The sequence below is a fragment of the Dromaius novaehollandiae genome, chromosome 11 (genome assembly GCF_036370855.1).
Source record: "Dromaius novaehollandiae isolate bDroNov1 chromosome 11, bDroNov1.hap1, whole genome shotgun sequence".
Classification (NCBI taxonomy): Eukaryota; Metazoa; Chordata; class Aves; order Casuariiformes; family Dromaiidae; genus Dromaius; species Dromaius novaehollandiae.
The window spans coordinates 2887070-2954080 of record NC_088108.1 but is presented as its reverse complement, the minus strand read 5'-3'; the positions used below and the strand labels follow the sequence as shown (position 1 = coordinate 2954080).

Sequence of the window (67011 nt, the reverse complement as noted above, 5' to 3'; positions counted from 1 at the left end):
TCCTTGAGCCATTCACATACATGAGCTGTCAAATCTGATTTTTAAAAGGTAAAGTAAACATCCTCTCCTGTCACAGATTTTTTTGAATATTTACATGACTGCAGGAGTTTTAAGAAGTGCCCAGGGGATATGAGAGACCTTGCAATACTGAAGCTGTTTTCACACTGGCTACAAGACTGCAGGGTCTTCTGCAGGGGCTACAGCAACAGCTCAGGCTCAAAGCATTTCAGCTCAGCCTGCCAACCTCTGCAGGAAGGGTCTCCGCAGCTTTGTGTTTTGTCTTTTCTCAACCCCTTGGGCAGCCCACTGATCTTCAGTTAAGTTACACGTATCATTAAAAATGAGATATTTCCCAGGTATTTGCATGTAAACAGAGCTGCCTCTGTTGCAGTGCAAAAAAGAACCCAGATTAAAGGGACGTGGAAGGGACAGGAAGGTGGTGCGCTTTCCTAAAAAGTCAGGAACATATGCTGGGATAAACAATATGTTTTATTGGTTTAAATAAAGCTGTAGCTTATCCCTGAGTACAAGAACTTTCCCTGCCTCAGAGGTGTTATTCCATCTGGGGTTGCTATCAGCATTTTGTCTTAAAAAGTCCAGGCATAAATTTTAAGAACCTGCATGGTGATGCAGAGGCAGGAGGGAAAGATGTTGCTGGTGACCTGGTTTGAGTCTTTTCTTTTTATGGCAGTGCCATTTCCACTCAGAAAGGTCTGCAATCAGGCTTGACCTTCCGCCAGCAGGCATCGCCTATTTGTACTCAAATGAAATAAAAAATGTTTATAAAAATAGATTTATAAAGTGCTTTAGTTATTGCCATCTTAGTTACTTGCTATTCATTTGAACTAACAAAGACTTTATTGATATCAGAGCAATTTGTTTCATCCTCTACTTTGAAGATTTATCAAAAGCATTTGCATTAGAAGTTCGCCTAGCTAAAAATTTGCTTTAAGATGTTGTTTCAGTAACATTTTTTCATCTGAAAGAAAACTTGCAGCAGCTGTGTTTTCAGAACTTTTGGTAGACATATATTTGTGTTGTGTATATTATGCAGGGTAATTCCTAAAATACTTGCAGATAATTAAGCAAAGATTTGAAGAAATTACTAATATAATCCCAAATATTAAGCTGAAAGAGGAAAGAAATCCCATTGATAATTGATGTGAGTTTTGGTTTTTGTTTTTAAATGCTTGATTAGTTCTTCAATTTGCCAAGTAGTCAGTAGAAGATTGTTTCAAAAATACTAAAATTAACTAACAAATGTATTTCTTAAAATGGAAAGGCAGAGTAAATTGAATTTTAAAAGAGAAAATGGAAACTCGCTACTTGAACGCATGTCCTGCAAATGTACAATGTCTCTGCTCAGAAGAGTCCCTGTTCTACCGCACGGGCTGTTCTGGGTATTGTACATGTGTGGGCTGAGCTTGTCTTGTACTTGCAAAGTTCACCACAATGCCTGCTGATATCTGCTCATCATCTCTGTCCTAGCAGCTGTGGATGTGCAGCTGATCTTACTGACTTGTAAGAAAAAGATGTTATTTAGAAAAAAATCTAAAGGGACAAGGTACACGTTTCAAGAGCATGGGCTCGTAGTGACCAGATCAGAAAGAAAGCAGATGAAGGAGTAACAGAAAGCCACAGGAACACGGAGCAGGAAGGGCAGACAAGATCACGGAGGCTACATCTGCATGTGCAGAGAGCACAGCTGAGCACTGCAACCCAGCAGGGCAGCCCCATCAGCGTTGTGGCCCACTGCAGATGTGTAAACGGAAATGGTGCAGAGGATGGGATAAACACGCTGTAGTCATTTGGGAGGGGGTATTTTGGGTCAGTTCCAGTCTGGTACTTTGGACTGCATATCCATTAGCAGTTGACGCACCTTATATGAACTCCTTCTAGCTTACTTTCATTCAGGAATAACCCAGTTTACAGGCTGCAAGCCCAGTCTGCAAAACCAAGCCTGGTGAGTGGACTAACCGCAGTTCATTTCAGAAGAGCACTTCTGCCTGAAACAAATGTCAACATCTTGCACGCTGATGCAAGGTCTCTGGGGTCCCATTCTCCGCTGTGCCCGCTGGGTGTACAGCTGCATTTGAGCATCAGCAACCTCAAACTCAAAGTACAAGTAAAAATAAAAGAGAGAGTGTCAATGCCACATAAGCATTTTTACCACTGTCTTTGGAAAAACGTATGTGTCTGGTCCACTTTTCCTGAAGCCAAAGTCAGAGGATCTGCAGTTTATGGCCACTGTGGCCAAGAAAACTGAAGTCAAATGCAGACACAGTTCACAGAGGGGCTATTTCAAATCCCAGCAGTGATGGCTAGGCATGGTTTGGCTGCTCTGGATATTTGGAAGCTCAAGGCTAATTTTTTTTCCTCTCCACAGCTGGGGAACCCTAAAAGTCTATGGGAGATCACTGCCTTGAGTATGCAGCAGCAGGATCTGGGTCTGAACTGTTTGCTGCAGTGATGACATAGATTAACATCATAGCTCATAAAAAGCATCTCTGCCTGGCCTGTCTCAGTGCACCACACACGAATGTCATAGAAGGGCAGGTGCCTTGCATGAATTTGCTGCTGAGATGTAGAAATGAGAGAGACTGGGCTAGATGACAGCAGGTTTTCTGCTCCGTATTGAATGTGTAGAGAGTCACATCTTGGAGCAAACACAAAAGTGAGCCCATTTTTTCTCAGTGTTAAGGCCACCAGGGCAGGAAGCTCAGGCTGCACTAGCTAAAACAGAATCTTTGCTGTGGCTTTGCTTGAGCTCTTGAAGGGCTGTGGCTAATGTCACTCTGAAGAAGGGGGCTACGTGACCATGTTTACCGAGGGCTGTTGCATCTCCTCTATTGCACCTCATCACAGGAAATAGCTTCTGTTCATTATATTGGGTGCACTTGTGTTGCATAATCTCTATATTATCATGTTCTCATTCTGCTGTTATGGTAAATGAAACCTTTCAATGGGCAGATGTAACATTATTTTACTCAGCTCAAGAAAACTACAGTCTTTGTTTGATCTGAAAAACTGTCTAGACAAATTCATCTCTCAGGGCTTGCAGTCTCACTGAGCTCACAGAGCGAGATATCCCCCCTGAAGTGCAGTACAGGGAAAGAGTAGGAACAGGAACAGGATTTGATCCATTTATTTATTCCAGGCATTTCTATTCAGAAATGAAATCTCCCCATTTTGACACCTTTTTTATCACATTATCAAATGCTTACAGAAAAATGACAACAATTTCATCTCCTGTCACTCAGATATCATGACAATAGGTAAATAACGAGATAACAATTGCATCTTGAATTTTCTACAACCACAACAGTTTCCATGTGTTTCTTGCAAAGCTCTGTTTGGATATTGCTGGACTTGAAGGGATAATGAATGGAAATCTCCCCTCAGAGTGAGGTGTAGAGTAGATTACATGAACAGTTCATCAAAGTCCTTCTGTTAAAACATTGTTCATGCAGAAATCTGAATTTTGATGAGAAAAACATCTGTCAAGAAGTGCATTTGTTCTGATACCTCCATAAAGAAGATACTGAGGGGGTTCACACAAATTGTTGATTACTGTCTGTTCCCTGTCTGCATCATGCTTTCATTCCATTTAGAGGTTTGTATTAAGTATTTTACTGATGTGCATATTAACAGAAAATACAAGATTCACAGACAGTGATGCTTTAGTGCTTAAAGACATACAAGAAGTGACAAAACTATTTCCTGAATAAGCTTAGGGAAGGAATAAGCAAGTACATTTTGAAAGAAAGGATTATATGTGTCCAAACTCTTGATAACTTCAGATTTAGCCCATCTGGAAAAGCTAATGTGCTCCACCTGGAAGAGCTCTCTAACATAAACAACCTGGGGGATAACGTCAATCTCTTATAAGGCTCTGTGTTAGCAAGTCTGCAGCAAAGTGGCTAGATAAAAGGATGCACACATGTCCTTTCCTCTGGCTTTCAAATTTAATTTTGATAATAAAGATCTTGCACTGGGTTTTCATTTTATTTCTTTACCTGTATCTTTTACTAGTTTTTGTAACTGTGGTATCTTTTTGGATATTTTAAGCAAATACTTTTACTTTAACCTGGCTCAAGGTGAAGGTGGTTTGAATGCAACTAGGTAATAACAGGGCAATCTTCTCCCCCTGAGTTTGTGATAAACTGGAGTACATAAAAGGAGTCCAAGACAGTTTGTAGAGAAGCTGAAGATAGTTGGTGGTCTTTCTGTGTACAGACTGGAGGGGAGAGTAAATGATGCAGGAGAAAAAGCATGTGTGTTTCTGTGAGCAGTGATAACCAGCTGGGCTCTCTGTTACAGAGCAGGTAGTGAAGAAAAGCCCTGAATCCTGAGTGCAAGCATAGAGCTTGACACACTGGGAAGGCAGGGAAATGCATGTTGCTCCTTCTCTCTGGATACTAAAAACCTGAGAACTGTCTTTCACAAATGCAGTGTTAAATTTGACCGAACATGTACCTTGATTTCTAACCTGGGCTATGCTATACCTTGAGCAACTAAGCTCTAAAGGCTTAACATGCTAGAGAGAAAGTTGGGGGGAAAACTTTGGAGAGTGCATTAGTTTAATGCTCTTGTGGTTATTGTTACTCCTCTGGTCTTCTTTTCTGGAGAAAATATGATGGTCTGCGTGCTGTTACCTTTTACATGCTCCCTCTGGTTCTGTATAATCAGGTTATTTTTTTTACCCTGTAACCACATTCCTTGGGGCAGTGGTGACTGCTAATAGGAAGCAAAGAGAAGAATATGCCTAATCTTCTTGCAGAATTGGAGTCCTGTAGCTAAAACAGTAAATGCTTTGTAGTGCTAGTGCTGAATGAAATGAACTACATCAGTGTACTCTACTGAATGTAACCCCAAAAGATCATGGATATGAAGCTTTAACAAAAGGCTGTGTCCTCTCTGATTAAAGCTATTAAATACTGGTTTGGGTGCCATTGTTCAATAGTGGATGTGAGATGTGAGCTTATTCTGTTCTTCAGGGAGCACTCGCATTTGGGAGGTGTGGGGATGTTGTGTTTGCATCGAGTTAAGAAATAAGCACAGCTAGACAGGAGGTATAGTCCTTGATTTGGATGCTGCAGTCATTAAACACTAAAAGAAGTCAGTAGCAGAACTTGCCCCAGCACTGTACAAGGACTGTGATGTATGACTTGGCTCTATAATAGCTAATAATGCACTATGCTGTTGGCAGGGGAGTTTTAAGAAACGTGTCTTCACTGTTTTTGCCCTACTGCTGTGTAGCGTTTATGGAGGATGCTAACATCTGATGCTGCAACTTAATCTTCTATTCTTAGTTCCTGTTTCTTGCTTTGAAAGAAATGGTTTTGGAAAATTAAAAGCCCTCTACGTGTAGTCTGTGACCAAAAGTCATTTGATCTCTTTGGTTTTCTTTTTCGGAGAGACTAAATGAAAAGGTTCAGCAATTTTTAGACTTTTTTCGGTCTAAAAATAAGCCAAAATACTCTCTACATCAACAGAACTGCAGAAGGAAATAGTACAGGTCAGAGGAGACGTGATTCTTGTGAATCCTGGTGAAATCCTTCTGTCATTAGAGAGCATGCTGTCAGCATCTGTTTGACCACGCGACAGCAAGTAAGGTAGGTTTGGCAGTGATCTGACAAAGCGTGAGGGCTTGTGAAGAGTGCAACATCTATCTGAATTTAGCTGTGTAGTGAAAAATGTTTGTTTGCCTGTGTCTGCTACTATGCCTGGGAGTAGCACAGAAGCAAAGACTTAGGCTGACACCACTTGCAAAAAGTGTTGCTTTTCCAATGATGTGACGGAGGCATCCTCTAACTAACTGATGCTTGATTTCAGAGCAGCTGTAATGAAGTGGGACCTCTCATAAAAAAAGCCCTACAGACTGGTTTCTAATAAGGAGTATATATGTCTAAATCCTCACTCTCCTATTCTTTGCACAGAAAGTAGAAGAATCTGCCCAAGTATGTTCATGTTGCTGATATTAGTCTAAATATTAACTTGGACAATTTCCTGAGGTGTATCCTCAAGAGGAAAACCTCTAAAAGCTCATGATCCAAAATCCAGCTATACACTGAGGTTATCCTGAATACAGGTGTACTACATACAGGTAGGGGGAAACCTATAACAGAAATCCTCCCCAATAATCAATTCTTTCAAAAAAGAAAATATATTATTGAAAGAGAAACCTACTTTAAAAGAGTATCTAAAAGGATTAAATATACATATATACCACTGGGACAATTTAAAGGCTAAGAATAAACATGTACCAGCAACCATCAAACATTTGCTCTTCTTGCAAACTATGCAGCATGTTACATAGCAGAATAAAGGAGACTGTTGGAAGGAAAAGAGTGTCTTCAGCAAGTAAATGATGCATCCAAATAAGTAAGAAAAAAGAATATGAACTTCTTCAAATTACATATAAAGCCATAACATGTTGGGCTAGTAACACTTCAAACTTCATCAGAACGCAGCAATCTGATTAGGGCAATCTCCCTGAGAAAACAGTTACCAAGGAAGATGAAGCCAAAAGGGAAAGCCTGAATACATTCTTTGCATTGCTTTTCATTACACAAGGATTAGGTGAGGAGGTTTTCACAGTGCTGTTTCTATGGGATTTAATGAGGTTTTGGGCTGAGGAAGGGAAGGAGTGCTTGGACTGAACTCTTTCAGTTCATAATATTAGTTCCAAAACAAACTGTTTGACCTTTTGCCTGAAAGACCGTTCTCAGTTTGAAATGTCAATAGGGAAAGAGAAGATGATAAAATGAGGCTTATGTGGTTAGTTGGGATGTTATCTGCTTGCAAATCTTTTAAGGAATTTAAAAGTGAAATGCTGCATGGCAAGTAACCTAGTGACCCACTGTTTCACTATTCCCAGAGCACATCAAGGAGCGCTGGCCAGAGGGAGACTGCTGTGTCCATAACTAGATGATCCTAGCAAGGGAAAATGTGCCACCCTAGCTTGAATGTGTTCGCTATTTCCAAGCTAAAAGCCAGAGGAGGAAGTTTACTCCTTCCAGTTTGTCCCACCCCAAAACTGAGCTCTTTCAGGTATCTTAAAATATGTGTCATAGCCGTCTACAGAGATGCCCAGCCTTACTGCTGAAATGCTTGAGGAGTGGTTACCCCAGCGTTTACTCAGGGGATCAGCAGCTAAAGAAGCCTGTTCAGACGAGAAGCAAACTCTGAATTCTTTCAGTTTGTAAATGAAGACCTTTGAAGACCTTGAGCCCTTGAAAGTATCGGCTACTTCCTTCCTGGGCTGGGGGCGTCATTTCAGAGCTGCTTACTTGGATGGTGAGCTCAGAAACCACAGACTCCTCTGCTGAGCCATCTCCGCTGTGGCCACATCCCAGGCCCCCAGGAGACATGGGCTTTGCTGGGAGCTGCTGGACCCTCTGCTGCATCCTACTACTGCTCGGTGAGTCTGGGTGAGGGAACAAAGCTGAAATCTCCTTGAGGGTATAACCAGCTGCCACGAAACATCTCCTCACTTCAACTCTGTCGTTTCAAGTCATGTTTTCCCCTTTGTACAAGGAAAGAGAGTAGGGATGGTGCCCAGGTGGGTTTTTTGGATGTAACTACAGGCTGTAAAACAGTGAGTCCACTGTCGGTGACATTTTAATTATCTCTGGGGAAACATATTCACTGTGGTGCACAGGAAAAAGATCTTTTCTCTGTATCACTGCTGCTCTAAACAATCTCAGATGAACTTTCTTTTCTGCAAAGATATGCTGGGAGACTGGGCTTGGAGAGAGCAGATCAGTGTGGTCTGAGGTTGCAGCAGCTGGCTTGGACTCACGGTATGCCAAGGATTCATTCTTGGCTGCCTTGTTCTGGCATCTCTGGCAAAGGAGGAGGAAAGGGAACTGTGACTTGGGGCTGCGTCTTTTCCAAGCTGTCTCTTGGCACCATCTGATAAGGGCTGGGTCCTCCACACATCAGAAGTTTTTTGGGGGGCAGCAGAATGAGCTCTGACCTTTTCTGCTACCTAAGATGACATTTTTGGCTGTTCCTTCCTCCACACTCAGTGTCAGGACCTTGCCATCTTGAAGAACTGAGTGAATCCACAAGTGTGCCCAAGCAGTGCCCAAGAGGTACAGCGAATGAACTGGATTAGGAAAGGAATAATTCATGTTAAGAGCTTTTTAATCTCTCCTAGAGCATATCTCTGAATAACTGGCCTCTGTTTCTTAGCCTTCACCAGGACTGCTACTACTCTCGGTACACTGTGAGGCAATGAATGTTTGCCATCTTAGCAAGCCCTGGGACAGAGTGTCCTTTTGGGCCAGTTACTGGCAAAAACTAAAACAGTGAGAGAGGACTGTTAGTTTGAGATATTTTTTGGGCAGCCCAAATATTTCAAACTCAGAGCAAAAATGCTTATTTTAGTGAAGTGAGCGCTGTTTAATACAACACTAGACAGACTATTTGCTTTATGGGACAGAGAACAGTCATGAAATGTTGGTGGGCATCTGCACAAAGGTACATTGCTGATTTGCCCCTTCCCATTCATTACAGGAGGAAACCTGGGTGTCCTCATTGAACTCCAGGATTCAGTCAATGGCACTGTGGGCCAGTCCGTGCTCCTGCCTGTCTCCTACAAATTTGTGAACTCCTCTCGCTTCCCACTGTCGTTTCACTGGACGTTCAGTAACCACTCGGACTCGCTCATCACCTGCACGGTGCTGAACTGCTCCCTGAGTGCTGAGGGGACTCCCAAGCACTGCTCTGCAAAACATTTCCCACACGCCTCATACCAAGGTCGTGTTGTGCTTTTCCCTGAGAACGCATCCCTGCTGCTCCGGGACCTGCATCTCAGCGACAGCGGGGTCTACAGCGTCACCTTCAAACAGCAGATCCAAACCAGGCACATCACCTTAACTGTGTACAGGCATCGTTTCGCCTCTGAAGATGACAATACCTGTAAGTGGTAAGCTGAAGATATTTGCAGCTCTGACACTGGTTGAGCTCCCCCAAGGCCAAATATAAGCAGGAACAAGAATGGGAAGAGTGAATATTTATTTATTCTGCAGAGTGTCAAATGATTCAGAGGTGGCCCTGCTGCACAAGGCTTTTTTGTAGCAGGTGAATCCTAACCCTTTACTGTAGATTAAACCCTAGACATAGAAGTTGTCTATGCCACAAAAGCCATTTTGTTGTCCTCATTAACCTTATGTTTCCATAATATGTATCTATATTGCCCCTAGTTTGGCACTATTCTTTATGTAGCTATCGCTGTGTATTGCTTCTCTTCTCTGACTGTGCATGGCTCATCAGACTCTGTGATGAACACAAGCTTCTGAAAATGGTGAATGTGCAAGTAGTTACCCTCTAATTAAGGCTCCTCATTTTAACCTTGTATCTTGGATTATGGGTCTCGTTATCAGGATGACTAATATTTCCATGCCTGTGGTAGTTCATGCTAATGCTTGAAGAAGATGTCTTTTTCCTGACTGTCTGCTTCCATCTTTTTGGAAAACAAAGTGGTACAAGCTGTGATGCAATCCAAATCACTACTGCAGGGTATCAAAGTTGCTTCATCTTTGGCCCAATGCAACCACACAAATGTAGATAAGGTCTAAGAACATTTTCCTCTTCAGTGAGTTGTGAGCAGGGCTAGTGTACACCTTTCCCACTTTGATTTCCGTTGTTAATTGCTATTAACTGCTTAAGTATTTAGCTCCCACTGGCACTCAAAGTTTTGTGCTATGAAAAAGTAGGTTAGCATTTGTGATGAAAGCAAATATTGCATACAGGATAGAAACATTTCAGTCATGCCCCAGAATCAAAACATCTTAAAGCTGACTTTTCAGAGCAGCAGAAACTTTCCAGATCTGGTAAGAAGATCCTTAAGACATGTTCTCAGTAGTGGGGGTGTTAGTTTTCTGCAATCCAGTGAGAACAGGGTTTGATTTGACTGAGTTCTTTGCAAGGAAAGCTTCAGTGGAATATCCAGTTCTGACAGTGTGGGCTGTGACCATGCCTTGCCCTGCCTGTGCATATAGGGGTGCAACAGACTGTCTGGACTCTTGCCTGGCCTGTGCTGTACCCTAGAGCTCAAGCAAGGCTCCACAGCACGTCTTGGAGAGGTCTGAGCACCGCTGTGCTGTGCTGGGTGCCTTCAGCTCTTGGCAAGGTTTGCGGTGACACCAAGGGGCATGTCCACAGGGTACACAGAGCAGGAAGCCGAGGCTGCGTGGCTGGTCCGAGAATGGGAGCAATCTGCTACTTGTGCTGACTATCCAGCTTTTCATGTTGAAAGCTTCCCATAAACACTGAGCACTTTTGGCTGAACAGTCACCTACTAAACTTGTCCTCAATGGCAAGGACATACTGTTACATTCTTCACTAAAGGTGCAGCCCCAGGTGCACTAAAGGTATTTTAGGCAGGACAATTATTGCTTTATACCACACTCATACAGAATCTTTTCACAGCAGTACAAGACCTAAAAGCAATAATGGCCTACACTGTTGGAGGCTGTCTCATCTTGTTCCTTCTGCTCTTCCTTCTCTACTGCAAGTGGCATTTTGGTGAGTGGATCTGTTTCGTGTTCTGTGGCTGTAGCCTTAAAAGAAATATAACCAGAAAAGTTGCGTTTTGCTGCTTATTTTCAGAATGATTCTTTCCATAACAGCCTCTTCTAAAATGTGGTCCTCCAAGCCACTGGGCAAGATCTCAGGTAGAGGAGAACTTGCTGAGTGTTTAAGGGATTTTTTTGATCTAACTTAATAAGATGCACAGCATGACTTTTCTCAGCATTAAGATAGCCTGTCTTTTCCCAATCACAAAGGCTTAGCAGGGAAGAAAAACGTAGGGACATGCATGTTTCCCCAAAGCTTTATTGCTTTACAGGTTCCCTGGGACAGATCAGTCACACAGATGCAATGATTTTGAAGCAATATTTTCTGTTTGTACTCTAAGGAAGTCTTACAGAAATGTTGACTTTAAAGACAGTACATTACACATTGAAGTTACCTAAATCTTGCACTGATGCCTTGAAGAGATCATGTAAGCATTGTTAATGTAGAAACAGGAGGTTGCGTTTGTCATGCAGACTATCTTATCTGGTTGTCAAATATTGATAAATACAAATCAATCTCTTACAGGTGCAATTCTTCTGAAGACATCTAGAGTTATAAGGCAGCAAGAGGTATGGAAAGAAATAAGAAAATGGTATGGGTTGTGTGGATGACAGTTAACTAACAGTTGCTATTAGAATCAATGGCTATAAGTCGATTTCTGAGTATTGAAATATAAAGTGATATTGTGCTACTGGAAAACCACCAGCCACCAGGAATATTCTTTTTTTTGTTTGTTTTAGCCTGATGATTTTTCAGCTATACTTACATTAGGCTTAAATTTCTTTATACTATATCTTTTCAAAGGTTTGAGTTAGATTCTTTTTTATTGCCCCAAAGAGGAAACTATTGCAACACAAATCCAGGTACAGAGGCCCATGTGCTGCCTGGAGCCAGCTGTCTGTTGAGGGAAGGCAAGTCCAGCTTTGCCCTTTTTGAGGGCTAACCTTAGAAGATAAGTTTTTCCATAAAAGTGTTGCTGTTGGAAACCATCAACCTGAGTAAAGCAGTGGGAGAGGACCAGGAAGTAAGAGACTAAGTCAGGTCAGAGAATGGTCTAGGCAGCTCTCACCACAGCTTATGTACATGAATGCACAGGGGCAGGTGTTATCTGTGCAAAGTGGTCTATTCAGGAGAACTCATCCATGGCTATGAACAGTTTTCGGCATCAAAATATGTGGGCAGAGGAACCTGGACAGGAAAACAGGGAAAAGACTGGCTTTTCTGGCTAGATTTTGTAATACTGTTGTTGAAACTGACTTTTCTGGCTTTGGTCTCAGAGCAAAGGCTGCAGGCCTCCCATCCCAATGGGATGCTCAGAGGGAACAAGAGCCTGAAAGCTCAAGCCAGCCTTGCTGCTGAGATCCAAGTATTTATATGGCAAATTTCAATGCTGGCTGGAGCAAGGAACCAGAACCAGAAAAGCAAAGAGGTGGCAGTAAAAAGCAGACACTGCAAAATGGAGTTCTGACTTGCTCAGAACCATAGGTGGATTCTAAATTCATGCTCCTGTTTTTACTATTTATTTAACACTTATTCCATGATGGTGTTAGAAACCAGCTGTTGGGGCCCTGTTGTGTCCAAGGCATAGGATGATGCACATCTGTACTTCTGCTGCTGCTGTGGTTTCCAGTAGGGGACAAATTCTGCCTGTCCTTTTCCAATCTCCACTGACCCTTCTGGAGAAAACTTTCATCTTTGTTTTTTCCATTTATTTGTATTTATCTAGTCTCTCAGTCATGATGAGTCCCACATGGAGAACAAGCTGAGAAGGGATATATCCACAGTCTATGCGCTGATCGGCAGTGACCAGACACAGCCCAGAGTAATGCCGAAAGTTGAATGTGGTCTGTAGCTGTCCGTTGACAGGAACATGGCCTAACGTAACAGACTGCCTGGGCTGTGATCGTCTTGGGCAGCAACTGAGGGACTGTCTAGCATTAGACCTCCACAACCTACCTGAGAAAACATTGTAACATCAACCAGACAACTAACTCCTTGAGGTGAATAGGACACCTTCACCTCTGATGCTGGCTCTGCTCCTGGGGATGCTGCATGTGCCCCATTCTGGACTGGTGACTCTGCCCATGCCGTGGGCAGGGAAAGTGGGAACTGGAGCTCCTAAGTGTAAGCTGAGATGATGAACTTGCGCTACCATTAATATACAGTTCCCTTTCCCTTTTTCCCCTACAACATCTGAGAGTATACAGATACCGGCCAGTGTGTGTGCAGCGCTGGGAACTCCTCCTGACCAGAGAAGGGAGTCTTATGGCAATCACAAATAATTTGGGAAAGACACATCTATAGGATTTCTCAGTGAGAAGAACTAACTGAGAATACAGGATGCCAAATGCATGGCACTTTCACTGTGAAAAGAGACTACACACTGTTGGGACTGAAATGCTGCTGTTATTTTCTCCACGTCTCTTGACTGAGCCATGTGCCATTTCCCACAGAAATGGGCTGGTGATGACATCTGGGGTCCATAAAGCCTTACCAATGGATCCTTGCTTCTTTTTTAAAGATCTCCAGTAAGAGCAATTTCAGGACACTTCTGAGAGAGGAAAAAACTCCCATGCATCCTCTCATGTACTGGGGAGGGCAAATTGAACGTACGTCATATCTGCAGCTGTAAAATGAGGAAATTGTATTTCACATACTTATCTGCTCAAATCCTGATCCCTAAGGAAAGGGAGAAGATACTGATTCCTGCCTGTTTATGGACTAAACCTCTCCAAGCATTACAGAGGTGGGGGCTCAGGTTGTCTGTAATCATACACTGAGATGCAGTGCTGTTTTGGAGAGCTTCAGTTTCTCTCTACTCAGAAAAAGTCCAGCAGGTCAATGGAGATGTCAAGGTGTTGTTCTATCTGTCTCATCACTGCTGTCCTCTAAGCTGTGAGTCTTCCTCCTGAGGGAGGAAAACACCCAGTGAAGGCTTTCAGCTCCTTTCGGTGCCCTATGGACATCTATAATCAGCAGCTCCCCTCCTCATGGTGTCTGCTGTGGCCATATCCCAAGGCAAGGAGACACAGGCTCTTCCCCACATTGCTGGATGCTCAGCTTCATTCTGCTTTTCCACAGTAAGTCTGGGAGGGCCTGAGGTGGAGGGTTGTACTGCATGGGACCAAATGGTGCCTGACTAGGACCAACAGAAGGGGGATGTGGATGGTGGTGTCCAGGGTGGTTCAATCCAGATGTGACCCACTGCAGCACTATGACTCCATTGTAACTGTGGCTTGGGGTTTATTCCTGATGAATGTTGGGGGTCATGAAAGTTGACATCTGCACTGAGGCTGTGGTAGGAAGAGACCTTTTCTGATGCCTTTTTTTGAAACAAAGAACTTAGAAGGCACATTAGGTATTGGAGAAGTGAGTGGTTTCCCTAAATTGGAGGATCAGCTTACTGAATTTGGCTGTGCTGTGCTTTTCCCTGAGAACGTATCCCTGCTGCTCCAGAATGTGCAGCTCAGCAACAGTGGGGCGTGCAGCGCTGCTTTCAGATAGCAGACCCACAGCGGACACGGAGCCTTATCGTGTATGGATGCTGTTCCTCCCCTGCTGATGCAGGCAGTGGTAGCGGTATGTGGGGGTGATGCTGTGATCAGGAATGACACTCTGATGGCCCCAGCCACACATTCAGGCAGGAGGGAGGTAGTCAGGGCTCAGATAACTCTCGCTCACCTGTGAGTGATGGAACTCTGCCATGAAGTCAGGCAGTTTGGAGTAGGTCACACAGGCTGCTATAAATGGTTCTGCCTTCTGTGAGATTAAAGCGCTGGTGCAAGAGCTTCCTGCTGAAAGGTAGGAATATGACTATATGAGTGACAATATGAGCCACATCTTACTAGTCTGCAGGAAACTTGTATTACCAGTAGTTAATATGGATCTGAGAAGCCGGCCAAACACTAGTTCCTGGATGTAAATCTTCTGTAATGACTGGGAGGGGAAAAGGGAGTGTTGACAAGGCTGTGACCAGGGAAGAAGCATATACAGGAAGAGGCTATATGTACAAGTCTGTGCTAACAGAATGTAGCAGGTAACATAAATACCACTGGTTTGGTAACAAAAGACATGGCAAGTCACCTTGGCAGAAGAGTCAGATTCCCAGGCAGGATGTGTCCCACTGCTAAACTCAGTGGGGTTTGTGTTTGTGGTCATATTCTGCCATTTATGCATTTTTAATCTCTGCCTGTCTTTATTATTCTTGGTGCTTTGCCACAGCAGGCTCCCCAGAAGCAAAACCAGCAGCTTCGCCCTCGACCGGAGGCCCTCGGCACCAGGTGAGCAAGGAGCAGGTGGCCAACACTGACCATGCAAGGGAGCGGACATGTGAGGTCCACCTGGGGTGTGCAGGTGACTGCAGGGAAGACCTCCCACTTGATAGTGGCAGTCCCCTTCGATTATCCAAGCAGGATGCTTCTGCTTTCACCGGGGAAAGGGAAGAACATTTCCCTGCCATGCCCGAGGCCAGGCCTAGCTGTTCCACATCAGCACTGGCAACACCAAGGCCATTGCAAGGCCACGGCAGCAGGATCACTCTTCCCCTGATCAGCCGGCAGCCTTCAAGATACTCATTCTTTCTCCTGGGATCCCAGAGCGCTGCTGAAGGGACAAGCCGAGGTGGCCCAGCATCCATGGAGTGGGACAAGCCCTGGCCAAGATACCCTGTGCTGCCAAGTCTGCGACAGGTGCTGGACATGAGGGTGCAGAGCCACAACTCGATGTCGAGCGAGTCCTCAGCGTCGCAAGGCGGAGAGACCAGCAGCAGAGTCACGGCAGAGGAGGCTGGACTCACCAGCAGCAAGAGCCGCAGCCCCAGCTCCAGCTCCAGCCTCTCCTTCACTGAGGTACCGCACGGCTCTGCAGAAGACGGCCTTGCCAGGCCCCACGGGGAAATGGCCCAGGCCGACTCCTCGTCGCCTTCCCTGCCTGATTTTGCCGCCCTTGGTCAGGCCCTCCACGACCTGGACATCGCAGGGAGGGCTGAGAGGCCGGGCCCTGCCCCGCACAGCCCCACACCATCCGACCCCTCTCTCGACTATGTAGTCGACTTGCTCGTCTCTGCAGCCTTGCGGTCAGCCGTAGACGTGAGCAGGAGAGCCGTCTGCAACTGCCGCGTGTGCATGAGGCTGCGGGGGAGCTCAGCGCGGCTGCAGCACGGGGGCTTTTTGCACGCACGCTCTGTTCGGCACCTCCGCCAAGCACAGTCCAGCACCAGACGGCACCACAGGCGGAAAGTACAGCCCCGGCGCCTCAGCAAGGACCTGCTCCCCATACTCGTGGGGACAAGCGTGCCAGCTTTCCTGGGCAGAGGCAGAAGGTCAGGGCGTCCCAGACGGCCACCAACAGCAAGGGGCCTACAACAGCAGCCGAAGCGGGAGGAAGCAGCGGGGACCAGAGTCTGGGCAGCGCTGGAGGAAGAGCAAGGGGAGCTGACAGGGGAGGAAGCAGGGCAGCAGGATGCTGACAGAGACCTGCCAGAAGAGCAGCAGCTGGAGGACTCTGCCTCTGTCCACGTGATCTGGGTCCGACCGAGCTTCGAGAGCCTATTGGCGGGGACACGCACGCACCACAACGAGGAGGTGCCCTGCTCGCTCGACAGCGAGGCCACAGACGCTGACAGAGGAGCAGCAGGCAACCCGCAGTGCGCGCCTCTCCCCCAGGCAGCGGCCACAGGAGCCGAGGCCGATTCGCCCTTGGCCGGAGGCTCTCGGCAAGAGGGGACCAGCACGCCTCTCCCCACAGCAGGCTCCCCAGAAGCAAAACCAGCAGCTTCGCCCTCGGCCGGAGGCCCTCGGCACCAGGTGAGCAAGGAGCAGGTGGCCAACACTGACCAGGCAAGGGAGCGGACATGTGAGGTCCACCTGGGGTGTGCGTGGTGGGGAGATGCCTGGTGCTGTCCTTTTCAGCCCACCTAAGGCCCAAGGGCTGGCACCCCCTCCATGCCCTGCATTGCGTTCAAGCTGGGGGCACAGGTGCAGAGCGAGGAGGGAAGGAGCCAGCCACAGCAGCAGCCATCTCCCACACCCACCCTCCCAGCCCCCTCCTCTGGCACCCTTTGCCCCCCGGGGGGCCCTTCACGGCCTCCAGCCCAGCCCTGCTCTTACGGCCCCATGACAGGCATCGTCCTGTTGGCACACCAGTCTCAGGACCCTTGCCTTGGCACTCGCGGCCATTCGCAGCATCCCCACACCGTGCACCATTTTCCCCCGTTCATCCCAGGGCACCAGTGCCCTGAGCTTTGGGAGCTGATGGCGCTCAGCTGTGGTCTTTTGCTCTGCCCCTGCAGGTTCCCTCTGAGCACAAAGCGGATGTCAATTCATCCTCCTCCTCCAGAGACATGCCAGAGGATGACCCAGGTACGTATGCGAGTCGAGAGCCGTGCTGTGGGCAGAAGGCCCGGCCTGGTCCAGCAAGGGCCCCTGAGGCTGGCGGCACTAAGCCACCACCTCTCGGGAAAGCCCTTGGTGGCGCGGGGCAGCAGGTGCTTGCCTGCGCTCGCACAGCCCCTCACCCACGGCTCCCCTTCTCCCCACAGCCGTCGCCGCCCTCCCGGACCCACCGGCTCCCAGGCAACGGCCCTCGCTCCTCACGACGCTGCTTCAGGCTCTGCACAGAGCTTTCTCCTGCAGCTGTCTCACGGGGCAACGAGAGGGACGAGGCCAGGATGCACGTGCCAGGCGGCTCCCCTGACATGGCGGCTGGCCTTGTGGATGCGGAGCGCAAAGAGGGAGAGCGACACAGACGCACGCGATGGTGCCAGAGGCGTTCAGCTTGCCTCAGAGCACCTGCCACTTGCTGCCTCAGCTCATGGCACAAAAGGAGGACCTGCCAGCTTGGATGGGCAGCCAGAGCCACGCTCCGTCCTGGGGGCAACACAAAAACTGCCCCAGAGCACTCCTGCTGCTAGGGAGACCCAACAACCCTGCCAGAGACGAGGGTCTTCAAGGACAAACACGGACTCGCGCATGGACTCGTGCACAAAGCCTCGTCAGGCTAGGGCCATTTCCTGCTTGGAATAAAATCTTGGGGACTTGTTACTTGGTGTCAGTGACCTCTCAAGAGACAGACTAGTGCAGGCAACGCCAGTGAAGGCAGACAGAGCTGGAGAGAAACCCATTTGCTGAGCTACAGAAACACAGAGCAGCTGGGGCTCCTGAACATCTCTGCTCCAACCTGCTGCTGCCAGGTCAGGTTTCCCCGGGCCTGGCACTATCGAGGTGTGACTGTCCGCAAGGACAGATTCCCCCATGACCCTGGGGCCCTGCTTCAGTCTTGGACCACCCTACTGCCCTGTGGCATCTAAGGCCCCTCCATAGCTTCAGCCTCTCGGTTTTGCCCCCACGCACAGGTAGCAACACAACAGGCCTCATTGCAATGACACAGCATGGCCTGTGCTGAAGGAAAGCCCCTCATGAGCAAGTGAGGACAGAACTCAGGTGAAACCAGTGCAGCAGCGGGTGCTAAGGGCAACCCAGTGAGGAGCACGACCCTCTCACAGGGAAAACCCAGAGCTAGGCAGGGGCTGGAACAACTAAGGCAGCAGCCGCGGCCACGGCATCTCTGTCCCGCTTACGCAGCTGCCCCCGAGCCAGCCTCGCAGGAAATCTGGTCAGTAGTTGGACGCCAGGAGCTATGCAGCCATCTGTCTGCGCCAGGCCAGCCCAGGCAGCAACAACCAGCTCCCCAAGGAGTCCCTGGCAATAGCAAAGGCAGAGGTGGCGGAGCCCAGGGCAGCTCTCCAGACCACCCCGCTCTCAGCACAAGGGAGGCTTCATGCGCATATGCAGACGGTTGGAGACAAACCTCTCTGGTGAGTGCCAGCCACCCTCTGCAGCCCACCCTGGCCATTCCCGGGGCGCAGGGAGGCTCAGGGGGAGAAGAAATCGCTCTGCCCCAGCCTGCCAGGGCAGCAGGGTCTGCCTGCAGAGCAGGCAGGTCCTGCCAGTGAGGGGGAAGGATGTGAGGAGGAGTGGATGGATACTGCGAGTCGACAATTCACCACCCCGATATCTGCTGGAGGGACAACGCAGGAAGGCACAAGCAATCCAGGAGGTGCCTGGAGAGCATCAGCAGAACTTCCTGATACAGGTGGTAGAGGAGCCAGTGAGGAGAGGTGCTCTGCAGGACCTCGTATTTACAGACAGGGAGGGGTGTATTCACTCTTAGTTCATTACCAGTTAAATTGGATCCAAGGGCTCTTGAAGTGCAGTGGAAGCATAGCATTTCCTTAAAGGAAAAGTTTTTGACTGTGACCTTTGCTTGGCCAAGAAGTTTCTCGGAGAAGGAAGAAAGTACCTGAGAAACCTTGCTCTTGTCTTGTAAGCAGACACCATACTGGTGAGGCTTATTGTCACCATTGCTGCCGGGTGCTCTTTCCTACAGCTAGCTAGAGCAAATAAAGCTTCTGTTGCGACCAAACCAAAAGTATTGTGAATTTATTGGGCAACTTGGTGCGGTGACTCGGACCGCACGCACCTCGCTTCACTTCAGAGGACCGCAGGTCACTCCTCGCCGAACCCCTGGCACCAACAGAGAGGTAAGGCACCTCTTGAAATGCCTGCGGGGGCATTGGCAGAGAGCAGGCCGTAGGCTCCCAAAGCACCTGAAGATTGCTGCACCTGAACTTTTTGAAGGAATGAAGGTCAGCTCAGAACCTGTTGGCCAGCCCTGTTATTTACATCTGGGAGCATCTAAGAGGCAACTAGACAGGGATTAGTATGTTGCTGGTTTTGTTTTTGTGTTGGACATAAACTGCTGAGCAAGTTTGGGAGAGAACGGGGTGGGGTCCAGCCGCACGGAGACTGTCCAAAGGCTGTTGCCCAAAGCAAGGGGGCTCCTCTCAAGCTTGGTGGCTCAGCGGGAGGGTCCCTCTCTTCTCTGGCCTGTTTTCCCTAGGTACTCTTCAGCTCTGCTCTCAGGTGAAATGAGGCGCATGCGGGGCCCTGGGAGCACTACTAACCCCTCATGCTCTGTCTACTTTTACTCTGTTTATAACGGGAACTGAGCAGCCGAAGGAATTGCTGTGCCCCAAAGAACCCCAGCGTATGCTATGTGTACTCGCTCCTCTCCTCAAAGCTGCAGGTGTCTTAAGAAGGGGAATTTCTACACTGGGGATGTTTCTAGGGAAGAATTCCCCGGGGAAGGGCCTTTGGCTTGAGAGAAGAGAGGACATTTGAGAGGAGCCCGTCAGCGCCCCCCCTCCCCCCCCCCCCCCCGCAACGGCCGCGGCGCGCGGCGCCCCGCTGTGTGGCGGCGCCTCAGGGGCGGGGAGCGGCCGCCCGCGCCGCCGGGAGCAGAGCGGGGTGGGGCGCTGCGCCGAGCCCCGTGGAAAGCCGTGGGCCATGGCAGCTGTGCTGCGGCCAGCAGAAGGGGCTGGTCAGGAATCAGGTGGCTCCTCTGGCTGACAAAACACTGCTTCGGGCTCTGCGCAGAGCTTTCTCCTGCAGCTGTCTTTCGGGGCAATGAGAGGGCCAGGGCCAGGATGGAAGTGCCAGGCAGCTCCCCTGACATGACGAGGGTCCTCAAGGACAAACTCTCTCACACGTGGACTCGTGCACAAAGCTCGTCAGGCCATGGCCATTTCCTGCTCGTGGCTCTAGTGCACCACAAGAGCTCAGCTCTGGAGAAAACCCACCCGCAGCTCCCTGCCATGTTCGGGGCTGCTCACTGGTTTTACCCATCAGACTGGTGTTTCTCAAGCAGCTCCTGTGTCGCTCTGTGGCTGGTTTTGTAAAGGCTGAGAAAAGGCAGGCCAGCATTTTGGAGTCGTGAGAGAAGGATAAACATGTACTTTAAAGATGTACTGTAAACTGCTTCTAGTATTTCTACCAGTGATAAGGTCGATATCTCTTACGCTGGTGGCTGCGGCGGGAGAGAGGGAGACGGTAGGGATGTTTTAGGGGCTCAATGAAACCTTTAGCAATTAAGTATCTTGTTCCTGGGTTTTCAGGAGATCTATGGAGTGCCAAGGTTACATCTTGGGGGAGAATATGGATGTTCTGTCAGCTTTCTGGACCTGTATCTCACAGGGTTTGCAGTGATTAATCATATCTCTAAAAAAGCCTTTGCATGACAGCTTGCACACAGCACAGGAGCCCACAGAATGAAGCAAAGGTCTCATAGCTACCTGGACATGCGGTTTGGTAACAGAAATGGATGCTCAGGCTTTTCTGATGAAGACGCTCTTTTTCGGTGGGTACTTGATGTTGGGCACCTTCCTGCATTGCTTCCTGAGAGCGCAGACAGCTCTGTGAAGAAAAGGATCTTTTATGGAAAACTTATCTTTATGACTTTGTCTTTATAAAGAACTATGAAGCTATGGAGGCTGGGGAGGATGTTTCTTTCTAACATCAATGCTAGAAAAATAATAGGGGATTTTCTGCCTCTCTGTGGAGGCTGCTGCAGGTGGCAGAGGTGAGGATGAGCTCATCTGCCATCTGCTGCTGTTGCAAATTCTACTTCTGAAAGATTTTTTGTGAGAACATTGGTGGCCGTGAGAGGTCTGCAGAAAGGACCAAGACCTGCCCCTCAGTCCTAGCCATTCTCTCTGAAGTAGCCAACCCTCAGATGTGCTAGAGGACGCCACGTACAGGGCAGCAGATCTCCTGGGACAGAGAAAGACTTTATGTATATGAGAACTTCTGCAACATGACTGTTACAGCCATCTTTCCAAAACAGGCTGACACATAATGCGCACCTTTGAGTGCTATGCTCAGGACTGGGATGTTGCGACACTTCTGTAAAGCAAATACATTTTTTGATGCAAACACATTTTGTGCTGGGAGGGATCCTGTAAAAGTAAGGGCGTTGCTTCAGGATGTTTCAGTTAAAATGGAGGGAAAGAGGGAGAGACCCCCTGCAAAGCTTCCAGCTGTCACATATTTCAAACTATCACCTTAAAAGCTTTTTGGGCTGGATTTGCTGGGAAACTGAAGCTCTTACAGTCAAACAACATTTTATGTTTCTAAATCCAAGGAAATACCCAAGGAAACTTCAAGATAAAGTCCACATCACTCAAAGGCAAGTTCTGAAGTCTTATCAGGCTCCAGGAAACACTGCATAACTCCTCTTCTCTAGTGCTAAGAGATGGGGAATATCTCTGTGCAGATCATTTACTGTGACTGTCAAATACTAATAGGTTTTTAAAAAAATCTTTCAGAGGTGCAGTTACTCAAAGAAGATAAGAATCATGAAGTAAGAAGATGTGCTGTGAGAAGAAGTCCCTTTGATACAGAGACAGCTAGATAATGCCTTACTGACCATTGGAATTAGGCTTAGCTATTGAGAGTTTCTGAGTAATAAACGTAAAATAAGAGTAGCTCACAAACCCTGACCTGCTCATGAATATGCAAATATTGGATGCTTTGTGCCTGCATCCCTTCTGGGTTTATTCCCCATAAACATTGAAGTCAATAAGTGAGGGTGACACAGTGCTCAGGAGCAATGCCCTGATGGCCCTGGCCACACACTAGGCAGGAAGGAAGGAAGGAAGGAAGGAGGGAAGGAGGGAGGGAGGGAGGGAGGGAGCCAGGGCTGGGATATCTCTCGCTCACCTGTGAGCAATGAAGCTTTGACATGAAGTCAGGCAGTTTATAACAGACTGCTATAAACAGCTCTGCTGGCTTCTGCAAGGTTAAAGCACTGGTGTGAGAGCTTCCTGCTGACAAGGTGGAATATTTTCTCTTCCTACTGAGAGGTTTTTTTGTGTGTGCATGTGCATGCCCGCCCCCAAAAGCCTTGCATTATTTACTGCTCATTAGTGCACAGGTGTGAGAGAGGTCAAGGCTGCTTATAACCTTCTCTGAGAGAACAACAGAAGGCAAATCTGTAGCTTAATGGGCTAAAGAAGGATATTTCAAGTCCTTGCTGAATAAAAATTTCAGGTAAGATCAATGGAGGGGGAATTAGCGCATCCAGCAGGACAGTTCATTTGTGCTGTCTGGCTTTGATTTTCTGGCAGAGCAGGCTCCTGGAGTGAAGTGGGAATCCTTTGACTGCACAATCTCATTTTGGCACTAAATCACAAAATTCCCTTAAAATTCCCATTGTTTGCCTATTCTGCTTCATGCTTTCTTGAACTCCTTTAGATGACGGTGTGTTGTGCTTGGTGATGAATGTGAAAAGGGAGAGTTTTATACCCCTAACTTGCATTTAAAAACATACTAATTAGCATCCCCCTTTTTCTGGATTTTTGTTGTTGTTATTGGCATTGATCCCGGTAAACAGGCAGTTCACTTTGCAGCTCTGCTGCCATCTGTCATAGAAAGAAAAAAGAAATGGCTCTGCTGGCTCTGGCAAAGTGAAATAACCCAGTTACTGCATTCGTAGCACCAAACCTGCCTCTTCATCCCCTAAATAACCAAAATAAGTATATGAACCCTAAGTTTAGGAAGCAGCTACTCTGGGGGGAGCTGTGTGCAGGTTTAGAGAGCTCTGCATGTCCTACCTCGTATTGCTCCTTGCTGCTTATGCAGCAAGAGCTCAGCTCTGGGGGCAAGTTAGCTCACAGGTCCCTTGTCACACTCAAGACTTTGCAGCATCCTCATCTGCCAGGCTGAACTGCTGCAGGCAGTTGGTCATGGACAGGTTGGGAGAAAGTGGGCTAATAGCTAGTAGGGAAAAAGTAGGAGTGTTAAGAGTCTGAAAAATGTACTTTTCTCATGTTAAAAGTATCTCCAAGCCCAGCTTTGGAGCATCTCAATTTTAACAAAGGGAGAAGAGGTAAAAATGTGTCAGGACACTTGAGACTTTTGGGAAAATATCGTAAGTGTGCCAGTGGAAATCTGAATTTAGACTTGCCTGTGTTGTAACCAATAGAAAATAATGTTGCCTTTCTGTGGAAGAGAAACACCACTGCCATGCCAGTTAGATCGCCTGGTAGTACTAAGGAAATTTCCTGCGCATGAGTGGAGCTGAAGAAATATTTGGGAATAACTCTTGTCATATCTGTGCTTAGAAAAACCTGTAGGACTCTGGGATTGATCTTTGGAACCTTGGGCTTTATGTATCAGAGCTTTCCTGGACCAGACGCTTTTAGTAGGAGGGGGATTCACCTGCTTAAATGGAGCATGAGAACAATCCTGCAAACAGGAAGAACCTTTCATTAAAAATGTGATGCAGATACTTCTTTCTGAAACAAGCACTCTTCCTTTTCTTCCAGTTGTTCTGGGGGGAATGGGGGAAGAAAATGATTTTATTCCCCTCCTACACTGCTGGAGATTGTTTCACCTTACTCCTGCTGTTCTTCTGCTGCCAAGGGCACCTCTGTGAGTGGGTTTGCTCATGTGTTTCATCTGCTGCCCCTGCAGCTTCTGGTTCTCCTAATATGTAAAGGCGTATAAAAGATGGACTCACGGGAAGTATCTGGATGTTGTGACTGAGCTTAGGAAAACAGATGAGTAACTGCTTTGTCCTAGGCTCAACAAATGTGAATGGAAACTGCTTGTTCAATTGCTACCACTCAGGGCCGAGACACTGCTAGGCTTGAGCGATGCACGTGCAAATTGGTAGAGTGTTTGCTGCCACCACCTTGAAAATTAATTATCGCTGACAATTTGGATAACGTTGTATTCCAGTTAAAAACACCCTCAGCAGATCCATATCTGTCCCAGGCTTTCATCTCTTATGTTTGGCAAACCCAAATCCTTAAATACGGCTCTGGATGGATGTCAGGGAATTGACACACTTATTTGCAACGATGATTCTCCTGTTTCACAGAATCACAGATCAGTTGAGGTTAGAAGGGATCTCTGGAGATCATCCAGTCCAACACCCCTGCTCAAGCAGGGTCACCTAGGGCACATTGCCCAGGACCGTGTCCAGACAGCTTTTGAGTATCTCCAAGGGTGGAGACTCCAAAACCTCTCTGGACAAACCTGTTCCAGTGCTCTGTTACCCTTGCAGTGGAAGTTTTTCTTAGATTCAGATGGAACTTCCTGTGTTGCAGTCTGTGCCCATTGCCAGGCTAAACAGTCCCAGCGCTGTCAGCCTTTCCTCATATGAGATATTCTCTAGTCCCTTAATCTTTTTAGTAGCCCTTTGTTGGACTCAATCCCATAGCTCCATGTCTCTCTTGTCCTGGGGAGCCCAGAACTGGACCCAGCACTCCAAGTGTAGCTTCCCCCAAGGCTCAGTGAGGGGGAAAGATCACATCTCTCAACCTGCTGGCAACACTTTTCCTAATTTCTCTGGCAAAGAAATCTTTAACTTACAGGCAATATCCATGCCATATTATGTCATTAGTAGAAATGTCAGTAAGTTTAAAAGGAGCATAGCAAAAGGCAATCTGACTAGAACAGGGAGATCAGAGGAATGCCTCTGTCAGGTAGACTACCTATTATTAATGGTAATATCATATATTAACAGCAGTATAGTACTAATAAATTTTTATTTATTAATAGATATCTTCCCTAATTGAAATTCAGCAGAAGACGACCAGAATTATAAGGCAAAAAAAGGTATTGTAATAAAATAAGGAAATGCTGTGGTGTGTAGGCATTTGTATAATACTTAACTGACTGTTGGATGAAGCCAAGTCAGTTGTTATTCATTTATGCTTGAGGATCAAAGTGCAAAGAAGCTCTGGGCTGGTAAGGAACCACAACCTGCCTAGGAAAATGTATTCCCTCTAATAAGGGCACCTGCTTTGTGTTTGAATTCTTTTGAGTCTGTTCTCCATGAATATCCATGCTAACAAATATATTTATCCTAGGTAGTCTGGATGCATTTCTGTGCAAACCAGTGCTGATGTCATTTCATTAAAATGTCCTGAGGTCCCACCACTTGAAGGTCTGCTAATTGTGAAACTGTGAGGTATGTGAAATATGAGAGCATCTTCTTTGTAAACATTATCAGATCAAGAACCTCTTCAGTCAAAGGGGATAATAAGTAAAACAGAAAGCGATAAACAAAACAGAGAGACACAAATCAGATAGACAAACAATAATGGAAATGGAAATAAGGAAGGGGGAAACAAGACAAAAATGAGGATTTTAGGTATTTGAGGGGTCCTGTGGGACTACGCAAAGCTAATTAAGGAATGTTTAGGGAAGGGGATCGGGAAGGAAGGAGTGGGGGGAATAGAGAAATGGGACAAAAAGGGACAGTCGTGTGTGACCAGCCACTGATCAGTCTGCTTGTCTGACTGAGCCCTGTGCCTGATCACTGCAGTCAATCCCATCTTCTTATTAACCCCTTTCTTAACTGGCCTTCTGTGTAATCTCACTCTCTATCCTGTGTGTGAGTGCTGCAAGGTCTAGGTGCCAGCGACTGAAGTCAGACATCAAGCAATGGTGGCCCCTGTGTCTGTGGTGCCAGCAACTGGAGAAAGTGAGGGTCTCAGCATCAGCAGCTGGAAGAATCATGGGCCATAGGACCTGTGTGTCTGGATGCCAGCACCTGGGGAGAGTGGAGTGTTTATATTTTTCACTAACCCGGTGTGCGTGGAGATAAGCATGTAATTCACTGGAAAATTTCAAGCTAGCTATGAGTAGGAGGACCAGGGTCCGGGCAGGGACATTAGGCAGGCTGAGAATGCATGCTGGTATTCGCAGGATTCAGGAGTGTGGGGTGCTTATGGATCTAGAGAGTGAGGGCATGTGTGTTTTCACTAGTGAACTTCAATCCCAATCAGCTGGAGAGGAGGAATGGGATTTGGCTATCTGTACCTAGGTTTTACGTGAGTTCTGGTAGTCTTACATGTGGGTGTTGTTACGGGCAGTGCCCTGTCTGTGGCAGTTTGCTTAGCTGTGTTAGTGTCCTTAGTGTGTCTCTGGAATACACGGTGAGCCTCGCTACTCATTGAACTTGCAAACGGGAAAGTAGCTGGCATGTCCATCAGCCTGAGACAGAGAGACCTCTAGTCTCCAGGGGCTGGGCTGGGCTCCAGCAGCTGGGCAGGAGGGGCCTCCCTGGTCCCTGAGCCCGCTGGAGGCATTCCTCTTGCCCCCAGTCCCTCCCAGCCTGTTCTGCCACCTCCAAATTGACTCTTACTGTCCCCCTTGCAAAGCCCCATTTGGCTCTGGCAGAGAGGAACATGTCACTAAAATGCGGGAAAGTTAAATGCAGCGAAAGGTGCAAACCATAGCCATTCCCTGCATGAGCCTCAAGTCCCATCCCCTTGTTGAGCAGCACCTGGATATGGATAACTTGGTGCTTTTTCAGGATTAACTCTGTCATTCTTGTCTGATCACGCGTGTTTTTTTTTTCTTTCTTTCTTTCCCCTAAGAACTACAAAGAAATGAGTTAAACAGAACAGAGTGTGAAGAGTTTTCACACCTCCATGCTTATAAATAAGCTGAGCCACACAAAGGTCTGGGGAAGAGTTAGAAATTTCCTTTCTGAGGTGAGGTTTTACTTCAGTTACATCTGCTGGCTGCCAGACAGTAGCAGATCAGGCCTGAGTCTGTCAGCCCTTGAAATCATCTCATCCTGGAGGCACTAAATGACCAGAGTGCTCCTGCGGATCAACTCAGGGCAACGAGTGGTGCTGGCAATGAGAGACCTGCTTCCTTGGGGACTCTGCTCCAGCTGGGGAGACAACATGGGCCCTACCCAGGGCTGCTGGACCCTCTGCTCCATCCTGCTACTTCGTAAGTCTGGGAAGGAGAATGCACTTTCTATCTACTATTAAACTTACTTCTCAAAGCAGACAGCTGCAAGCTGTGCAACAGGGACCTTTTCTGCTGTTCACTCTGCAAAAGCACTTTCCCTTCTTTGCTCTGAGAATCTTTTTTTATTTTTTTGCTCTCAGACATGAGATTTATCTCAGACTGGGCATTACACTTCCACCCTGGAGCTCAGCTCGAGGCAGCAGACACTGAGGCATGACGTACCTGTTCCCTGGAGGCTCCCAGTCCAGCTCTCCCCTCAACTGCCTGGGCCAGGGGAGGAAGGGTGGCCCCAACCTTTCCACCCCCCAGGGTATCCCTTGTCGCTGGGGGAGTGCGGTGGCTTCCCTCCAGCTTTTGCCTGGACCGACCTCACAACGGCTGCTCCAGGCACCAGCCTTGGAAGTGTTCTGGGAGGTGCCCAGGTCCCTGGGCAGGCTGTGTCACCTGGGAGGTGCCTGCTGCACTCGTGGCTTTGCAGCCTGTGTCCCGTGTGCACTGCATGGCTTTGCCTCAGTGTGCATGTGGCACACATGGGGACAGGCTTGGTGGTGGCAGCAGCTGCTGGAGGCTGCAGCTGGCCCAGCTGGGCCCCTTGTTCAGAGGTGTATTGCAAATTTTTGGCCCCCAACATCCTGGTTTTCAGGGTTCAGAGTACATTTTGTCTTGGGGGAGGGGAACTCGGCAAGAGGACAAGGGGAAGGCAGGGCCGCCTCGGACCTCTGGCTCTCCCCTGGAGCAGGGCTGGCCCCTCGCTGAGATGTGCCATGGAGTTATTCCCTTCCCAGCCATGCTCGGGGCTAGCATTACCCCCATCGCTTTCATTCATGCATCTGGGTGGGCCAGGAGGAGGACTGTGCTCAGTGAGAGGCCAAAGATTCACCTGTGCAAAAAAATATGTTAAAGTGGGGCCATGCGCTAGGTGTGTGTGAGAAGAGAAAAAAAAAAAGTCACATAAAGTGAAAATGACAGCAGACTACAATAGTGTGAGGAGATTTTCCCCCCACCCATTTCAGAGAAAGATTTATATTTCTCAGCCTTGGGCAGTTAAATATTTGCTGTCTGAGCAACAACCTCCCAAGGAGTCCTATAACAGAACAAACTGTGACTGGGGAAAAGTGTAAGTATTTGGGACTGGCTGTTAGCATGCCACTTCTATTATCTATTCTCATTTATATGAAAAAAATGACATTTGTAAATACAGTCTTCATTTGTAAATTAAAGGAGGCTGCGCTAACTCTGTAAAACTGATCTTGCTGATCTCTGCTTTTTACCTTTTATTGCAGGTCTCTCCCAGGCTGTTCTCATCAAAATCCCTCAGGATTTGGTCAATGGCACTGTTGGCCAGTCCGTGCTCCTGCCCGTCTCCTACAAACTCAGCAGCTCCTCTCACTTCCCACTGCCATTTCACTGGACATTCAGTAACCGCTCTGAGCGAATTGTCACCTGCACGGTGCTGAACTGCTCCCTGAGTGCTGAGGGGACTCCCAAGCACTGCTCTGCAAAACATTTCCCACACGCCGCATACCAAGGTCGTGTTGTGCTTTTCCCTGAGAACGCATCCCTGCTGCTCCGGGACCTGCAGCTCAAGGACAGCGGGGTCTACAGCGTCACCTTCAAACAGCAGATCCAAACCAGGCGCATCACCTTAACTGTGTACAGTGAGGCACGTGCTGGTAAGTGTGGCACTGGCCATGCACTATCTTTGATATGCCTGACCTATGTTGAGCAAATACGTACCAGGGAGGTGAATGGGCAACATCACAGCACTTTTCAGTTTTCCTTTAAGTTGCAGAGACAGGGGCTCAGTCAGCTGTGGGGAAGCTGCTGAGAGATGTGAGTCTTTCCAGTAGCAGCTGGCTGGTTCCAACCTTTCTGCCAGATGAAGTAACTCTTTTAGAAGCTCGTACTGAACTTCCTCTCAATCACTGAGAGAGATTTTGCTAGTACCAGTAATTGCTAAATGAAGTTATTTTTCACTAGCAAAGTTGTGAATTATGGCTCAGAACAGCTTAGACCTTAATATGAATCAAATGACAAGCTTGAGTCTGGAAATCTACAAAAATATATAAACTTTGTGGCTTGTGATACTTGCAAGTAAAAAAAATAAAGTCTAGGAGATTCTTAGGTAATTAATTAATTACCTGTCGGACCTGGATCATCAGATTCTTTTAGTAAGATGGTCAAGGCTGGAATATCTATTCTGACTTTGCCATGTAATCTGGACATTGCTTTGTCTCTGTTTCAAGCAGCGCGTGGGTTTAGCTGTGTAAATGTTCTGCAGCATTTCTGCAATATATCCAGACATCCTCTCTGATCTGTGCAGCCCTTTAACATTTCTAACTTTGTTTGGTTAATTCTAATGAATGTTATTGCCTTATCTTGAGATACACAAGACTTTATTACAGCAGTGACTGTCTTACATTCCTGTTGCGATCTGCTATAAAAGTGAAATAAATGAAATAATTCTGCCTGTATCATCTGACTGTGATATAATCGAAATAATTTACACAAGAACTTTTGCATTTTGGCCCAAAATAATCCTGAGAGAACTGGCAGGACACTAGCTCTTAGAAAGGAGTTTCCAGAGCTCAGTGAAACCTGGAACTCATGGGAATGAGTTGTAATCAATTAGAAAAGCCCAAAACCAACTTCACATTTGCCCACAAAGAAATAATTATTTGAATTTTCAGAGTTCCTTAAGAGAGCTAATCTGTCCTGCACTACATGTCATAAATGCAATGTTCTCTGAGGGGGTTGAGACCTGCCAGTGATCGTGACATGTCCCCTGCCCAGGGCTGCAGTAATGACTCAGAGCACCAAGCAGGCAGCCCACAGCTCACGGTGCGGGCAGAGGCAAGCAGACATGATGCAGGCATACGCTGCAGCCAGGGTGAGGTTACACATCCCACCTGTAGGATGGCCATTTCGTACTGACAAATTTCCTTTATGCAGAGGATCCTCCATAGTGATCAGTACTTTCCTGTGTTGTAACCAGAGGGAGCCTTCTGTGGTAAATATATTTAAACAGTTATAATTAACTCTTTAAAATACTCATGAAAAATACTTTCTTTCATATTTCAGACACTGATGCCAGAGGAGGGAGATCTGGACAGAAAATCCTTGTTATTATTGCTGGATGCTTCTGTCTGATCTTGCTGCTTCTGCTGCTGTTCTGCTACGCATGGCACAGGGGTGAGTGGATCTAGTCCAATATTTCACCTTTACACCTTCTGTCCTGATTCCTCCTGAACATTTTTGTGGTCAGTAATCTTGTAGATCCAGAAATGCAAATGTCTTGCCCCTCACAAACAAAGTGACACGAAATATCCTGGACACTCCAAGCCATCAGTCCAACTGAGCTCCAAGGCCCAGTGTACAGTCACTGGGTATATTTAGAATTTGCAATTTAGTGTAAGGTATCAGATACACAGCATGGGTGTACTGCATGAAGCTGATTCATACAACCTGCTGGTCTCTGAGTTCTGGAGCACAAACTCACTCTACTGTGGGGGAAAAAAAGATTGTTCCTGTAGATAAGAGAAAAAAATAGTAATATCTGCATCCTAAAACCTTCGAACTAGGTGACATATAAAATCATGGGGGATATTTAGTACATTTCTGCTTGGAAACCCACAGATTCTCCAAATCTTACTAATCATGTTTGCAAACCAAATCCTTAAAGATTCCTTGGGCAGGATGAGTGGTGTCATTATTTATAAATAGCATTTTCTGCCTGTACTCTGAGGAAGACCTCACAAAAATCTGCAGCCTATAGCAACGTCCACATTATGTCATTGGTAGATGACTCAAAAATCTTCAGAAAGACAATGCAGTGCTTGTTCCCTAAGCAGAAATGATACCTCTGTTCATCATTATGACTGTCAAATATCAATGAAAAAAATATTAAAGCACAAAATTTCTTGCAGGGGCAGTTCTTCAGCTAATGAGATGTATGAATCAACAGGTAAAGTAAGAAGAAAAACCACTCAGATATGAGAGCTTCTGGGTACAGGTTCACTTGAATCAGTCTGAGTTAGTTGATAGGAATCTCTTCATGAGGACTAAGATACTAAGGCACTCAAGCTGTTATATTACCACAAATTGCCTGGAAATATTCATACCTTTTGAGAAGTGCATTTGCTCTGTGGTCTGAATTTACTCTGTAGGTCATCAAACTAGGACAACTGCTACCTTGTAGAAGGAGGTTCAGTCTTGCACCTTGCACCCTGTTTCTGCTCTCTTCCAGACACAGAATCATGTCTGAGCCTGGTCTTGGTCCTAGTCCATTCTCTGTCCTCTTGCCTTCCTCTGTTAGGGGAGAAGATGTGGCCATCCTTGTTTGGGGCAGAGTAAATGTGTGTATAAAAGCGATATGAGAAAAGATCTCTGGACCCTGGGAGGGTACTGGCCTAGCAGTGGGTCAGCATCCCCCATTCCCTCTTGCACTATCCCTGCAGCACACAGGGAGTTTCTCCTCAAGCACAGCTAACAGAGGCAGCCAACAGATGCACCAGTTTGTGCAGCAGTTTCTGAGCTCTGCTTAGATCTTCTGAAACCTTGTGGGAGGTTGAGGGAGGGTTTCTGGGGACCCTCTAAGGAAATAGAGGGTACCTGCTGCTGACAGCTGAGGAGAGCTGGGTAAGGACAGCTGCAGGAGGCCTTAGCTTCTCCCAGGAAGCTCTAGCAAGGTCTGGCTGCTGCTAACAAGTTCTGTTGGTTGCCCCTGACCAGAGAGTGTTGGGGCCTTTGTTCCAGCTGACTCTCTATTAGGGAGGGTCAAGCTCCCTTTTGGGACCCAGTGCCAGGGAGAGGCTTACATACAAGCCAGGCCTAGAGTGCAGCTCCCAGAGGCAGCCAACAGATGCAGCATTTTGTGCAGCAGGATGCGAAGAAGAGGTCCTTGTCTCTGTTCAAAGCAGCATACACAACCTCAGGTATGGTTGTGGCATACCTGAACCCTGTGAGTCTCAGGCTGCAGGGAGTGCCAGGTCTCAGATTTTATGGAGAAGTTAGGGCAAAGTGCCTGATGGAGGAAGCACAACAGCTCCTCTGTGTCCCTGCTGCTTCTGTGTTTTATACCCTGGGAAAGAGACTAGGATCCATCGCCTGTCTCGTGTTGCTCTATCAGGCAGCACTCTGCTGTTAATGGGTCAGCAGCCCTGGGCCTGCTGTCTGGTCTGGGGTCAGAGGAAAAAGCTGCAACCCAAGGATGTGCTGCATAAATGAGACTCACATGCTGATCTCTATCCACCAGGCAAAGACTCTCATCTTCAGTGTTTTCTGTATCTGTGTTTACCCAGGTCCAAAGTCCTAGTGAGCCCTGGGGAAAATGGTCGGACACAGAGCTGGAAAGGATTTACGCAAATGTCATCTACTTGGGAAGAGGTAGCTAAAAAACAGTATTTAGCAAATGGTAGCCCAAAGGCAATGTACAAGCGTGGCTAATAAAGCCGTGGGAGTTGTTCCAAGCTAGAACTCCTCATCTGGAAAAATAGATGCTTTTTAAAGGAATAAGCACAGCACTGTTAAGGTGGCTCCAACTGGCAGGGAGCAGGACACTTTCCCAGATGACGCCAGCTCTGTTGATGGGGTTAATACTCAGAAACCACCCCGGTACTCTAAGCACAACATCTTGGCTATGAGACCGAACAGTTTGGGCTACGGGGCCAAACTAACCGGAGAAATAACATAGCACATCTCCTGAGTCCCTAACTGGCCAGGTTAATTCTGTATTTATATAAACAGATTGTGATGAGTGTAACATCACTGGAAAATGCGTATCTGTGAGTTTGTAGCTGGACGATCCCAGGGAAAACACAAGAGGTTTATCAAATGTGCAATAAAAATATCTGAATATTTTCAAAAACTATGAGAGGGCTGGTTGGGGTAAAGATATGACACTGCATCCAGCACCTCTAGTCTGATACATGTGTTGCTTCCACTGTAACTGATCAGGCTTGATTTGAAGTCCTGGCTGTACCTCCCCAAGAACTGCTAGTATTTGGGGAGTTTCTGGAAGAAAAGTTTCCTGGCAGAATATACAGTTTTCACAGAAGTAAAACTGCACAATCTGCATAAAGCAAATCAAGTACAACTTGTATCTCCAAATTGAGCAATGCAAGTGCTTGTTCTCCTCCACAAGGGCTGACACCACACTTTACTCTGAGATGCACGGCTTGCATGTGAATTCCCCATTTTTTGAGGTGTAAGTCACAGAGACAACCCTTACCCTCTTGCACATTTGTGAGTTCAACTCTGTGCACAAAGAGGGACAGTTAGCAGCTCCTCCCTCTGCTGTGGTGATACTTCAGAGACTTCCGCTCGCTCACGGCACAGTGGAAACGCTCAAAAGATGACTGTCCTCCGTTGCTGGTCTTAAGCTGCTAGTTGCCCTTCCTTGGCTGGCAATGGTGAAACAGCAGCAAGCCCAATCAGCTCCTTTTGGTGCACTCTGTGGGGTAAAAGACAAGCAGTTGGGGTCCTGCACAGTCTCTGCGGCAGCCACATCCCAGGAGCCCGGGATACTTGGGCCCTTCCAGGACCTGTGCTCCATCCTGCTGCTCCTCAGTGAGTCTGGGAAGGGCGAGCTGTGGGGATGCAGCAGCCTGGATCAAAGACACAGCTGGTGCCATCCAGGATGTTTCAGTCTGGATGTGACCTGCTGCAGTTCTGCAACTCCACTGCAACAGTATTGCTGGATTGCTTAGTCCTAGGTCATGAGAGGGGAGTACCCACTATGGCTGTGGTATAAAGAGATCTTTTCTGCTTGTTTCTGTATGTCAGTATTGGAAATGGAGTCAGCCTCCCTCAGATGTCACGTACAGAGGATGTGTGTAGTTCTTGGGCTTGGGCATTAAACTCTGTAGTTGAGCTTGCAGCAGCTGCCCTGGGTCTGTGGCCATCCCTTACTGGGGGATTGCAGTTCAACTCTCTTACAGTTGCTTTTGGGGGGAGAAGGGCGGGAACGGTAGCTCTGGCATTTTCTCACATCACAGCACTCCTGGGGCATTTGGAAGCAACACGCCATGAAGCCTGTCTTAGACTGACAGTACTCTAGTAACTCCAGAGGGAGGAAAACAGGACCCCGCCCCAAGCTTGTAAACGCACTTGCTTGGTCTTCCTCAACTTCCTTGCAGTTGTTCCCTGTGAGACCACTGGCTACCAGAGGTATTTTCTATCCTCATTGGGTGCAGATCGGAGTAGGTAAAACTTGCTCCCCTGGCATTCTGATGCTCTAAGAGCTGAGAATCCAGCCTATAGGCTCCAAAGAGTGCTTGGAGGTAAATTGCAACAATGTTTTTAACGACACTGGAGTAGCTGGAAAACTATTAATTGCCAGTGGACTTCCTCACAGTTAAGTGAAATAATGCAATTTTTGGACTATTAAGTGCCAGCAGTAATCAGCATTCACATGAACTGCATAAAAATAGCCAAAATTTGCCCAGTAAATTGTTCACTCTATTTTTTATGACTTTTTATTCTTTGCCAGTTTCAGTCCCCCAATATGCACTCCACGAGTTTTGGTCTAAAATTTGTGTGGGAGGAGAGAGCTTCCTAAAGTCTCTCAAAATTTCTCAGTGCCCCACTCCTCTCCTGTCCTGCGTGATACTCTCTACCCCCTCTTGAAAGCCCTATGGCTCTCTGGTTAGTCTCCTCACCTCTAGCAGCTCCCTGCTGAGCTCCCAGCCCCTCTTGGCCACCTTCACCTTTGCAGTCCCACCCAGCTGCCCTCCAGCACCCACCCGGTCCCCCTGGCCCCCTCAGGAATCCGCCCACTGCCCTGCAATTGCCCAAACCCTAGGAGACTCGGGCTTGAATCTCATCAAAACCAGTAATTAGGAAAGGGAAATGCGGAGAAAAGCAGGAAGCCATCCTCTGCTCCAGCTTCCTGGCCCTACCGTTTTATTCAACGTGTCTGTGCAAAGGGTAACGTATGTGCTGTAGGGTTTGATTTCACCACATGAATTGGTCCATTAAAAGGAAGGCTCACTGCATTGATTTTTCTGTTTGTTTTCATAGACCCTATAATGACAATTATTAACCCTGTTAAAGCATGAGAGGCAGGACTAGAGAGCAAAGCACCAGCTACTGTACCTGGGAGTCTGCAAACAAGGATGGACTTGCACCTAACTGCAAAGAGCAGTATGCGAATCAGCACAGCTAGTAGTCTGGTGCAGTGTCAAGCCTGGGAGGATGCTATGTCGACCATGACCCACCTTACCCACTACAAGTGTGATCAGAGCAATTGGAAACACAAAGGTGTGGGAAGAAGACAGTGTGAAATTGCTAACTGTCATAAAACACTGCTGTTGAAGCCAGGAGTTTGGGGGGGCTTTGAAGTTCTCACACTAAATTGCACAGCTCTCCTCTATCTCAGGCATGGTTGCACGAGCTAGAAACCCCGAGCTCAGCCCTTGCTGCTGAGGTCTGCAGTGTCCCAAGCTGAGCTGAAGCAGGAAGTAGAAAAACAAAAAACAGTCACGGAGAATACTACTGCAAAGTGGAGGAAGAATTAATCTGGGCATTGCTCAGATGCACTCTGGGCTGCCTGGATTCTCAGCTGACACAGTCCATGCTCAGAAACCAATAGGTTCATCCCATCTGCCAGGCACTGCCTCGATTCACAGGGAGATGTGGCCCATATGTACTTCATGCTCTGCCCCTGCTCACATTCTCCCTGAAGGATTCAGGGAGCTTTCCTGCCCTCTGCTGCCACCAGTGCTTCCCTTCTGGCTATTGTATTATGACAAGGACAAAGCCAGTCCCGTGATTTTCTTGTAAAAATTGCAAGGATTGCTCTGCCTGTCTCTCCTGTCTGTAGGTTAGCAAATATGGAAGGTCCACAGAAAGCTTCTGTAGCCATCTCCACCTGTCTGGGCATCACTGAACCCCTGATTTTCCATCCATGCTGTGTTTTGAGATTGTTTCTGGTCTTTTGGAAAAGCTCCATGTGGCAAAACACATAGAGAAGTAACACGGCATATCTCTTACATCCTGTTCGACTGAGCTGGTTTCAGGTTTTTACAGACAATTTGGTCCAAGCCCTACTCCTCTTCCCATGGGTCAGTGTATCAATCTTGGCTTAACATTGCTCCTGCCTCTGCCAAAATATTTTGAATTGCTGTGAGCTGCCGTCAATAATCTGGACTGAATCTGCCAGAGAAGAAAAGGGTCTTCCCAGGAACTTTTTCAATGCACAGGCTGTGCTGACAGGGAGCCTGCTTACCATTGCTCCAAGAGCACGCCCTATCCATGTGGTGTACACAGGACATAGGATTAGGGCTAACAAATGTAAGCAAGACCTGGAAGCTCACACTGTCCCAATATAATGTACTTGTTCTGCAGGGATCAAGGAATGCCTGCAAGGGAGTGCTTTTCTTTTCTACCCAAATACCTCCTGACAGCACAGAGATGCTGGGCAGCATGTGAGAAGGTCCACAAACTGCTGTTTATGGGGGAAGGAGTCTAATGGCAGCTGCCCTGGAATAATTCCCCACATAGAAAGGGAAGCTCAGTGAGCCAGTCTCAGCCTGAACTCCTGACAGGGCCTGGGGTGGTGGTTGTGGAGTTCTGGTTCTTTTTATTGCGAAAGTAGTCTCACTTACATAAAATGCATATCATATGGTGAAGGAGAAAGGTTTTTGTCTCTCCTTTGTCTGATCCAACCCACATGCTGGTTCAAAGCAGCTGAGCAGCCTCATCTCCAGCCCAAAAGTTCTCGCAGCACATCCCAACATTTTGTTTCCAAAGTCCCCAATCATTGCATCAAGTCAGGAAATTTCTGAAAGCGTGGTTTCCTGGCAGAAAATACAGTATCTCTGCAAGTGAACAAAATATGGGATGAGGGGAGACAAATTGTGCAAATCCTGTGTTTCTAGTTAAAAAAAGAGATGGAAAGCTTCTCCACAGGCCAGGCTCCTTCTCCAGCACTGGGCAGTTTCCTTTTGGAACAGCAGCCCCAACTTCAGTAATGAGCAGGGAAAAAACATCTGGGCTGGAAGCATGACCTTCTCCTGAGGCTACACTATCACGGACACAGATGTCCTAACAGTGGGTGCCGAAGGACAGTGGGAGCATAACTCAGGCCTTCTGGGCTCTGACTCACCCTAAGGCATCCCTGGGCAGGGAGTACTACAAGTCTGGCTGGCAAAGCCTTCAAAGCCACAAAGCCCAGGAGTCCTCCTAGCCTTAGTTCCTGGGATATAAATGTCTTGTGTCTCTACTGGGTCTTGTTTAAATCTATTAGCAACTGGAGTCAGTAGCCCTGGACCCAGTGTCCCTGCTAATGGATGTGGGATGAGCAGGACCAGGGTCTGTTGTACATGTTTGGCTCTTTGCTGCGTAAAGATAAAATCACTGTGTGTGTTTCACTGCCTAGTGCAGCCTGCTCCTTACAGGAAGGGGCCTTATCTGTCACGTTCTCTTGCTTTGGATCCACCTAGGTTCAACATCCTTGTGAGCCTTCTGTGGAAAACATATTGGAAAGGAGTTTATCAGGAATTTACATCAGCCTTCAATAAAGCTTTAAGTCAAAACAACCAGGACAATGCGAGAGATGGAAAACACAGTTTACTGTAAATATCATCCCTGATTCAACTTGCAGGGCAGGTTTTGGGCAGCGACATCTCTTGTAAACACTTTGGTAGCTATCCTGAGCTAGAGCTCCAGCAGGAATTAGAGGAATGATCCTGTCTAAAGGGGAAAAATGATGATGTCATTTGGACACCATTGACTCCAAGCTTCTCTGGACTGACCCATGTGCTGCATCCTGCAGGGACTAACCAGCCCTGGCTTTTTGGAGCTCCGCAATCAATGCAGATATTTGAGAAGTTTGTGAAAGCCTGAATTCCTGACAGATTTCATCCATCAGAGTGGATATTTCAAAGGACTGCACAGACCTTGTACTTCTTGCCTAAAAAGTAGCAGGAGAAGATCTGGGGTCACCCCTATGGTGCAGCCGCCTTTCCTTCCAGAAAGACAAATTTCTGTTTTTCTAGGAAGGTGTGTTTCTGGAGCGAGCTCTTTCAGAGGGATAAATGTTGACTCATGACTGGCTATATATTATTCCCTTCTGCACAGTGCAGGTGCTGCAGGGCAAATGGCAGCTTCTGCCGCGTGCTGACGTGACAGTTCACTTGTAACCAAACAGGTAGGATCCTGCAGTTTTGAATGGTGGTTAGGAAGCTGCTGGCCACGTGCGGGTAGCTTCCCGCCACACTCCTGAGACACAGGCAATGGTTAAGAAGAGTGTCTAACTCCTTTCTTTGGGGACTGTGGGGTCAGAGATCAGCAGTTCAGCTCCTTCATGGTCTCTGCTGTGGCCACATCCCAGGGCCCAAGGAGATATACGCTCTCCTGGAAGCTGCTGGACCCTCTGTTCCATCCTGCTGCTCCCTGCTAGGTCCGGGAGGGAGCAGAGCTGAAAGCATCTTAGGGTGTACCAACCAGGACCAAACAACCAGGACCATCTCCCACCTGGATGCATGGAAGGGGAAGTAGGCAGTGGTATATCCACCAGGCTCAGAAGGGTTTTGAGAGATGCCCAGCTCCCTGGGCAGGCTGGGCACCTTCATCCAGTGCCAGGGGTGTGTGGGTTTGCAGCTTGTGTCTCATGTGCACTGCACGGCCCTTCCTCAGTGTTCATGTGGTGAAGGGGGGACAGGCTGTGCAGCAGCATCTGCTGGAGGCAGCAGCTGGCTCAGCTGGGTGCCTTGCTCAGAGGTTTATTGCAAATGAAACACTTTATTTTTGCCCGCCCCCCCCGCCCCCAGCATCCTGATTGTCAGGGTTCAAAGCATTTTCTGTCTCGGGGGGCTTGGCAGGAGGACAAGGGGATGGCAGGGCCACCTTGGAGCTCTGGCTCTCTCCTGGAGCAGGGCAAGCTCCTTGATAAGTCATGTCATGGAGTTATTCCCTCCCCAGCTATGTTTGGGGTTAGCACTGCCCTTGTTGTTTCAGCCACTCTTGCATGTGGGGGAGAAAAGGACTGTATTCAACAAGAGGCTAAAGATCAACTGGTGCAAAAAAACCCATTAAAGTGTGGCTGAGAGAGGGGGGAAGAGTCAAATAAGGTAAAAACAAAAGCAGGGAACAATTGTTCCTTGGCAGATGTGGATTCCCTGATGATGTAAAGGTGACATCTTCCAGAATGCACGTTCTCCTGGTTTTTAGCCTTCAGAGTGTCTGCACAGCTGCAGTTCTTCAAAGCTCCTTGAGTCATGTAACAAAACAGGTGTTAATGGGAAAATAAAAACCATGGTCAACTGCAGGAGCTTGCAGCTCTTTTCTATTTTTCAGATTACATTAAATTTGTTTTAGGTGGAGTGGGTTATCGTTAAATCATTTCTACACTGATATCTTCCTGTGGAAAACTAATCTGGAATGCCAAGTGGCTTGACAAATAATTCTATGAGATAATTTTGGTCATCCCTCTGTTTTTCCGACCTGTCTAATGAATCATCAATGCAACTACAAGTAAAATCAATCGGTTTTGTCTTGATCTATGAATGCCAAGTCTACGTGGTTTTTACATGATTGTGATAAAAGTAGACGTATTTTGTCCAGTGAATTATCCATTTTCCCATCTCTAAAAGCATATTTTGCACTGGCACTTAGGTCACATTCCAGTGAGAGCTCTTCAGTTTTGCATGGCTCACCTCTCAACATTTGAGGAGGTTTGGGGGTTTGACTCTTCCAGTGGCACTGAAGAGGAAAAGATGCCCATTGCTGGGAGAGGGAACAGGCTGTCCTAGGCTGGTGCAGCGGGCTGGGGGCAGTGTGCATCTCTTCCTTAGACTGTCTTCTCACTGCAGTTCCAGTTCCCCTTTCTCACCACCCAGTCTTGGCACCAGCTGGATTGGAAAGTCCTGGTTGCCAAAGTTCACCTTGCCTTTCTACCTTGTCCCTGCCACTTCTATTCTTCCAGTTCTCCCACACAGGAAAGAGCCTAAAAGTGGTCTGGCTCTTGGCCTGTCATTCTCCTTCTCTTCTTTAGCAAGCAGAAGTGTTAACAGTTCCTCCTGCACGTTGGGGAGCATCCGTGTGAGTGGAATTGGAAGTGGGGTGTTGCACAGGAGAAGGAAGATCTGTGATCCCAGACGGAGCAGATTTTTTATCCCAGGGTGGTAGAGAAGGAGCAGTCATGAGAAGCAATATGGACCAGGGAGGAAGAAAAAGGGGGAGAAAAGGGGCGATTCCCTCCTCAAATTGTCCCACAGCCCTTGAAAAGTCCTTCTGCAATTCTGCAGTCCTCCATGTGCATGCTGAATCTCCACTCACCTCCCCCCACCCTTTGCCTACACAGACCTTCCCCCTCGCCCCCGCACCCTGTCTAAAAATCCATCTGTTCTCTCCAGCCTAGGCTAGCAGTTGTTGGCAGGCCGGTGGGGAAGATCTCGGAGAGCACCTCTGAGATTGTCCTGCAGCACTGTACACTGGGCTACAGCAGGTCTCCTGTGTCTCTGCCGGCTTGGCCATACGTAGGGTTTGTGGAGCTGGGGTTCCAGACCCAGGTCCATCCTCTGCCCTGCATCACTGCATCACACTTGGTGGCTGTAGATGTCAGTGTCATCTGCCACCCCCAAGATACCGTCCTTTTACTGTGGAGCAGGCAGCAAGCCTGGCCCTGCTGTTCCAGCCCAAGACAGAAGGTGGTGCTGGAAGAGCTGCAGGTTGTCAGCTGAAGCTGCCCAGTTGCCAGCTGAAGAGAGGACATCCACGCTGTGATCCAGCTTCCTCAAGGAGAAGACCCTGTCTGGGTTATCTTCTCCATTTGTTTTCATCTAGGTCTGCAACCGTGGTGTCAGATGTGGAGAGCACATTGGCAGAAATGGAGCAAAATGGGAATAGAGACTGCGAGAGCAGTGATACACCTTCAGTACACATCCGTGGTTTGTCCAGCTCACTGCTAAACCCTGACATGCTGTCCTGGGGCAGGATCATCTTGTCCTGTGATGTGTGGTGCAAGGGTTCTGCTTTATGTGATAGAAACAACCCTTTTTAGTGGGAGAAGGGAGGATGCATGTGACGTGCAGGTTGTTGCAGATCTGATGCCACCAACTGCAATAACATGCCCTTTGGCATGGGGGCCTACTAGAGATCATTAGATATTTTTTAAACATGTCTTGAAATTTCACTGTGAAAATGTCCTTGAGTATATTAACCAGAAACACTGTGGTAGAGACTAGTTAGTTATTTTTTGATTTAAGCATCTCACCTAGTCCATGTGAAATACCTGCTTGGAGCCAGCAGCCAGACTCTAGCAGGACTATGGAGTGATTAAAAAATCAATGCCCCAGAGCTTGTAGATACAGATGAGATGCAAAAAATGGCTAGGAAGTGTGTAAGCTTGTATCCATGCAAAATCTGAGGCCAGTATGGATGCTCCGCTTCTCACGATTGTGCCTCTGCTGAGACAAATGAGACATGACCTCCCTCCAGAGTTGCTGGACCCTCTGCCCTGTCCTGCTGCTCATTGTTAAGTCCGGGATGGGGCAGACTGAAAGGGACGTAGCAACCTGAATCAAGACAATGCATGAGCTGATATGATGAGGGGAAACAGCTGGTGGTGAATCACAAATTGCTGGAAATTTGGAGGGATGTGTCACAGCATGGTTCACAGACTCTTCGAAAGGCATCTGCCAAAGCCACTTTCTGAGAAGGCAGTGAAACAGCTGGACTATCAATATGACGCAGTACAGCCACTTATTGTGCTCATGTTTACTATTTCTACCTATACGGTTGCATTATATCAGTGCTGTTTTAATTATCGCTCTACAGCCCATGAAGGATAACTGCAAGATGTCTGTAATTTCAAAAGAACTCTTATGCTTGCATTTTCATGATGTTAAAATACATCTGAGCTGGCTTTCTCTGGTGTCAGATATGTGTTGGGAATCATGAAATTACCCCTGCGATGGAATTCATAACAGCTGGTCCAGCCCAGGCCGTGCCCTTTCCTGGAAGAGAAGAAAAACCATCTCTGAGGCAGAGACTTGTGTTTTCCAGCCAGCATCAGGATTGTTGCCCCTGCCCACGGTCAGCAGCCTTCATTTCATTCTTGCATGACAAGCAGCACTTGTTGTAACTCCTCCTCCAGTGGTTTTCTGCACTTCTGCCCACGCAGGCGTGGACTGACAGTGGTGAGGAACCTTCTCTTCAAACCCAAGGTGTCTGCAGCCCACTTTAAATTCAAGGTAGCTACAAATCTCCATCCACCCACCCAATGCTAAGCCCAAATGCATGTAAAACTCACATCACTGGAGCCTGTCTTGCCCAGCACCGTCACCGAGTTTTTGTGCTCTTCCCTGCGTCTCACAGCTAGTCCAGCTCTGCAGGGCTCATACACGTCCTGCTCAGTAAAGCCTTTTCCCACTTCATTGACCTTCTCCATCAGAGGAAAATCTGATAAAGAATTGCCTTTTCTCTCCCCACAATCAAATGTGAAGCAAATACATTTTGGAAAGGAAAGGTCTGTGCAAAAGTCGTGACTCTTCTCAGATGACAGCTTACATTAATGAACTTCCCATTCCACTAAGGTTCCTTGTTTGTCCTCAATCAAGTAACTTTTCTTACAGCTCAGTTCCCTTTCCTATCTCCTGTTAAGCAGCACCCCTTCCTCCAGGCAAATAAATACTCCTTCCTCCAACAGCCTGTTCCTCCCAAAATACAGGCTGGATCTGCAGAGTCACTTAGAGCTGTTCCAGCAGCAAATCAAGAAATGAAATAATTTTCCAGAGCTTCTGGCAAGCCTAAAGTGTTAAAGGCTCTTCAGGGTGGGTTTGTCAGGAAACACAGGCTGCTTTTTCATGCCTATTTACTGATTGTTCTCTGCGGGAGAAAGAATAAAGTGGCTTGTGGTGGAAGCTACAGATCACCAAATATTCTTGCTTTGCTCCAGCTTTGTGCTTCTGCCCTCTCTCTCTTGCTCCTCATCTCACCATCCAGTAGCTCTGTTGGTCCCAAGAACTATGTCCAGTCTTCACCAAGCACAAAATCAGGTCAGCGCAACAGTTTTCGTGGAGACCCTCCTGATTTGCACTGGGTAAGAGTCAGTTCATTGCAAGCCTCGAAAGAAAAACCTACCACAGCTCAGTTGTAATAATTAGATGTAGAGTTTTGATCTGGAAATGTTAATTCCCAGACAGACTGCTATGGGCACCACGTGGCACTCCAGAGCTTGTCTGTGTGCTACAAACTGTTCTAAGTTTTCCCCTGAACGTGACTGAAAGAGAGGAGGTTGGACCGATATGTGACTTGTGGTGACTTTGCAGCTGTGGGTTTCCAGCCCGACGAGCCGTCAGGCCCTGTTGCAGCCGTGCTCCTCAAGCACTGACACGAATCTCTCCTTCAGGCCCGCAAAGCTGTGGGTCAGCTCTGAACAGCAGTAACCAACTCAAAGTTAAAACAGGCAGACGGTGCTCCACTTCTGCCCTGTTGTGCTTTTACAGGGGACTGGCCATGTGCAAGAGGCCGAGTTCCCACCCTTGCACGTACTGTGCTGGGATTATTAATCAGGGGAACACAGTGAGGGAGTGAAATCCGGGTGCCACAAGAGCGGGGCAGCCCTGTGTTCACATGAGAGCAGTTTTGTGGGTGCAGGGAGCTGGTGGGTCTCCAAGTCAGGCCTGTCCTGTGGCACCTGGACTTGTAGGTCACGCTCATCCTTCCCAGGTCCAAGTCTCCATTTCTGCAGCAGCAGAGCACAGACAGCGGCTGGCAAGGGCCTGCCCCAGCGCCGTGATGTCACACCTGCACTTCCCCCTCGGCCCCGCACGGGGAGAAGCACTTCCCTCCAGCAGCCTGAGAGCCTCCTCTGATCTCTGTGCTGGCGCTGCTTGTGCCTCGCAGCGGGACCTGGCAGCAGCTCTTGTCCACCTGCATGCCTGCCCCCAGGGAAGGTAAGGGGGTTGCATGTTTTCCCTGGTGCAACCAGTGAGGACTTAGACAGCCCCACTGTTCTGCAATGAACTTGACTTTCCTTGGATTACCAGTTCTGGAAGGGTGTTTTTGCAAACAGTTTCATCTGGCTGAATATCAGTAGGGAGCAGGGTGTGTCTGCAGGCTCACACGGAGAGCGGACGGCGCATTTCTCTGGGATCCCATGGGCTGAGTGGGGCTGGTCGCTGGCACGAGGCACCGTCATTCCCTAGGTCACGGTCCAGGCGTTTAGCTGCTTAAAAGATGCTATTGCAGAGCACAGGAAGACAGCCTCAACTCTTTCACACTTGCAGATAGAGCCTCCAGCACAGAGGGGAGACCAAGGAAGAGTCAGCGACTTCCTCCTAAGCTGAGGCAAAATTTCAGAGATGTTCACTTGCTGCCTCAGCAGAGACCTTGGCCAATGCTGCTGGAGCAACGGAGTGGTTACTTCCCCTGAGCTGGTGGTTAGTGACTCCGTGCCAGAGGTGTGGTAACTGGACAGTGAGAACTTCCATTCCCTTGCAGTGCGAGCCGGGGCTTAGATTTTGCGAGCTCTGCAGCACCTGCATCTCCAAGAACCAGGAGCAAATGTTGTCTTGCTGGCACTGCATGAGCTTTGGCTCCATTCTTCTGCTCCTCGGTAAGTCTGGGATAGGCTGAGCTGAAAACTCCTGGGGAGATGTGGTACGCCACAGGGGAGCAACCCGGCAAATACTGCGTGGTGCTGTGGATGGGCAATACAGGCAGTGACACCAGATGCTTGTCTTTGGTTGGGTCAGAGTCACAGCTCCCTGGGGAGCCATCCAGGGAACTCACAGTAAGTGTTTGCCCTGAAGGTCTGCTCTTTCCCACAGACTGCTCTCAGCCCTCCCCATCCCAGCACCTGGTAAGGTTCAGGTGGCTCCTCGTGAAAGGAGACATTCACGATCCCAGTGTGCAGGGAAGGGAGCTTTTCTCCAAGCATACAAATGCTGTTCATTCTTAAAAATGGGCTTGGAAACTAAGCCTGTGGGTTAGATTCACAGCTTTTTTCCCAGACCCACGACCTGCTCTGCTGTGAGGGTTTGAGTGCAGCTCTCCTCTTCAGTTGTGTCCAGGGAAGGGGACAAGGAACCTTCCCACTCTTGGCTTGTGCCATCAGGAACCTGCAGTGGCATCAGTCCCTGACAGGCTGTTGGTGGGATTTGCTTGGCAGAGGCTGTTCCACCCGCAAGTTGCTGCAGAGCAGGAGGTGGAGTGTGCCTTCGCCTCATCCTTCCCCAAGTGGGGGTGAGGAGGCGTGAAGACTGACAGCACCTTCAAATGTAGATATACAGAAAAGTACATCTGGCCATAAAATGGTGCAATGTGCTTCAATGCCAGGGGGAAAATAATGCTGGGAGCTCCTGGCTATGTTAAGTCCATCTCCAAGACCAACTGACTTGTGCTTTTCAGCCCTCACTGGGATTGCTGCCCCTGCTCATGGGCAGTCTCAACACTCACAGCCCAAGTTGTCCTCTACAAGCTCCGGAGGGACAGAGCCCTCTTTACTGTGATAGCTCAGGTCTCGCTGTAAAATCCATAGGTATGGATGTGGTGGCTGCATTTTACTGAGAACTGCTTTCCACAGATGAAGCTGCAGAAAATGCGTTGGTGGAGTGAAGTGTGTTGAAAATACCCCTGCTGGGCAGTGTTTGAAAAAGAGAAGAGGCAGTAATGGATAGTCTGTCTTCTCACACATCAGGATGAAGTGATGTTGCTAATCTGCCTCTTCTTGTTCTCTACAGGAGAAAACCTGGCTTTGATCGCTGAAATCCCTCAGGATTCGGTCAATGGCACTGTGGGCCAGTCCGTGCTCCTGCCCGTCTCCTACAAACTCAGCAGCTCCTCTCACTTCCCACTGCCATTTTACTGGACATTCAGTAACCGCTCTGAGCAAATTGTCACCTGCACGGTGCTGAACTGCTCCCTGAGTGCTGAGGGGGCTCCCAAGCACTGCTCTGCAAAACATTTCCCACACGCCGCATACCAAGGTCGTGTTGTGCTTTTCCCTGAGAACGCATCCCTGCTGCTCCGGGACCTGCAGCTCAGGGACAGCGGGGTCTACAGCGTCACCTTCAAACAGCAGATCCAAACCTGGCGCATCACCTTAACTGTGTACAACCCTCATTGCAGCCTTAAAAATCCAGGTGAGTGTGAGTGTGAAAGTGTGCTCAGCACAGACATCACGTAAACTGCCCTCGCAATGCATACAGGAAGAAGAGGGGGTGCTGATAGGATATTTGTCCTGCTTCCCCAAGAGATATGTTGCTGCGGTGAAGACAGGATTTCAAGGGATGTCATATGTGGTGTTGTAAGTAGCTCTTCTATTTATGGCAGGAAATCCATTCTGCCCCCTTTTGCTAGGTTAAATCAGAAGTATAAGGGCTTCCTGTGTAGCTGGTTATCATTAAATAAGTAATGGTGTTTCACCAGCCTCATGTTTATCTAATATTAATCAAAACATTTGAGAGGAATGGGCTGAGAAACCTAACCGCTGGATCTGGCTCTTATACTGGAGGAAATTCAATATTCACTGGGGAGAATAAAGGGCTCAGGAATAAATCTGTGGCCAGATGGGCTAATAAAAGTATACCGAATGTTTGCTATTCATGTACACACAAAATGCAGATAGCATCGCAGGGAAGTCAGGCAAGCTGGCAGCCTTGGTTCCTCTGACAGGATGGGCTCCTTCTGTAACCTGGCAGAGTTTGCGTTATTTATTCACTGTTGCCACCCAGTCTTGATGATATGTATTAAACCCATCTCTGTTTCTGGCTTTGCCTGTTGTTTTTTCCCCATTTCTCCAGCTGTTTCCTGGCCTGGTTTACACTCTCCATGGTCAACATAGTTCTGACTTTGTATACAGTAATTTTCCAATACCCTTCCTTGGTTTCGTCTGGATCACTGCCATGTGTCAAGGTGTGAAACAGTGCTTCATTTGCAGTGATGACTCTTCCACAGCTCAGCTGCCATTCTGTGTACAAAGCAAATGTTACAATCTGCATGGCAGTATCTGACCGTGGTACACTCCAAACCATTATAGACGTAGCACTAAACATCTCTGTGTTCTGTGGGAAGGACTGGAAAATGCTTTCCCTGCTTCAGGATGGAAGTATTCCTCAGAATATTTTCTTGACTAGCTCCAGGAGGGGAGAAGAGGGCTGTGGTGTCTGGTTCAGAGTTACAGCAGCCCCCTCACAGCACAGCATGTGCAGCCCACAAGGCACACGCCGCCCAAAGCGGAGGCAACACAGCTGCTTAGATGTGCAATCAGTTAGCGCAGGAAAAGAAACTCATAGATGGGTTGTAGATGTGGGTGGCTTTTTGCAATTAAATATTTGCTTTAACCTGTGCATCCACAGTGCTGCTCTCCATCTACTTATATTGCTTTCTGGTCACACGGAGAGTACTATACTCAGAAGGCATGTTCTCTGGAAAATGTGTTGCAACGACTACAACTATTCCTTCAGAAAACACTCACACCACCTATTTTCTTTCAAATGTCAGACCATAATGACCCAAGAAAGGAAATTTCAAGCCAGATCTCTACCTACATAATTGGAGTTTCTTCTTGTTTAATCTCCTTCCTTCTGCTATTCCTGCTCTTCTGCTGCATATGGCACCTGGGTAAGTGGATCTGCTCCTGCATTTTATGCTTTGAAGTTGCTGCCTCCAGCTCCTCCAGACCTATTCTAGGGAATAAAGCTAGTGGAAGGTTCTGGTGAGACCTGTGTTCTGCTCTTCATTACAAAATTATTCCTTCTATAAGGAGTCCCCTGAAATGTGTTGCCTCCTTCAGTTTCAAGAGTCACTGATTGTATTTAAAGGCTGTGATGCAGCTTAACGTAATAGCTGCATGGCATGGCTCTGTTGCACTCCCAGTGACAACAGTTTTCTGGAGAACATACATGTTTTGGTGCTAAGACCAGAATCAAGATACTGCAATATACCTATTCTATAAAATAAGTACAATTTCATGCACTCCAAAATGCATCCTCTAAGTGTAGTTATGACTACACTATTGTAGTTACTTTAAAATTCCAGTTGGAGAGAGAATACCTGAGGATGTTTCCACTTTAAAATAAAATAAACCAGGAAGACACACATATCTCCACAGCTTCCATCAGTGATGTCTTCAAAACTTTCATCCCTGCAGGTACCTTCAGTTGGATTTGTCAAGAAACAAATTTCTTCAGTTCCAAGTAGATATTTTCCTTGTACTTAGAGAAAGTAGCTACAGAAATCTCTATCCTAAAGGCAAAATCCACATTACAACCCTGGAGAAAGTGTCAATAGAGTAATCCTAGTTCGCTAGCACTAGGAGACAGGAGGATACAGACTGTTTGTGTGTCTGTCAAATAATAAAATGTAAGTCTCCTTTCCCTAGGTGCAGTTCAACAGAAGAAAACAAGAATCACTGGACAACAAGAGGTACAGGAAAAAAATAAAAAAGCACTTTGACACAGGCAGCTGGGTAACTGCTAACTGCTGGCTTGCTTAAGATGTACTGAACTGTAAGAACCAGGTTGTGAATATAAAATTAGGAAGTTAATTCATTATTCCAAGGGAAGGCTAAAAAGCACCTGCCCCTTCCCCCAGCTGGACTCGAGCTGCTCGCTTCCATTCCACCTCCCTCCCATTCAGACCCCAAGCTTCAGGCTTTGCCTGCGTCAACCTGAATTTTACCTTCATGGCTGAGAAGCTTGGAGCCAGCTTCGGCCAACAGCAACAAGACAAAAGGTAGAATGATTAAACGGAGAGAAAAGATCAGATAATCATCCTTCCTTGCTTCCTAGCCTCATAAATTTATGCAACAGCACTTCTTCAGGGGTTGGTATGGGTGACCTAGGGACTCATCTCACACAGGGTTTTACCCATGAAAAAATGCTGCTGACATCTTATAAATTTGAATAAAGCAGTGAGAAAGAGATAAAGAAACCTAAGGGAGAGACGTCAGTCAGACGGCTCAAGTCACTTCTCTGCCCAACACTGGGAATCCATAGGAGGTGACTCCATGGTGCTGGCAGATGACCCAGAAGTACTGAGATACTCCAGAGAGTCTCTCTTGCAGATCCTACCAGCTTTCTCCTGTAGTAATTTCTATACAAAGAAGGCAAAAAAGGCTTTGTGATTTTTTCCAGCAAAAATAGCTAGGGTGGAGGCTACATTCCCCACTGTATACTCTCTGTCTCAGGAACTACAACAACACTTCAGCAAAGGTTTTTAGCCTTGTTTCCAGAGTCCATAGATCTCTCTAGTCTGCTCTGCAAACTGTGCCTGAGGCAGGACCTGGTCTTGTCTGAGAGATCCATGGGCAAAATACATGGGAGGAGTAGCAGGGCAACTGTCATGTGCACTTGATAGGCTGCACCAGTTCTGCTTTCATGTAGATGGAGCTGGAACCAAGCTTTCCTCATCCCTCTCACAAATCTGTGTACCCGTGCATGTAATGTATCTGTATGTAAAGCCATCACAGCTTTACACAGCTCCTACTGCTGCCAACTTCTCCATGTCTACTGCGAGTCAGTAGCTCTATACCCTGCCTGATCCTGACAGAGCCTCTGGAGAAGGCTCTTATCTTTTCTGTTTTCTTTGCACTTACCTAGGTCTCAAATGCTGAGGAGTCTCCCATGGAAAGCACCATGATGAGGGATATAGCAACTGTTTATGCCAGAGTTGGAGACAACTTTGAACAGCCACAGCTGAGAGCAACACCAGAGGTTGTGTACATGTCCGCAACCTTCTCTGATCCACCAGGACCAGATTGGCCACTGTCGTCTTGTGCAGCGACTGCGGAGCTGCCTGAAGTGGGAGCCTTGAACTTCGCTAAAGATAGTCCTGTTTCAAAGTGGAGAAGATGTTTTTGTCACTGACTGTCTCTGCTGATGTGACCCTCAGTGCTCTTACTCCAGCAGCTCTTAGTCTGCACAGTGAGTGCAGGTTGTAAAGGATTTGGAGCTACCAAGTATGGAAATGCCTTAGTTTGCCTCGATCTGCAGTCTCTCTTAAATTTGAGGAAGGAGCTGGTTTTAGTTTCTTCTTGATACTTCCTGAGAGTACAAAGACACACAGCGTAAGAGAAAGATTCATAAGACAAAGGCAGATCATCAGTTTGGTCCATGGGAAGCTTACTTCCATAGACTCACCTTAACTGGAGGGGTAACAGGGAACATTAAATGGATCTTAATCATGTGTCTCAGGTTCATTGCCAATGGTCTTGTCATATTAAAAGAATATATGAAGATTATTTGGACTGAGGTGTCATCCTTATTTTTAGGAGTGTTACAAATAATTGTTGTGCATATTCTTCCTACAATTAGATTAGCTTTACCTTAGGATCGCAGCGCAATAGCTGCCTCCACCATTGTTTTGAAATGTCCCTGTGAAGTGCCAGGAGATGGGGCTTTCTGTACAATGGATTTCCTGGCACATAATGTCATTTCCATAAAACTAGGCATATGTAGGTGGAAGAAAGCAGAACTGTGTAATTCTAGTTTAAAGTCAAAAGTCCACATCTCTAGTAGCACCAGCATTTTCAGGCATCTTTAAAACCACAGTCCCTTTCAGAGCATGCAGTGACAGCCGGGTGGCAAGGCAGGAGTCGCTTGGAGATAGCACAGAAACCACTGCTGTTGCCTTCTCGTCTTCCTTTTCGGGGGTCCCCTCCCTTTAGCAAGGGAAGAAATGTTTTCTACAACAAGACACACAGTGGCAAATGCAGCTTTCTCTGCCTGCCACCTGCATCTCCAGGTGAATATCCTGTAGCTAGCACACCAGTTCCTCTCCTGGCCCGGGGTAAAACCCTGTCTCATTGCCTGGCTGCTCAGCTCTTGTAAAGCTGGTGTTCATGACAACAGAGCTTTGTTCCAGAAAACAGAAATACTTTGTGGTTTAATAGAACCACAAATGCAGAAAGCTTGCCTTAGGTAAAAACAGAGCCATTGCTGTGGTTAGCGTAAGGCCTTAAATAGCAGAAGAGAGGAAAGTACTAAAAAAGGGAAGAAAGAGCAAACAAACACACAGGAAATATGGCTGTCACTCCTCAGGCTTAATCATACAGAGTCGCTGCCTTTCTGACAGTCCTCTCGGCAGACTTGGGGGTCTATCTCTGCCCCACTACTGAAGGCCTTTGAAGACGCCATTCCTCAGGGATGTGGAAACACACAGAAAGATTGCTCAGGATGCAGATCAGGTCCTTCACAACTGTGGGCAGCCATGGAGCTCATCTTCAGTTTGACAGAGTTGGCAGAATAACCACTTGGCTTCCCCTATGCTTGGCAAGTCACCAGGTAGATAGCCTCAGTATTGTAGTAACATTAAGACCTTCTATAGAATGAATTCATCGTCCATCAGTCTTTTAGAAACACAAACTCCAGGTCTCACTGAATGGCCTCTCCCTCCTGGGCCAAGGATATCTGGATGGAGAAAACCACGGACTGTGCTACAAAAACATCCCAGACTGAACTGCTGCTTCCCAGAAGACAATACCAAGAGACAGGAGCAGCCCTAGCCATCTGCAGATTTGTGGCTCTGTGCGGTAACACTTTTTGCAGGGTGTAGCTATCCCAGTGCATGCTCATGCCTTCCCTTATCTTCTTTGTCCTTGTAGTGTCCTCTTCCTTCCGCCCTGTGCAGTGGTACCTAGGCTGTACTTCTGATGATCTCAGGGTATTTGTTCACACAGAGCCTGTCTGTGCCATGTTGAATGCCTGCAGGGGTAGAGCAAAATAGGTAACAGACATTGCCTTGAAGCTGTGCACAGTGTGAGCTGCTGTTTTGTTCTGGATGTCTGCAGTAAGGACGTGCAATTCAGATGTGATTAAATCCTCACTTTGCGACTCGGGTCTTGTCGAAGCTGCCTGGTGCCAGTATGGAGCCTTTCCAAGAGGTGAAGTGCTATTACACCTACATACAACCAGTGCACGGATAATAGAAATACCCAGACCATTCTGTGAGCTGACCACATTTGTTCTGCAATGCTCTTCATGCTTCCCTGTTTCTGTCTTCTTCTCCACCTCTCCTGGGGCCCTGCTATCCTGCTAATCCTCTGCTGCCAGCAAGGAAAGGATTTCTTCTCTTCTTAACCCATCCCTCCAGTGCTTGCACGTAGCCCACGCGATGGCTTTAGAGACTGCTGCAGCATTTCCTTCACAAGGTAGCTTCTTCACAGGCTTCTGCCTCCCAGGCCCTTCTTTGCTAGCTCGTTAAAGGTCAGTGTGGTTTTCCTTGTGGCTGCAAAGGGTTAAGTTCTTGCAGATCTCTTTCTCAGGTGCTCTGCTGTGTGCTGGCCACATCTTAGAACACAATCCCTCCCACTGGATGTAGGCAGCCTTTTATTTTAAAGACTTCAAGTAGTTCACCAATCCCCTCAATAGCATTGCTGCTCTTCACAGTTTATTTTTCTGCATCTCAACCCATCCCAGGCCCATTAGGCTGAATATCATCCTTTGAGGCACTATTTGCTTAGAGAGAAAAACACTTTAACAGTTGTCCCTTGTGCAGGGGTCTCTCAGACCCTATCGGATGCATATCATAGCTATGTGAGACAGTTTTAAGTGATGAACATAGCACAGTCAAGGTTACAGTTGTCCACCAAGACTTCAAGCCACAGCTCTCTCTGTAAGCAGACTGGAAGAGCCTGCAGTTCCTTGGTTTTCCAGAGCTGGGACTCCAGGCAACATCTTTTTTGCTAGCTTTGATCCAGTGAAGTCTCCTCTCTACTGATTGATTGTTTTTTTCTCTCTTTTAACCCTAGGCAGAGAATTTAGGGGAGCCCCATAAGCAAAGTTCTCTGCAGACACCTCAGCTGAGTGCCTATATGGATACTGGGGGGCATCCAAGAGCCATTTGCAACTGGATGACTGGATTTCCAGAGATCAGCTGGAAAATTTCATCACATTTCTCTTTCATTGAAACACCTTTGATTTCTAGCAGAGATGGATGATCATCACTTTGTGACTGTTCAGGTTGTAGCAGCATGGGAATGGGGAGAGTGAGGGAATTGAGGCTGTACTTTCAGGAAGAGTCTGTGGCATGAGTTGCACTCTGCTGATGGTCAGCCGCTCTTTCTATCTCTCTGCCACCATAATAAGCTGCACTGGCCCAAAGAAGCATGTGTGCAAACTCCTCTTCATGGTATGAGTCTCTTGTTAATAATTACAGCTTTTCCCTGCTGTGTTTTCTTTTTGGTCTCTGCCAGCTCCTCAAAAGGTGCTAGGTGCAATGCAAGTGCTAGAAAAGCTTTTAAAATATTTGTGAAAGGAGTTAGGCACCAACAGAAATCTGCTTTGTTTTTTATTTAGTTTATGTAAGATTAAGTGGAGAAGTTTTCCTTCAAAAAACCTGTGAAAGGGGTAATATGGACAGAGTGGTCTGACTGATAAAAATGAATCTGTGGCATAGTTAAATGAAGAGATGGGTATGGATGATGGGTACACGGTGGGTTGGCGATACTCCTCTAAAGCAGTTCATCCTTCCTGGGAACAGAGGAAACATTTGCCTGGAGAACAAAAGCTTCATTCCGTAACATCTTTCCAAAGAAGCCATAGGTTGAACTGTCACCCCAGTTTTCACCGTTCACGTTGATGCATCCATTGCAGCTACCAAGAGATACTTAACAAATGTGCTACTTTAAGGAGGGACTCTCCGTGGGAAACTCATAGGAACAGACAAAGCTGTTGCTCCTTATGATGGATGCATTTTCCTGCTTGTGTTTTGTAAGTGTCTTTACACTTCCTTCCATTGCTTTCAGTTTTTCAGCTGTCTCAAACTCCAGTAAACTGTACACAGAATGCAGCAGATCTGAACTGTTATGACAAAATGTTAACTGATGTATGCTATGACCCAGCAAATACTCTGCACTTCCTTGAGGAACTGAGTAGATGGAAACAGAGAACTTGCATTTTGCTGGGCACAGGGAGAAAGAGGAGTTAAATTAAAAATGAAAATGCAGAATTGTCAACAAAAGAATATGAAAGGCACATTCTGACTGGGAGCACCCTCTTCTTTAAAAGAGCCAGAACCCCAGGCTCATTTGGCTTGGCATATGGTTTTTACTGAGTTAGTTATGGTTTTTACTGAGTTAGTTATAAGCTGCCTTGTAGACCAGCTTAAAGGTCGTTGCCCTTCCTGTTTGAGAATTCCTGTCCTGCCTGCTAGGTAGGGCTGCAAGTAAACGACACAGTTAAGACTAAAGCTTGGGCCTCAGGCGAAGCAGCCTAAACAGGATGTGGAATACTACTGAACAGGACATGAGAAATTGCCGGGTGTGATAGATAATAGCATGAGACGTCTCAAAAGTTACAGCTGGTGTCGTGAGGGATGGCTGGGTTTCACGAGTGGTTAAGGGGAGTGATGTGAGAAACAGCTGAACTTCACACATAACTGGAGGAGAGCATTGAGGGCCTTTGAGGGACAGTCTTGCAAGACGAACAGAGCCTAGGTAATTGATTCAGTAATACCAGATAAGGCTGCGATTGCCTAGATAATGGTGTCAGCAATGCTAAATTCAGGTGTGGAAGCAGCAAAACTGGGACCAACGCAGAAAAAGTAACTGCAGGCAGATTATTTGCTTGGAAGGAGATTGGGGCAGAGAAAAGAAAGGTCAAGAAATGGGAAAAGAGACAGTAAGGCATGCAAGCCTAACTCAGGACAATAATGGGCTGTGCTGATCTCAGCATGTGTGTTGGGTCTGCTTTGGCAGGCAGAAGGCCCGGAGCCGGGGTGCTTTCCCTGGCTAGCAGGAGAACGTGCAGACAAGGCTAGTGGAACAGCCTGGTACCATGGTGTCAGTGCCCAATCTAGGCCTGACAACATCAGCATCCACCCATCACTTCCTAACACTGGGCACACAACTGCCCAGTCCCAGCAGCCATCTCGCTCTAGCTTTGCTGGTATAGAGGGGTTGGACAGCACTGTAGACCAGCCATGCTCCGCAAGGCAGGAAAGCTTCCCTTGGCTCTCTGAGGTGGTAGGGCTCAAACCTTCACAAATATCTCATTTCTCTGTTCCTCAGTCCTGCTCTAGAGCATAAAACTTGGTCCCCAGGTGCTTCTTCTCCCTTTTCAATGCCAGGAATGTCATTCTTCTAAACTGAAATTCCCTTTGCAGAAAGTTTGAGGGATGTGGATGACCCCAGTCTGCATCTGCTTTGGTGGAAGAAAAAGCCACTAGCAGAGACACAAGTGTTTCAGAGTCTGTCTGATCCCCTGGCCGCTACTAGAAACAGGCCAGACCATGAGATCACCTTCTGTTCTGATTCAAGACAGCAGTCCTCCTATATGCAACTCCGGTCCCCATCTTCCACCCCCAGTGCCTTAACAAAGCTGATTTCTTCATGCCAGCGTGCAGCCAGGGAACTGGGATCTTCCTCTCGGGAGATGGGACAGAGGGTTCCTGAAGTCTGAGAAGGGGAGGGGGATAACCCTTACAGTCTTCAGAGCATGGAAATAATCTGGGACATCAGCTGCAATTTTTACTGCTGCAAGAACAGAAGTAAGAAATACCTCTTAGAACAGGAGCGGGACTGATTCTCCCCCCCAGTTTGGCCTAGCAATCAAGCTTGGTGTTTCTTGCGACGGGGCCCTTCTCAGGTGCCTTGCCGTTTCTGTCCATCCTGCTCCCATGGGGCTGCAATATGTGCTGTGCAATGGCTGAGTGGCCTTCTCAGCATCTGTCTCCGTCTTGTCGTGTGGGCACCAGCGAACGAGAGGTGAGGAAAGGCCCTCCTGGGTCTGAGCGCCAGGGAACTGCTGTTCACTCCCATGATGCAGGGAATGATCAGGCAGCTCTGCCCTCCTGTGCACCCAGCCCACAGCGCTGGTGAGCTGCCAGCTTCTGCTCACCGTGCTGCTGCTGGGATCAGAGAGCACTCCAAGCAAGCGCGTGAAGCTGCTGCCTGTGACCAGGAAGCCTCCCAGGAAGGATTCCCTGGCAGAGTGACAGGAGAGGAGGCAGCAAGAAAGGAGAGGAGCAACTGGGAGGAAAACAGTGAGTCTGGGCTTGAGGCGAGCTGGGGCTGGGGCTGGGGCTGTCCAAGGCACTGCCCTCGTGAGCATCAGAAATCCAGAACTTAAGACTGTGAAAACTCTCTGCACCATCCGACCCCCGACCTTTGCGGGGTTATTTTAAAACCACAGCAATTTTTGAACTGCTTTCCTCAACAGATGCTGGTTTGCCAGCTGTCGGAGCTGCTGGGGACCGGCTGGGTGCTCCTTGCAGGTAAACTGTCCCCGGGCTCAGTGCTGATGCTGTCTAGTGGGCTCTGAGCCAGATCCTCACCTGGGGTAAACTGGGGGAGTGCCTGTGACTTCTGTGGTGTTTTGCAATTGTACATGGGCACCTGATCCACACAGGCTAGATTTTTTTACACTGGGCATTTCCTCTGAAAAGCTGAAAACAAAAGGAAGGGCATCTCTGCTTTGCTGTCCAAAGACAGAGGAGCTAGAAGAACCAGAAGAGTTGCTCATGGTGCCAAGCCTAAAAGTCTTCTGTGGCTAGAATTATACTGCGATTCCTGTAAGTAATAGCTCATAATTTATCACAATTGTATGTGAATAATCTCATTGCAGTCTTTATACATGCATGGGGGTACAAATGTTTTCAGGATCAGCACCTAAAGCAGAAAGGGAACCCCTTACAGTACCTCCAGTTTTTCAAATGCTGTGTTATTAGTGAGCTCTGAGTATCTACAAGATGAACTTTGGATACCCTTGTAAAAGGCCAGCTGCAATTAAGTACTTTCTTTTATCTTGTGCTAACGGTACCGCTACTGTTCATTATGTGGACAGCATACTATATAAATAGTGTTCTTCTAGTGGTTTTCAGTTGTAAAACTGTTTCTCCTTCCTGCACACATTTCTCACAATTTTGGGGACCTCAGGGCACATAAGTGAAAATTGAGAGCTCTTTTTCAAGGTTACTAGCCTAAGAAAGGAAAATGATCAAATGAACTTGATTTTTTTGGATTTTTATGCTGGTTTTCTGTCCCACCTTCCCTGCAAAATTGCTAAGAGAAGTAACTGGTCAAAGCAGAAGGGATAAAATCCTAATAATTTTCGTGAACAGCAGGAGGCAGTGTAAATATGTGCTTATCAGGGCTAGAATTGAAACACCGTGAGTGGATAGAGTAAATTCAGTTTGTGCAGCTGGTGAGTTTGCGCTGGTCTGAACCAGCTGTTCCCAGGGCGGAGGTGACATACAGCTCACATGCCGAGCGTTTCTCCGGCGTTTTGCTGCAGACACCTGCGTGTCTGGGGCCTGGGTGCTGGAAACATGTTTTCATGATGTCACCTTTGTCGGGAGATGTGACTGTGATTGCTTGGCGTTGGTCATCTCAGCAGAGGCTGGGATTGCTGCTGCCAGTTCCCCCCTCTCATCTTCAGTAAATCTCAGTTGCAACGCTCCTGCACTAGGGTCAGACTAAAAACTTGGAAGTGGAGAAGATGACTTTTAGCAAAAATCCTAGCATCTCCTTCAGAGCAGCCTCTGGGAGTCACAGGAATCTTTCTCACACCAGGTTTGTCACAGACAAATTAATTGGACCTCTGCCTGGGTAGTTCATAAATAAATGCCCTTTCTTTCTTTTCAACTGCCTAAGGCTGGCTCCCTGCTTTGAACTCTTTGACCTCACCTTTTTTTTTTTTTTTTTTTTTTTTTTGAGACTCCACTTTACAAGCAAGGATTTGAGTAGTTATTTCTGCCCAGCTTTCCTAGAAATTCATGCAGGCCGAGAGATGCCATGGCAGCTCTTTACTCCAGTCTGGGCTTGGAGCTGCAATCTCTCTGCTGGGCGGATGGCCTGAGCCTCCCCAGGAGTCCTTCCACCCACAACTGCTCATTTTGAAGTCCACAGAGCCTCAGTTACAGCCTGAGTCACAGCAAACCCGGCAGCTGCCCTGCACGCTGGGAAAACAGCTCCATCCCGGCGTGCTGGGAGCGGATGGAGGCTTTCAGCCCCAGACGACATCAGGAATTTGGAACGAGTCCATGGAAATTAGGTCAGGATTGGAAAGTCCCTCTGCGCACAGACTAGGAAATGACACCCAAATACCTCTCTCAGCTCTGGCTGGGATATCTCACTGCCTGGCAGGATGGCACGCAGCAATGGTAAGGGCTTTGTGAGAGGTTTTCACCCACTGACCAAATGGTCCACTTGCGTAACCTTGGCCCAGGGGGTATCACAGCCGGCCTCTCTCGAACCACGCTGACTTGCTGTCTTCCCAGCTTGTCTTCTCTTCCTCTTCCATCTAGGGCTCTTAGTGTCCTTGCAATGGGCTGCAGGAGCGGGAGGACCTCTGGAAAGAAAAGCTGCTGCTGTGGGATCCTCGGTGCTGCTTCCTGTGCCAGATAATGTCACACACATACACTCCGTGCAGTGGGAGTACCTCAACGGCACCGAGTCCCGCTCCATCCTGCAGCACTACGGGGGCTCACACAGCCCAGCTATCCATGCACCTTATGTCGGTCGAGCCATTTTCCATCCATCCAATGGATCTCTCTTGTTGGAAGACGTACAGGAAACTGACAGTGGGATCTACAAAGTGACCATCAACCTGGGAGAAAGGGAGAGCCTCAAAATCCAGCTGGAAGTCCTCAGTAAGTGGCAGGTATGGGAGGGAAGAGCGAGGTGATGGATACAAGCAGAGCAGTGGTATTTTTTGAATGTGTATGGACCATTGGCCAGGCCAAGAATTTGGGTGAAGGGATTTGAGCTAAGTCTAGAGTACCGATCATGCAGTTTCCTTCTTTCAACCTGCCATGCACCAGGGAGAGCTGGTGAAGAGGCTCCAAACATTTGCCAGGGAGGAAACTCTGTGGTTTCACAACTCTGTGGCACAACTCTGGCCCTGAGAGACCTTCTGGGGCCTGTGGATGTGACAGAGGGCAGGACTCCATCCTGGAACGACCATTTGCTCTCTTTTTTTCTACTTCCAGTGCAGAGGACTAAAGGACTGGCAGGATGCTCTGTGTCTGCTGCATCACCTGCAGAATGTACCTCAGGCATCCTTTGCAAGGGGGAGTTAGGAGAGCTGATGGAGCTATGTCCATCAGTGTGGGCTTTCTGGAGAAGTCACAAAAAATCTCCCCCTCCTACCATAACGGCAGTGGAGCCCCCAGGCTGACTGATGGGCTGTTTGCTCTTCATAGGTGCCAGCCACTATCATGGTGATAAGAGTATATTTTAAATAACACAGGTTCCTCCATAATATCACTCTTGCCACTTCACTTTGCAGGTTAATTTGCTCTGGCATTTTCCTTTCTTTGTACTTGCTGCCATAATGTCCTCACAACCTTTCACCACTCATGTCTCCATTCCACTGTTCAGAAATCTGACTGAGGCCTTTTCCTCTTTCTTTTCTCATCTTGTGAGAGTGAGAATGCCCTATATTAACCCAGATGCAAAAAACTGGTTCAGCCCTACTACTTCTAAGAAAAAAGAAAAAACAGAAAGCAGAGCAGCCCTGTATGATGCTGTGTCTGTGCCACATACCTGCCTGTAGGACTGCCCATGGAAAGGTACCTGCGTTTGCACTGTTACAGACTCAAGGATGCTGCAGAGAGAATTGTGCCCCTGATTCCCACCAGCTCCCCATTGCAGATGCTCCAGGTCCTGTCTGACAGAAATGTTGGTGTTTCTGTCCCCTTTCCAGAGCCCGTGTCTCACCCTCAGCTCCGGAGCAGTGCCCTAGAGGCACAGTCCACTGTCGAGGTGCTCTGTGATGTGGCTGAGGGCAGAGTGGACACCATCACCTGGAAGAAGGATGGGCAGCCCCTTCCCCCAGACAGAGGTTTCTATCTGTCCAGCAGCATCAGTGTTTTGTACCTGAGGAAGGTGAAGAAGTCGGACTGTGGCTCCTACTCCTGCAACGCCAGCAATGGGATAAGCTGGCAGGAAGCCTCCCTGAACGTGACCATTGCAGGTGATCGCTGCTTGGTGTTGGCGCCCGACCTGGGGCTTGTGGCATGACATGCGTGGCTAAAATTGCCAGCAGAAACCTGCTGCTTCCCACAAGCTGCCCAGGAAAAGTCAAAGAGACCCCACTCTCCTGCTGCCACTGCTCTTTCTGCTCTTCATCCCTCCCCAGGGTTTGCTGGGTGATCTGACTCCATCTGTCTGCCTCTGTCCCCCAAAGCTTGGATAGCCCTCCCATGACATTGTGCTCACCTATTGGGCTGTTGACAGGAGCTCCAATGCCTCCGTTGTAGGATCACTGGCAGCAATTCCCAGCCTTTTCTTGAGGGTGCAGCAGCCTTACAGTGGCTGCCTGGCACAGCGCTGCCAACAAGGCAGCCTGGCTGTCTAGGGTCTTCTTTCTGGCCTCCACTGCCCCACATGACATCTTCCCATCTCCCACCAGCAGCATTTCCCTATCTCCCACCACTTCTGCCTGGCTGCAGAGTGCAGTCCAGCCTGGGCAGGATGGGCAACAGGAACCTGGCTGTTTCCTCTTGAGGAAGGTCCTGTGGCCTGGCCAGACTATCATTGCCCCCATGGCCAGGGCGATGGTGGGCAGGACATGTCCCCGGGGGTAGCGACCAAGGTACATGTGGCACCACCTGTCACAGGCTGGACATTTCATGGACCAGCGTCTGCAACAGCAAGCACTGATTTGGCCACCAGATGGCAAATAAAGCAAGTCTGTCCCAAGTGACAGAGGAGCCCCATGGTGCATTATGGTGGTCTGAGTCTTGGCTTCTCTGGATTTTTTCCAGGTCTCTCCCCGGCCTTACAAGATGTGCTGAGGATTGCAGTGGTTGCTGTTGCCTTTGCTGCCACCTCGGGATGGGGCTTAATTTTTCCCGTCTGTCAATCAGAAAAGCAAAGAATAAGTGAGTCTGCAACAGAAGACCCTGAAAATGTTTCCCTTGGGAGGGAGGGTGCAAAAACTGATTTTCCTGTGGGGAAAAACTGAGAGTCAGCTGTATTACAATGCTCCATTTTAATACACTGGAGGAATTACAGCAGCAAAGGGAGAAATAGTGATACAGGCATATGTACTAAAACCTATCCAAATAAGCACATATTTAATCAGCCCCTTCTTGTCAGCTGGACACATTTCCCCTGTGTCTGTGCTGATGCCAAGTCCACAGCACAAAACAGAGCAGGATTACACCAGCCAAGAGCCTCCCCAGTCACTCCCGCTAATCTATGGCTCTCCTGCTTGCACAGTCAGAGGCGATGACGTGTCCAGACCGTTGGGTGCTTGTGCCCTAATGAGACAGCACTGGTCTCATCCCGGCCATGCACCGGGGCTTTTCTGTTTGACAGCTGCAGGGTGATAAGCTCTCAGGAGGGAGCCAGCTCTTGGCCACAACCTGCCCCAGCGTAGCCAGCTGCAGGGAGGCAGGCGAACAGCTGCTGAGGAGCTGATGGAGAAAAATCAGCATCTTGGCTGTCTCCATCAGTGTTTTGGCTGCCGGGGGATCGGGGTGGCACGCTGAGCGGGGCCACGCTGGTCACAGCCTGTGTGTTGGCCGAGGAGGTGGACGAGGAGTGGAAAGACCTCCTGTAGGATGGGGTACAGAGCCCTTTCCAGCTTCACACGCTGGAGAGTCCTAGGCCCTGGCCAGGACAGGGCCATGTGAAGGTGCAGGGTCAGGACATGGGTACTGTTGGTGGCCGTGAGCCCCTGAACAGGTGCCTGGTGCCACTGGGGCATCCAGGCTGGGCCCCGCTCCTGTCCCCAAGGGGCAGATCTCCTCTCAGACCCACATCGCCTGGGCCAGTTCCCAACAAACGTCCCAGCTACCCTGTGGCATCTGGGGGAAACGGGCTGCATCTCGCTGTGGGCAGTGGGCGGCAGGGGCAGGTTGTCACATGTGTCATGGAAGTCACTCCAGCACCGCACTGCATGTTTAGGGGGAGAGCTGTGGCGATGGCTTAGTGTCTACACCAGCGGGCTGGTGTGCATCTCCTCTGTCCTGGCAAGCACCGCTGGGATCCTCTGGATGCGAGAGGAAGGTAGGAGGTGGGCTGGAGGTGGTTGTGTTGTGGTGCTCTACAGACCCTAGCCCTGACTCCTTTGCCCCATGCAGGTTGCAGCATGCAAAAGCAATCCCTGCTGTAAAAAAATGTACAGGGTAAAGGCCTCCTGGGAGAATTAGAGCCTTGTGGGTGTCCGAACGGAAGGTAATGCCCAAGAGAGGGGAGGTCCCACAACTAAACGTGTAGAACGGAGCTGCACGCTGCCCAGCCCCGGGCAACACGCACCTCCTCCAGCTGCATATGGGTGATCTCAGCTTGTAACAGGGGCCTGGACCATATTGGTTACATACCTGTCTGTGCAATTAATACAGTTATCCCCCTTTACAAGTGGGGCACATGGGTCTTTCCTAGGTACCTGAAACAGAGGGAATTACAGAAGAACATCTAAAATAATCAAGGGATAGAGTGACTGCTTGCTAAGAGGGTCTGAAAAGACAGGGACTCTTCCATTTGGAAAGGAAATGGTGGGAAAGGGATATGACTGATATCTACAAAATCATGGAGGTGGTAAATAGGGCAAATGCAGAGCTGGTATTGACCCTTGTGCTGCTTTCTTTCAGGCCCATCTATTGCCTTCATACTGCCTGAGATCCTCCTTGCGTATGTGGTTGTGGTAACATTCCTGGTCTCTGCTACCGTAACGTTCCAGCCTGAAAAACTCATCCATCTCAAAAGCAAAACAGGTGAGCTGTTCTACTGAGTATGGCAGGGATGGAGTTAAAACTGGCCAATGGGGTTTTTATTTTGCCAAAAATCTCACACTTAATTTTTTTAATGAAAACTTTATTTTTACTTGTGCTGTAATTCATCCTGTCCTGAAGCTCTGTCAGATCACTAGAAAGTGCCCAAAACGCAGTCTTATTGACAGCTTTATATCACAAAAAGCATAGCTGAGCTTTGGAGCAGTGAAAAAGTCAGCTGTAAATCACAAGCGGGTACATCTCCCTATGGACCATGGGCCAGGCCAGCTCTACATCTGCTGCATGTACCTAAAAACGCACAGTAACGCCACGTTGTCTTCTTTCATTCATCAGTACAACGCACGATGGGCTATGCTGCTCCCGGAGGGGTGGTTTCAGTGGTGATGACTACCAGCTTCCTGATAAAGAATATCTACCATCGCCACGGTGAGAAGAGATTATCTAGGGGCCTGCATTTAGACCACCGAGGTCTGGCAAGCCCTAAAGGATTTGTCATACTGAGGCTAAAACTCGCCCATGATGTACACACTCCTTACATCTCTTTGAATCTACCATTCAGAATTATATCTGCTCCCTCCAAAAAATTTCCCAGAGTGTGGTTTTCAGGGGACTGAAAGAAGGCTCCCAGGGAAAATTCCCCATTTGTCATGTGCTCCTTTGAAACTTTTGCGGAAGGACATCTAGTTTTGATCACCTTTGATGGTCATTATGTGTGCATTTTTTGACATGGACAGTTTAGCTTTCTATTTCTCTTTCTGGTTTGGGTTTGGGCTGAGCTTCGTGCCGTCATTTTGTCTGTTTGAACGACAGAACAAGGTTGCACGGAGTTTGTGGATGTGACCACCCTCGCGGTTAGCACAGCTGCGGTGTCCGCCCTCCCAATCCTCGCAATCTTCCTGCGCTGTAAGTGTCCCTGCTCCTTAATTTCCCTGAACCTCTGAGAGCCTGCTGTTCAGTAACGTAGTATCCCTCTCTCCCCACATAATCAAGTGACAATGTGAATTATTTAAAACTCATTTGTTTGGCCTTTGTTAAGACCTCAGGACCCAAAGGCCTCTCCAGTTACCATTTCCCTTTCCTAGTGAGCTTCAGACACCATCTCCCAAAACAACATCCTATACTGTGTGCCTGGTGCCTCTCATGCTCTTTTTCCTGATGTCTGGGAACAGACTTGTTGTCTTGCAGATCACACAACTCAGGGATGGCAGAAAGAGGAACATGACTCCAATTGGCTGGACAACCACAGGTAAATCTCTTATTGTCTTGTTCCATGTAAATTTAGACTGTCTTGAAGTGAAAACAGTGGGGTATGTGACCTAGTCTGTGCCTTGTTTTAAGTCACACACACAAAGAAAGATGTGGTCCAGCTCTGTCCTCCCAGCACCTCATTTCACCCTCAGCATGAGGGGCTGGTTCTGGCAGAGACCCCCCATTCAGCAAAGTGCCTGAGCACCTGCTCAATTATCTCCACAAAGCTCTTGCTCAAGGATTAAGCACTAATCCTTTTAAGCCCTAATTCCTGCTGACTTTTCCCAAGCACTTTGGGTTTCAGTGGTGCTGTGGACAAGGCTTAGCCAACGTGCGAGCATCATGGGAGAGCCCTGGGGCACATCCCACTCTTGTCCTAGCCTCACCAACAGCACCTCAGCTACTCTTTGCCACAGCCAAAACAGCCTTGGGCAAAGACAAGTGAAGAGGAACGAGTATCGGAGCCATGGCCATTTGTAGCATCTCGATATGGCTGTGGGCCATGCAATGGGTGGGCACAGAGAGAGGCTGCTGCACCCCTCATTTTGCCTCTGCCTGATGTAGGAGGTGTTCGGCATCATGCCTCTATGCCCCTTTCCCTCGACGCAGTGAGCACGGTGCTACAGCTCTGCAGCACCCGCTGCTGGGATTGCTGGGACACCTAGCTCTCTGGGGTTATCCAACGTGCCGTCATCAGCATGTATTTGGCTGGTCATACTCATAGCTCAGGGGCTCTGAGAGATGTCCATGGAGCTGGAGGAGAGCTGTGAGGCTGCCAGAGGGCAAAGTGCTTTCATTTAAAGACTGGACTGCAATCTGGCTCTGGTTTTGTGCAAGGTGTGGCAGTGGCTCAGTCAGTGTCTCCATCCCTATTTATGAGCCAAACCCCGCATCAGGTGGAACGGAGTGACCTTGACAAGATGAAGAGCTTGGGGTCTTTGGCTAACGTGGGGTCTGGGGACGCTGAGAGCTGCAGGGCGTTGTGACATACAGCTAGGAGATGCAGACTTAGGAGATGCAGGCTATCTCATCAAAATAACAGGACCATTAGCAGCTGGCCAAAGGCCAGCTCTCCTGCCCTGGGCAGATTTCAATGCGTGGTAGTAGAGCCAACGGAATACCTCCAGGAACAGGATGAGCCCAGGGTCAGTCCTGCACGGAGCTGCCAACGTTTGACTCCAGTGATGCTCAACACATCCCACCGCCTCTTCCTTCCAGGTTCTTTCAAATGTCTCTGTCCATCATCAGGGATCCTGTTTCTACCCATTAGAGGCTCGCGGTATTTCTCGTCTGGCTGAGTGACTCCAAACATCCTCCGAGGTCGATGCTTAGTGAGTCTGTAGCTGTCTGAGTTTCACTGGGCTGAGCCTTTCACATACCGGTAATAAATGGCAATTAAACAAGTCCACTCCTGTCTTTCTTTTTTGACATTGAGGGTTCAATTTCCCATTTTCCATTTTTCTCCCTCTAAAATCGAGTGCATTTAAAAGTAAGGAAGTGGTTGAAACACACTTTCATTAGTTTCTTGCAATAATGAGGCTGCATCTTTTTTTAAATATACGTGGTTAACCAAATGTGTTCCCCTCACCCCTTCCCACTGCCAGGCAGGGCTATGCCCACCTGCTTGCTGCCTGGTGCACAGATGATTTCAGTGCATGTTGGGCCAGGCTCTCTACCCCTAATCCTTATGTCTATGTGCTGGCCATTCCCCCTTCACCCACGCCCAGCAACCCCCCTTGCTGCCTGTCCTGGGCCTGGCCGACCAAAGAGGGTCGGCGCTACCCCAAATGGGGCCTTTCCTCCCTTCCCCCATCCCCACCCACAGCCAAGACAACTCATCCCCTCTGCAAATGGGGCAGTGTCTCCAGAGGCCAGAGGACCACTGTCCTCCCTCAGAGGTTCAGGCAGGCATCCAGCAGCACCATCCACGTCACCACCCACGTCCAGCTCCCTTCCGCTGATAACTCTGCTTCCAATGACATGACGTGATGTTAGCATGCTCTTTAATCTACTTGGTTAAATGTAAATCTCTCCGTACAAGCAGCGATCCTGTGTCCGGGAGTGCTGGCAGTAGCTCCCTGCTTGGTTTCTTGCCCTGGCATCGCTGCCCGTAAGGGAAGGCGCTTATCACCAGGGCCCCAGCTCTGGCGTGTTTCAAGTAGACGGCAACTGCTTTGTTCCTCGGTGTTCCTTTGGGGAGGTCAGGATACGGATGCTATGGATGCAGGGACTGTCCTCCTGCCTGTGGTCTGGGCCAGCGCTGGCTCTGGGAAGGGGAGGTCTCACCTCTTGTGACTAGCAGGAGTCTGGATTGTCATTAACATTTTATCTAGTCTTCCCTCTGTTATTCCTGCCTGAACAGACAGCCTCCCCCCTGCACAGGGAAACAGCTCCTGGACCTGTGTTACCAAATCCATGGGAAAAATCTGTTAACTTCCGTGGGAATGGGCCTTTATAGGGACCCCTCTCCAAAAACCTGACTCAGGCTTAGCATGCAACTGAACATCAGAAAGTAAAGATGGCATCATAAAGAAAAGTGTCCACTAAAATCAAGAAGTTGGGGGTAGACTCTGAGCTGCCTGTAGTTTTATGCCCATGCAGAGAAACTGGGCTGTTTTTATCTGTGCAGATACAGGGAAATTGCAACTCATAGATTACTCTCAGGCTGCGGTTTCAGAGTTCAGTGAGGTTGGGGAACGTTAAACTGCCAGAGGCCACAGAGCACGTTTTGGCTCTTAGCTTCAATTAGTCGTGAATCAAAGTGGGCAGCAGTGAGTAGAAACAGACAGAGGAACTCACAAACAGAGTGTAGCAAATATCTAAGCTGGTCTTAGCCACGATGCCCTCATCCCATCAGGAATTTCAGAACCCAGTAATGAGCAGTTCAAACTACTCATTACTTAATTTCAGGGGGGCACTAGCCCCTATAGAGGAA

At 48.0% G+C, this 67011-nt stretch overlaps 4 protein-coding genes across 18 annotated transcripts; all 4 read left to right on the top strand.

Moving 5' to 3' along the window:
* The first annotated feature begins 6888 nt into the window (after positions 1–6888).
* LOC135329530 (uncharacterized) lies at positions 6889–18998 on the top strand. The gene is made up of 8 exons (XM_064518042.1): positions 6889–7423; positions 8524–8928; positions 10441–10536; positions 11113–11156; positions 12314–13667; positions 14809–16391; positions 16877–16946; positions 17126–18998. Exons 5-8 carry the CDS (start codon positions 13640–13642, stop codon positions 17278–17280), a joined length of 1836 nt encoding a protein of 611 aa, XP_064374112.1. The 5' UTR covers positions 6889–7423; positions 8524–8928; positions 10441–10536; positions 11113–11156; positions 12314–13639; the 3' UTR covers positions 17281–18998.
* A 3399-nt stretch (positions 18999–22397) lies between these two features.
* LOC112987746 (uncharacterized) lies at positions 22398–39468 on the top strand. 3 transcript variants are annotated; one of them, XM_064518041.1, is made up of 7 exons: positions 22398–22472; positions 25305–25401; positions 26816–27179; positions 28484–28873; positions 30282–30392; positions 31127–31164; positions 32501–35194. In XM_064518041.1, exons 3-7 carry the CDS (start codon positions 27032–27034, stop codon positions 32591–32593), a joined length of 780 nt encoding a protein of 259 aa, XP_064374111.1. In that variant the 5' UTR covers positions 22398–22472; positions 25305–25401; positions 26816–27031; the 3' UTR covers positions 32594–35194. The 3 variants fall into 3 exon arrangements, with proteins under 3 accessions (XP_064374111.1, XP_025963559.2, XP_064374110.1); XM_026107774.2 differs by lacking the exons at positions 22398–22472; positions 32501–35194 and adding an exon at positions 37643–39468 and having other exon boundaries at positions 25228–25401; XM_064518040.1 differs by lacking the exon at positions 22398–22472 and having other exon boundaries at positions 25228–25401.
* A 4511-nt stretch (positions 39469–43979) lies between these two features.
* On the top strand, positions 43980–50388 carry LOC112987767 (uncharacterized). Of its 4 annotated transcripts, none has more exons than XM_064518037.1 (6): positions 43980–44098; positions 44432–44760; positions 45887–46288; positions 47649–47768; positions 48529–48572; positions 49748–50388. In XM_064518037.1, the coding sequence occupies exons 2-6, from the start codon at positions 44709–44711 to the stop codon at positions 50012–50014; spliced, it is 885 nt and encodes a 294-aa protein (XP_064374107.1). In that variant the 5' UTR covers positions 43980–44098; positions 44432–44708; the 3' UTR covers positions 50015–50388. The 4 variants fall into 4 exon arrangements, with proteins under 4 accessions (XP_064374107.1, XP_064374108.1, XP_064374109.1 ...); XM_064518038.1 differs by having other exon boundaries at positions 43981–44098; positions 44646–44760; XM_064518039.1 differs by lacking the exon at positions 44432–44760 and having other exon boundaries at positions 43981–44098.
* Positions 50389–56036: 5648 nt separating this feature from the next.
* Positions 56037–65480, top strand: LOC112987764 (vascular endothelial growth factor receptor 2-like). 10 transcript variants are annotated; one of them, XM_064518029.1, is made up of 12 exons: positions 56037–56129; positions 56306–56360; positions 56574–56657; positions 58392–58736; positions 59792–60061; positions 60855–60971; positions 62002–62103; positions 62688–62810; positions 63162–63254; positions 63639–63731; positions 64014–64074; positions 65295–65480. In XM_064518029.1, exons 2-12 carry the CDS (start codon positions 56306–56308, stop codon positions 65344–65346), a joined length of 1395 nt encoding a protein of 464 aa, XP_064374099.1. In that variant the 5' UTR covers positions 56037–56129; the 3' UTR covers positions 65347–65480. The 10 variants fall into 10 exon arrangements, with proteins under 10 accessions (XP_064374099.1, XP_025963579.2, XP_064374100.1 ...); XM_026107794.2 differs by having other exon boundaries at positions 56532–56657; XM_064518030.1 differs by having other exon boundaries at positions 56532–56657; positions 63998–64074.
* Positions 65481–67011: the final 1531 nt, after the last annotated feature.

What these genes read in the sequence shown, in the direction of transcription:
- LOC135329530 (XM_064518042.1), top strand. Translation starts at nt 13,640, where the DNA reads ATGCTCAGCTTCATTCTGCTTTTCCACA. An exon ending in CTTCATTCTGCTTTTCCACA is followed by an intron (nt 13,668 to 14,808) that starts GTAAGTCTGGGA and finishes GCTTTGCCACAG; the next exon opens with CAGGCTCCCCAGAAGCAAAA. An exon ending in CATGCCAGAGGATGACCCAG is followed by an intron (nt 16,947 to 17,125) that starts GTACGTATGCGA and finishes TTCTCCCCACAG; the next exon opens with CCGTCGCCGCCCTCCCGGAC.
- LOC112987746 (XM_064518041.1), top strand. Translation starts at nt 27,032, where the DNA reads ATGACCAGAGTGCTCCTGCGGATCAACTCAGGGCAACGAGTGGTGCTG. An exon ending in CTGCTCCATCCTGCTACTTC is followed by an intron (nt 27,180 to 28,483) that starts GTAAGTCTGGGA and finishes CTTTTATTGCAG; the next exon opens with GTCTCTCCCAGGCTGTTCTC. An exon ending in TGAGATGTATGAATCAACAG is followed by an intron (nt 31,165 to 32,500) that starts GTAAAGTAAGAA and finishes GTGTTTACCCAG; the next exon opens with GTCCAAAGTCCTAGTGAGCC.
- LOC112987764 (XM_026107794.2), top strand. Translation starts at nt 56,306, where the DNA reads ATGCTGGTTTGCCAGCTGTCGGAGCTGCTGGGGACCGGCTGGGTGCTC. An exon ending in ATCAGAAAAGCAAAGAATAA is followed by an intron (nt 60,972 to 62,001) that starts GTGAGTCTGCAA and finishes CTGCATGTTTAG; the next exon opens with GGGGAGAGCTGTGGCGATGG. An exon ending in AATTGGCTGGACAACCACAG is followed by an intron (nt 64,075 to 65,294) that starts GTAAATCTCTTA and finishes TCTTCCTTCCAG; the next exon opens with GTTCTTTCAAATGTCTCTGT.
- LOC112987767 (XM_064518037.1), top strand. Translation starts at nt 44,709, where the DNA reads ATGTTGTCTTGCTGGCACTGCATGAGCTTTGGCTCCATTCTTCTGCTC. An exon ending in CTCCATTCTTCTGCTCCTCG is followed by an intron (nt 44,761 to 45,886) that starts GTAAGTCTGGGA and finishes TGTTCTCTACAG; the next exon opens with GAGAAAACCTGGCTTTGATC. An exon ending in TTGCAGCCTTAAAAATCCAG is followed by an intron (nt 46,289 to 47,648) that starts GTGAGTGTGAGT and finishes TTCAAATGTCAG; the next exon opens with ACCATAATGACCCAAGAAAG.